General features: G+C 38.8%; 1 protein-coding gene and 1 pseudogene across 1 annotated transcript; one reads left to right on the forward strand and one right to left on the reverse strand.

Moving 5' to 3' along the window:
• The first annotated feature begins 3,893 nt into the window (after positions 1-3,893).
• On the forward strand, positions 3,894-55,390 carry LOC139730965 (uncharacterized; annotated as a pseudogene).
• Positions 55,391-64,972: 9,582 nt separating this feature from the next.
• On the reverse strand, positions 64,973-71,459 carry LOC139730945 (translin-like). The gene is made up of 6 exons (XM_071641827.1): positions 71,366-71,459; positions 68,342-68,435; positions 67,837-67,933; positions 67,203-67,318; positions 66,085-66,164; positions 64,973-65,497 (listed from the first exon to the last, which is right to left on the reverse strand). Exons 1-6 carry the CDS (start codon positions 71,435-71,437, stop codon positions 65,237-65,239), a joined length of 720 nt encoding a protein of 239 aa, XP_071497928.1. The 5' UTR covers positions 71,438-71,459; the 3' UTR covers positions 64,973-65,236.
• Positions 71,460-72,089: the final 630 nt, after the last annotated feature.

Genomic DNA, 72,089 nt, shown 5'->3' on the forward strand with positions numbered 1-72,089 from the left:
CCAGTGACACACGGGGCCCAGGGCCCGCTTTGCATTCACTGCCTGTATTTTGGAGAAAATTTTCAACTGAAAAAAGGAGAAAATAATCTGTGCCTGCCAATTGTTCGTGATGATTATACATTGTATAAGCTTGCCGGAGGCTTTCCCCGCACAGTTTAGATCTAGCAACAATAATGCTGAGCGAATTCCTGTCAAAACAACTGACGAAAAAATTCGCTCCTATGGTGAAAGCAGCGGTAGAAAAGGACACCTGATCCATTAATGGAATTCTAATACACTAGCTATATACAGAAACGGTCTATTACCAGACTTTTGTTGTGATTCATGTCTGAATCATCTCGTAATGTGGCTTAATGTATTTCATAATACTCTCGGATCAGATATCAGTCTATATTGAATGCTGTAGAGGAGAAAATAAAGAAAATAGGAATAATGTGCATAACTATGATATAGCAATATGATTATGCAAATATTATAGGTCGCAACCGCAGTGGTGGGCACAGTTTATGAATTTAAAGCGAAATATCATTAACCATGTCATAAATATGCATAAATTTCTTTTTTAAACATGGTGCATCGCATTATCTGCAAGTGCCCAACAAGTGTAGTCCTCCCAAAGAGATTTTCTCTTTGTGAACAGTCCTCCACAAACATGATATACAGGGCTCACACCTGTAAATATACTGGAATATACCTGACCGCATAAAATTAATGAAGAAAAAAATTAATCAAAAATCAGAAATGCAGTTTGGCAAAAAACAAAAACAAAACTGAATAGCTGGAGATATTGAGTATGAATTCCTCTACAAACTGCATTTTGGTTGGAAGATGAAATCTTTTCTCATGGAATTTGAAGGGACTATATAGGGCCTATTGCTATTGATAAGTATTGGGTGCATATAGGTGCCTACAGAAAAAAAAAAAGTTATATTGTCTGGCTTTGCGAACCCTTTTGGACAGAGTTTGAGCTGAAGAACCCCCCTTGGAAATTTGATGGATGAAATTGTATATCTCATTTTTCCGGTTACCGAAGATGAAACCTCATTTCTCCCAGCTATTTTTAAGAATTTTTTGAATTTTTAATTTTAACACACGTCTCTCGGGGGAAAATATTTACCTGTGTGAGCCCTACACACCGTGTAAAGTTGTGCGCTGCGTGCAATCTAATCAGCGAGCCTCTACACGATACCGTGCCACATACAGTGTGTGTACGGCAGGTTATAGTGATCATGTGTATGATCGGGTGCATCAATTTACACCGTGTATATATTTGCCATGTGTTCGTGTAATACGTATTGAATGCGTACACCAAATCCAGAACAGAGAAATTGGCAAACACTCTACACACGTCTTTACGGACAGTCGTCTGTACGTACCGGTCATTGGATTCGGCGTTGGTTCGTGAGTAAGTTTACTAAATTATGGTATACTCAGTTAACGTGATAATTACCTTGGCTTTGTTTTTCATTACTGAAGATCTCCTGCACTTCTCCAAAGTTAGATTTATGTTATACTGATGTCTGAAGACATGTAGACTTGCGTTCTGTTGACATGAAGCTGGAATGGCTGCGTTGTCGCGGCGCTTGTGCCTGCCGCTTGCATACATTCACGTATGCCATGTGCCTGGAGCTATGGAGCTCGGGCGGGAGGGGCGGGAGCTGGCGGTGGCAGTCAGTCGATGCACTGCCTGCTGAGTGCTGGCCTCGATTAGTAATGGCAATGCTGCAGGAGACCGGGCCATGCCCGGCCCAGTGTCAGTGAGCTGAGCCACTGCCATCATGCCACTGCTCTGAACTCCCAGAAATGGAAGCATGGCTGGCAGGCTACGCATTAGACAGAAAAATTCGTCCCACCGGAGGAGTTTTATTTCATTTTTTTAAAAACTCGTTTTATGGTCGGGAATTCTGTGATTCCAAAAGCCAGGCAGATTGCAGATGCAGTCTCCACGGCACGGAACAAATCTGTGACAGACATTATCATTATCATATTTAATATCATGATTAATTAGGTAGAAACGGTTTATAAAGGCTAGACAGACTGATCTTTTTTCTTTTCTTTTGTTTTTCTTTTTGCTGCGCATGTACCAACTAGGGTCTATGACTACACTGTACGTCTACCATCTGATGATATAATGGAATTTACGAAGCTACCAACATGAAAAGAACTGGTCGACGTCTGGCCATGGCTTGTTTAATATGATTGAATGAATGTTGTCTGGCTCCACGAGTCCATGACCATGACATTTTCTTTACAATGCAATACCAATGGATGCTTGAGTAAAGATTTAAGGTTAAGCTCCAATATAATTGTATAAAATGTGCACTGTATGATTAATATTACTAGTACGCTTGTATCGCTAGATAACCATTTAAATGTTAGTTCTATTTAATTACAAGGCCGAGTAAAAATAGAAAGTAGTAGACAGACTATTTCGTCTGAAATTTTTGAGAGGGGTGATGTGGGAAGGTCCTAGATAGTAGAACTCCTAATTCTCAGACCCTCTGATATCTTTAAATACTAGCTGACTAGTAGGAATCTACAACTGTACGTGTACTTCTCTGATCTGAGGCTGCTGTGCATACATGGGCAATTGCAAACTTGCACAAGGCGCTAGTGTGGTATTGCACCGACTTGTACAAAGCAAGCCACCTATAATTTGACCATATTAAAATGCCTGCTATATCAAGTATATGTACAAAACCTATGCTTTTGCGTGTGGTCGAATTTTGGTGCCTGAGGTCAAATAAAACCTTGGTGCAGGTTTTGTAATGATTTTAAGTCATGCAGAAACTGTTCTATCCCTAAAATTCACACCCAAAAATACATGTATCTGTCTACAAAAGTTAGGCCACTTAGGGAAGAGTTGAATAATTGCTGTTAATTTTGCCAAAATTAAAGGAAACCAAAACCCCAAAAGAAATGTGAATTGAATGAAAGCAGCAACATTAGTAGAACCCCACATCAGTGAAAGTTTGAGGAAAATTGGACAATCGATGCAAAAGTTATGAATTTTTAAAGTTTTGGTGTTGGAACCACTGGATGAGGAGACTACTAGGGGTCATGATGTCCTGTGTGAACAACATTATAAAGAAAATATAAAGGGAATTCCACAAAAATTCATTTTTCATTCATGAAAATTACACATTCCATCAACTTGATATTGACATGTGTTAAGGGCAGCAATTATTCCCCGTGCTTTCTGAAAGCGGTTAGTCAAGTGCTCTTTTATTATGCTAGAAAATTGAATTTTTGTGGCAAATGAAAATCCAAACTCGAGATTCTGAAAATAGCGTGTGTTTTTTTTAAACATGGGGCTGATGTGAAACGCCTATTGAGATGCAGCGTGCGGGCATTAGAAAGAGGGGTATGTGAGGCTTGCACAAAGGAGCAATTGTAACAGGAAGTATGTAGACAACAATTTACATTCCAGTCATTAAAGAGATACTTACACAAGTCACTTCAGACCTGACACACTACCATACCTATAAGATTATGGGGGGGGGGGGGGGGGCAAAATGGTGGCAGCAGTTGATGAAACTGTGCCATTTTCTGCTTGCAATGAGCTGTGTGTTGACATTTATAAGCTCTGTTGACAGGATTTTAGGATACGATATTGGTTGAAATTAGTGACTGCAGTAGTTGGTATTTCAATTTCAGAAGGTACATTGTATATGAAAAGTCTATCTTTCTTGAACCATGTTTTTACAGTAGTACTTTCCCTCAACTTCTTACCAAGATATGTTATTCTTTGTATCTTCTGGAGGATCAAAGTCACATGTTCCATTGATGTCTGAGAAAAGTGTATCAGGATCTACATGCACTATGTCACTAGGGAGTGATATGCAAGTTGGTGACTCACAATATTTATTTTTCCCACCCTTTGTTTTTGTTTTTAGGTTGTAAGTGGGAAGGGAAGCTGTCACAATGGCTTCCTCTGGAGGTCACCGTCCTCGCTGCTTCTTTGATGTCCTTGTTGGCAGCTCTGGAGGTTAGTTGGAATCCTGTTGTTTTTTTTTTCTTTGACCTGTTGAGACCAAGAGAGTTAAGGTCAAGTAATTTCCACACTTGGGAATTACATGCACTTGAATTTCCCTTAAGCATCATTGTATTTCTAATGTTGGTACTCCTATCAAATGAGAAATATAAAAAAGGGATAAATGCAGCAATGCCAAATATTTTGTTGTTGTTGTTGTTGTTGTTGTTGTTGTGTCTTTACCCATATGTCTGTTCCTACTTAATATGCTGTACCATTTGCCAAGAAGAATAGTGTGAGTGGACCAAATAAGACTTTCTAATAGCTTTTACATCACACAAAGATGAACTTTGACAGTAAACAACAGGTATTCCGTAAAAAGATCTTTGTCAAAGTCAAAATGTCACATTATGTAGGCCTAATACCTCAAGAAGCATTTATTAAATGAAGGTTTGATTAAATCTGTGACTAAAAGTAAACTGCAAGTTGATACGTTAAGCTTAATATCTGAAATCATACAAGTCTATAAAAGTAATGTTTTGTAATCATTACCCTCAGGCAGGGTAGACAGAGATTTATAGGTGGAGCAGGATTATCACAGTGAGTAGATTGACAAAAGACTGGCCAACGGAGACTTTATTTTGTATTATGAAAACATACATCATTAATTCAATGTCTGCAAACATATACATTGTATGACCATGAGACAGAACTGAATAGATGCCCTATGCGCTTCAACATTTTGCCATGTGATTGAATATCTCAGTTTCATTGAAAGTAATAGCGTGTGCATTTGACTGATTGATATTGTGTGATTTTAGTTTAGCATTACAATGCTGCAGTGGATTGAAAGCAGTCAAATATTACCAGCAGAGGTACATATGATTCTTTATTTTTGTTTTTGCCTCATCCATGTCATTGTGTGTGTATAATTGGATGTTTTTGTGATATCAGTGTAGTCAGCATGTATTTGTATTTATTGCATATATACATGTAACTTAGTCTTGATGATATGTTGCTCAACAAGCCTCTTGAAGAAGACTGCAAGGCTGAAGTAAGAAATGCTAATTTTACAGGAAATGGACAGTTGACCAGGTACAAATTTTAAAAGGACCTTGCAAAGTCTAGACATACTTGGAGATGGTCTGATCTCACAGAAGTGAGTGAATGTTTGTCTGGTTTGACTTGACCGCTTTAGTGGTCAGTGACTCTAACTGCTGTCTGTTGCTCATGAGGTCAGTAAGTAAATTCAATTATTACAGGAGTCGGGAGGAATCAGGGATGGATCAACTGACAGGAACAAGTTGTAGCATTCTGTTTCATGTGGCAGATAAAGTGAAGTTAAAAGGCTGGGCAACTGTTGATGTGATGACTATACAGTCAGTTACACATATGTTAGGCTAATAATGCCAGCATGTTAAAATACAAATAAGGAGGACACAAAACCATCAGCTGTAGGCATCCTAATATATTACAATGATATCATATTGTTCATAGCCTTCTTTACAGCAAGAAACCAATATTTTAATATTGTATTAAGGTGTTTCATTCATCAATTGCACAGCCAAAATTTCCTCAAATCTGTTTTTGAGTTAATCTGCGCTTGTATGTATCTATGTATGTTTTATGAAAACAAACAAATAGTCATATATGAATACTTTGTATATATGAAGACCTCCCTCCATGATCATTGTTAGTAGTTGCAGAGGAGCTTCCAGAGGTGAAACAATGCTCACAACAACATGAACAGAAGTGAGACAAGAAATACCCATGCACCAGTCTTTCCAAAGTGAAATATGAGAGGGATAATTTTTGTTGAAAGACTTATAATATGCCCCTCCAACTGAAAAGACATTCAGGGAGTCCGTCTCCTCCCAGACTTAGTACAGACAGTCTCTTCTATCAGTTTCTGTAAATAACAAGGTACATGTATCCTGCATGTATTACTTCATTAAAAGCAGGAAATTAGTATAATACAGTGGTGCAGTGTTTTATTGAACTATCATATCAGTAACATTCTCTCATAAGATCCATGTTTGAAATGATTTGCACCTGAATGAACCTTGATGTTTTATATAAACAAATAAAATAGATCTAGCTAAATTGATGCTTTCTGTTTGAAGACCAATCCTCAATATTCATTAGCAGCACAGAGGAACTTCCAGGGGGTGAAGCATAGCTCCCAACAGCATGAACAGAAATGAGACAAGAAATGCCCATGCACCTGTCTATTGAAAAATGAACCATGGGAGGGATAATTTTTTTGGAAAGGCTTGTCCACCCCTCCAACTGAAGTGACTTGGGAGAGTCCAGTTCTAACTTGAGACTCTCCGATTTAGCACGGACAGTCTCTTCTAGCCCAATTTCTGCAAATGATAAGTTGAGCCCTTGCCAGGGGGCTGATCTTGCATGTCTGTGGTGACAACATTCTGCTCTCTTGACGGGTGACAGTGGTAGACTTGCAGGTCTTGTGGTTACTTCAGGTTGGACTGCTGGTCTTTCCAAGCAAGGGTTGGCTGTGTGGATGCACTTGTTGTCACTTTGCTGTGAGAGAAGAATTTGTTTGTGGAGTAAAATTGTAAGTTACCTGATTGGATTACAACATATTTAGTTTGTGTGAAGTATCTTACTCATCATTTTCAAAATCAAGAGTAGAAGTGAAGAAAAGCAAAGCAGAAAGAAGTTGCTGTCTAGGACCTAGCATACTCAGTGTTTTTACTGGGAGACTACAAAATGAATTTTTAATCATTGTGTATGGCCCTTGAGGGTTTTTGACCAGCATCATTGGGCATTTTACTTCTCTATCATTTGACTTACATCAAATATCTGTTGGGTATTTTACCCAGCTGTGAGTATAATTTGAGATTATGCTATTCATTAGTGATGATGAAATATTTGAACAATTTTTTTCCCCATCTTACAGGAGGAAGAATCATCTTTGAACTCTTCTCTGATATCTGTCCAACAACTTGTGAGAATTTCCGTGCACTGTGTACAGGTAAGGAATGATGTTAACTGCTTTCACTTAGCGTGCTGAATTTCAGTATTGACATTTTGATGTGACAGCTAGGCAATTTAGATTTAGTCTGGAGCCGTAGTAAAGATATCAAATAAAAAAAAGCAAATAAATTATTCATGATAAGCTGTTGAAATCTCATTGCAAGATGATGGAGCATGTTTGTTTAGAAGTGTTGTATGCAACAAAACAAAGGCAGAAGCCTTTGTTTTGTTGTGTTTACATTTTTCCTAAACTAGTATTCCTGTGTGTTACCCAATGAGATTCAGCCAGAAGTGGAAGTATGTAGGACCCTATAGCTTCCTCAAACACAGTGTGAATTGTTCGGCCATCATCCTGAAAACCTCTCGGTGAAGTTTTCACCAGTTTAGTAGATTTTTGAATCGCAGGGGAAACACTTGTCCCTCGTAACTCAACTATTTGGCAATTGTCCAGATACTGAGGAACATCCAGAGGCCAGTGGTAAATTGAAATGTTCCTGTAGTGCTACAATTGCAATGTCATACAAGTTTGCAACATGCTAACAAGGTGATTGCTTCTGGTCTATAATTTATGTATAACTGTAGTCCCCAACAGCTACTCTAGTTATAGAAAAATAATTAATGATAGAATAAAAGAATTAGAAATACCAATGGATATTATTAGCAAGAGAATAAAATTCATTATTCACGCCTTGGGTTGTTTTTACTGCAACTCATGGACAAATTGCCCTTCATCAAAATAAATAAATACTGATGATTCATTGTTTTATGTACACATGATGAAAATCATAGGCATACACACTTGGGTTGGATATGAACTAACAACCTTCTGATTGTTAGACAGGCGTCTACTAGACTACCAAGCTTCCACCCAATAGCCAGTGATGTTTCTCATCCCTAAATATTACTTATTTATTCAAATTAAGGATTCATGCATCAAGTTGTTTTTATTGTAACAAATTAATGTTGCGAGATAAAATGAATTTAGTTGTTTTAAATGCATTTGTATGCTTCTATGTGTATGTCAGAGACTCCAACCCCAAGCACCTTCTGATCTGGAGATTTTCCCGCCCAAACCCCTAGCAAACGGGAGACTCCAAGTTGATGTGTGCGAAGCGCGAAGTTCCTAGGATTCTAGATGTTCTCTGGTGCTATCTAAGGCTTATTTTTTCAACATACGATAGAAATAAGTAAGAAATCCTTTCCACCGGGAGACACAGAGCCAGGGCGGGAGAAATCAATTCTCAAATGGGAGAGCGGGAGATTGTGCAAAAATGGGCTTTCGGCGGGAGATCTCCCGTCGAAAACGGGAGAGTTGGAGTCTCTGGTATGTAAGCCTATGTGTGAGTCTAATAATCACCCTGTAACAAGAAAGTACAAGTGTAAACCTCGAGATGCTAGATGAAAACAGAAAAAGTATGAAATGTATTTTGTAAAACTTACATCAAAGGGAGACACGCTCACACAATGTTTACATTTATGATAGTTAAATGATAGTTAAATAACAGCCCATGCTCTCATGGAGTTCAAATACAGTCAAGACGTCAACACATTTATAAACCATTCATGTGACCCATGCCCAGTCAGTACGGCTTGTAAACAGTGAGCAGTACAGAAATTCTGCACGGCACAACGAGTGAGGGTAAGGTTTGCAAACAATTGTGTGTGTACCTTGGAAGGGCATGAATTAATGCAAATGCAAAAATGCTGATAATGCATAATTGACGAGTGTCAACATGTGGACGTGTCTCTGAGACCCCGTTTACAGTGCGAGGCTCGGCCATGGCCGAGCCGCGGCCGAGCCCACCTTCATTTCAGTGTAAACGCGCAAAAGGCTAAATGCGAGGCCAAAATTGGCCTCGCATTTGGCCTCGCTCTGGAGGTGGTCTCGGCCGCGGCCAAGCCGGCCAAGCCCGGCCTTTTCTCAGTGTAAACGCAAACTGGGCCAAATGCGCGGCCAATTTTAGTCTGGCTTCCAAACCCTCTGCCTGTATCTTTCGCTATTCGGGATATTAACCCCCTCAACGTCGAAAACTAATATAGTTTAAGGTGGTTTTGTCCTGCAAAGGATTTTTTCCTTCGGCAAAGGCCTTTGCCCGAACGGCGACTTTGTCGCCACGGAATTCAGTTGGCAAAGGGTCTGAAAACCAGACAATACCAAATTGCGTTTGCTTACAAGCAGAGCGCCACTACGACAAAATATTGAAAGGTTTGAATCAAAAGCGCGGCCGCGCCCTGCAGTGTAAACGGACAAAATTGCATGATCCGGCCTCGCAATTGAGGCTGGGCCCAGCCCCGCACTGTAAACGGGGTCTGAGACTACAGATGGATGCGTATGTTATTACGTGTACCTCTGCCAAGGAGGTTATGTTTTGCCTGGCATCAGTTTGTTTGTCTGTTTGTCTGCCTGTTTGCAAAGTAAGTCAAAAAGTTATGAATAGAATTGGATTAAATTTTCAGTAATAAAAAAAATGATAATGACACAAGGAACAGATTATCAAATTTTGGGAATGCTCCAGATCATCATCTGGATCCAGGAATTTATTGGAATTGTTGGAGGATTCCTTGTCATTGGCAGGGTTCATCATGATCATTAGATGGTGCGCTTGGTCTTGAGACCGTCAGAGCCATTGCGCTGTTGACCAATAAATACAGCGGAGGCAGCGATGGCTTGTAGGCAGTGAGAATTCTGGTATATTTTGATGGTCAAGGAATCTACTAATGCAGATTATCTGAATTTAGGACTGTAATATAGGATGGAAATCACAATATGGGTGGAAATGAGCTGCTCAATGGAAGTGCTCTCCGAGTGCTTTTCCAGTTGCAGATGCTACATACACCTTTGCTGGAGAAATGTGCGTGTTGGGGCCACTTGGAATTTTCTTCCAGAAAAGACATTTCCGTGTCATTTGCACAGTAAATGTTTTTAGAAATTCTAGCTGTTGTGAGACTATTCCATTTCTGAATTAATTTTTTTTTTTTTTTTGCTGGAAGTTTTGGTGAATATTCTGGGTAAATTTGTGTCTCTACTCTTTATCTCCAAAAAAGAAAAAAGAAAAAAAGAAAGAATTGTCTGGAGGACAATTTTCTTGAAAATTTGCTCAGTGCGAAAGGAACTCCTTCCTAAAATACCAGTTTCCCCATTCTGGTTCAAACCCTTGACCTAATGCCTTAACCTTATCCTAATCCTAGACCTCCAAAATCTCCTGGCTGATCTATTGAGAGGAAGTGGGGAATAGGTCCGTTGGGATTAGCACTAATTGAAATTGACCTTATGATGGAGAACCATATGGTAAGCATCAAGCATTCTCTTCAGTGAATTCACAACTTGGCACAAAGCCAGCAGCACATTGCTAGTCGAAACCGTGCTACTCCATTTGAGATGAAGTTTTAAATGAAAACTCATAAAGTGTGTATTGGACATGACACATTGAGTGGCCATTTGTTTCACCGAGATTTCAGTCACAAATGTATCAAACCATACATTTCAAGCTTTGAGCATGACTGTAGTTATCTTTCATTTCCTAATTGGGTTACATTACTGTTGGTACAACTTAATGTTTTGCCGATGCCATCTTTTTGTGCAAACTAGGAACAAAGTGTGCAATCAAATATGAATTTGTTGGCTTATGTTCGAAAGGCAAGAATGATACCGTCAGCCTCTGTGCTCTATCTGTTCTTGACAATGAAGTAAGCTTAACTATATCAGATTTCTCTATCCAGCAATGTTAGAGAAGACATTTGGATAACACTTTGGCATTCTAGAATATTGATAAATGCAAGCAGTAGGCTTCTTAACTTACATTACAGTTGACCTATTGATATTATAATAGTATTGAGTAAAGACCTGTCAATCTGTAATATTCTTGCTTCTAACACTGTCCACCACTCTAGAATATATTCCACACAAATTATCTAAAGTATCCAGAGAGGTCAAAGCAAAAATTGATATTATGCTTCTATTTGCGTTTACTTAACTTTAAGAAAATAGATAAGGAAATAAATAACAGAGGAAAATTGGAATTAGAATATAAGATTATTTGGTTGTTTCATGAATTTTTTTTTTTTTTTTTTTTTTTACTGGTCATTATTCCTGTTACCTTTCTTCTGAAAAACTAGGTAACATTAACATGACAGGGAAATGTGTGTGTGGTTTTTTTTTTTTTCATAATGTGGTTGGTGCTTTCCTGTGAACTGTTAGTGATATCCAATGCAATATAGATGCTGCGTGTAGATGTGTTTGAAATTGAACAGTGTCGCAGATATGGCATTCTGCCTCACTCTGGAGAGCGAGGAACAGCTGATTGATGTGTTATCAAGCTGTGACAGCATGTGGCAGCATTGGAACAACTGATGTTTAGTACCATCGTAGTGGGATGCTGTGATAACACCAGAAGGGAACTAATTATTCCTGTCACTTGGTGTCTGTGATGTCTGAGAATATAGTACCTGACTGGAATTACTCTGTTTTCCAGGCTCCAGAAAGTCTCCCTTTCCAAGTCCTGGCGAGGTTTTTCGGTTTTGCTTTTATCTGAATTCCAGGCTTAGTTTTGACGATGAAAAATTGGCTGCTGGAGACTGAATGTTGCTGAAGAATCATTGTTGAAACTGTATGCTATGAACTGCTGACATGGATATCAGCGGTATGTGAGACCTAGTGTGAGAGCTGTCTTTTCAGTTTCAAAAATAGCACATCAGTAATTTGATTGTTACAGGAAAAGTTTCAGTATAAACTTGTCATCTTGAGTGTGCCGGTATGCTTTCACATGCCTGATTAAATCCTCACATTTCGACACAAGAGCAAAGGTTTGCAGTTTTATTTTCGTGGTTATTTTTCCACAGTACTGTGTACCTCAGTAACCAGTGTAATTCTTTCATCATATACCTAGAAGTGAAAAGGAAACTTGCAAGTGATGAGTATATGGCTTGTAGAATGGGGATTGGGTGGGGGGGGGGGGGGGGGGGGATTTGTTGATGGAATCATGGACCTACTTGGAATGAAGCCTTTGGTCCTTTCTGGTTTTCCTTGGCCGAGATCAGTCATGAACTGACAGTGTTCTCCTCGTGTACGTGCAAGGAGAAAAATACCACCCACCATTGAGCAGGCAAGGGGCTGAGATTTTATTTCGATCCCCTTTGCCTAGCTTTGTACTTTCGCATGCAGAAATCATTGTAGAACTTGCATGGAAACATGGTGTGTCTCATTTACACACTACAGAGAAGTCAAAATTAAAGGGGATGGCTAGTAACTGATCAGTGGGAATCAGTGGGAATGCTGGTGGATGATTGTTTCAATGCTTGTGGGATTCATTTAAAAGTACATTATGTATCTATTGTTGTGTGAAAATTATTTGCTTCAGAATGGTCTCATATTCAAGTAATGTGCAGTTTAATGTTTCCAGGTTAGCATGCCTGTGAGTGTCGGGGCAATCGTTAACGGCTTGCTGGACAAGTGGTTTGCTGCTGAAGGTGCTACCAAATTCATCTATTATATATAGTATATTGTTTTTATCTTTTTGTGTGTGTGGAAGGAAGGTGTATTGAATCCAACCTTGCAGAGCACATTACAACTTCGCATTTCTAATCATACACTTCATTGGCTTTTATTTCTGCGTTGTTGTCACAGTAATATGTTCCTTGGCACTTACGAGTGTGAAAAAAAAAAAGAAAATTCAAAAGTGATCTTTCAAAAGTATAATGTCCTTGCCCAACAAATGGTATGTCAGCCAAAATTTGTTGCATCTTTTTAGATGTCACATGTGTAACTTTGTGAAAGAAAGAAGAATTTGCAAAAGAATTCTAGTATGCTGGAATTGCTGTTTGGAGAGGAAGATTTAAAAAGTGGTAAAACCATGTGAGCAAATACATGCCAAAATGTCTAGCATATGAGAGCTCTCTTTCACCAGGCTCTTCATCTGCTCAGTTGTAATCTTAACCTTTTAGGTCATGGCAGATTGTAAGCTGAGATTGGAATTGCCAGTTGAGATGACTAGTCATTCCTTGAGTCAGGTTTGTAAGGATCAGCTTTATCATCTCATTTTTGTCTGGCAACAGAAAGTGGCCCATCCATTATCAACAGTTAGATGTTTTACTTACATTGCACCTTACCAATTTCAGAAAAGACAATGAATGAATTGAAATTAGTCACAAAGTATCATAAATGTCTTTTCTGTGTTACATCAGTACTTGAGACAATGGCTTACAATATTATGTAGTTTTTGAGTACTTCCTGTAGAGTCATCTTAACAAGAGTCGTCTTTTAGACTCATTTTATTATATTCATGTTTTATCCGTCTGATGATTATTTGTTGTTGTTGCTTTTATCTTCTAAACATCCCATCGAACTTCCACTCGTCTTTCTTCCAGTGGCATCACTCTGTGTTAATATTTTGCCTGCTCTGTAGGAAGCTAATTCTCTCTTCAGGATGATATTACTGCACAAGAACGTGCCTTGTGTGGTCAGTGGCAGTGAGATAGGTTTCATACACTGTATGCCACAGAGAATCCATTCAATAGAAACAATATGTGCAGAGAGGAATTCAGTGAGCAATCTTCCAGGGGAGTTGTCCAAGAGAATTAGGCGAGTGATTACCATGCCGATATATTGGCTAGGGGGCTGTCAACGAGCAGAACTGAACACCATGTGGGCCAAGAAGAAACGGTTCTGGTATGAACTTTGTGTAAGTGTAGAGAAATAGAGGAGAAATTTACCTCCTCCCGCGAAGTGTTGATGGAACGCGGATGACCCGAGTTACATTCGTGACAAAAGCTTCCTTGTGCGCAGGGTTCTTTCAGCTTTGCCTTAGAGGCAGGGGGTGTATTGGTGAGATATCAGGGGAAAATGGGGCTCAGCCTGGCTGTGATTATTGGCCACTTGCTGGGTCCCTAACTGGTTGAGACAGGCTCTCTGTTGTAAGTTTTACATGGCTTATCCCGAATTTCATGGTATCATCCATGTAATTTGAGCAAGGACGAATAGCCAGGGTGGTTGAGGTTCATCCTCTCTATTGTGTGTGTGTGCCAGACAGATGTTTGCTTCTGTTCAGAGACAGTCTGAGTTAGATATTGTCATATTTCATAGAAATAACTATTGAATACATTACCTATAAATGAAACAAAATAAAACACACACACACACACACACACACAATTCATAACATGGGATGAGATTTACACCAGATAGGTGTATTTCACATATGATACAGGTACTAGTAAAATCTGCAAGCACTGCAGTCTCATTTGTGGTCTGCCATTAGGAAACCTCTAATTACTACCACTGTGGAATCGATGCTGCAATATCTATTCCATCACACATAGAAAGTTGTGATGTTAAGTGCTGAACTCTGAATGATGGTTTACATTCCAATTTCTGAATGTTGATTGTTGAAATGAGTAATGGGTGTAATCAAAACAGTTTCTTTGTCCTTTCGTTCAACTAGACATTTTGAAGAAAAAATGCATCACCTTTTTCTCCACAGCTCAGCACATAAGTTTCAAATTGACACATGATCTATTGATCCACTTATCACTTGTCATGCAATATAGTATAGGCTTACTGAATAGCATGATTTTACATTTTTTTCTAAAATGCCAAGAAGACTTTAACACAGATCCTTGAAATTTCAGGGGACAATGTACAATGTAATCTTGATTTTTGCGTGTTTCCCGTAGAGTGAGCCATCACCATACATCTGAATGCTACAAATAATTGAGTTTTATTGTGTTTTTATCAAGACTGATTTATGCCTATGTTATAGTACATACATAACTTTCGGTAGGACATTCTCTACTTGCTGTCTTTTTGGTCTACGCGTATAGCTTTAAGGACAAGTTCATCTTCATGTACATGTGAATTGAGTAAATGCAGCAATATTAGCAGAACACATGAGTGGAATTTTGAGGAAAATCAAACAATCCGTTCAATAGAATATGAATTTTTTCATATTTCTGCGCAGTCACTGCTGGATGAGAAGACTACTGTACTTCAGTTTAAGATATCACATGTGCAGTATGTGTAGAATGATACAAGGAAAATCTACAGAGAATTTCATGAAATTTCATTTCAATTCTTTAATCTCATTTCTTCAATGGATTGTCGGATTTTCCTCAAACTTTTACTGATGTGTTCTTGCAATATTGCTGCATTCACTCAAATAACATTAAGGTGATAGTGTTCACCCAGCTCCCAGCCCTCCCCTGCCTTCCCAACAAGATGAAACAAGGTACAGAAATTATTGCCCTAGTTATGCTTTGTTCCCCCCCCCCCCCCCACACACACACACACTGGTAACTTCAGTTTCCACCCCACCCTTATGTTAATAGTGTAGTGATGAGAGGTGGCTCCATACGTGCAGGCCTGCCACAGGAAATGATTTTATAGACCAATCACCCAACGAGGCAGATGGAATCTAGGACCACAAGGGGCCAAGTTCTCCCTTCCTGTGAATCAAAGTCGACAGGTCAAATGAAGTATTGTTCGATTTGGAAGGATGCCACAAAATTATTGTATGCACGAGTATTGCACTGTGGGAAAACTCAAAAGGACCAAGTTTTATTCCTTTTCTCTGGCTCAGTGCTACGCACACTGAATGTATGCGCCTGTATCAGACAATGTTTTTCATGCATCTGAACCCAGGATCATTCAAGAGAGCGCACATTATACAAATGACGCACAGGACTGAGTGCGTCAGTCGGAATTGTGTGCATAAGGTAACTGTGGATCGAATGCACGAGGCGAAGCCGAGTGGGTTAAGCTAAATTCCATAGTTACCGCATGCGCACTATATTCCGACTGAAGCATGAAAAGACATATGTGCGTCATCTGTTTTAGGCCTATAGAATGGGTAATTTTCTTGCCAAAACTCAATTTTTCTATCATGTTACCCGATGATAAATTTACTGGATGCATTTCCTTTTGACTTGCCATAGATGAGAGCCCGAAAATCATGCATCCAGTATTTACTGGATGCATGATTTTTTAGCCAATAGGCGTCTCGTACTGAGTGCGCGAACCTTTGTTACAAGTGCGCGCGCAATAACATGTTTACCACTGTGACTTGGCGTGCGGCCAGTACAAAATCAACACATAATAGCTCTCGACCAATGAGATCGCAGGATTCTCGCTACCCATTCTATAATAAAATAGCACTATACTCTACATGGTCGCAAGGGTGGTCTGTCCTTCTAGTGCAAAGGAAATCAGGTGCTCTGGGGTGATAAGGGCCTTAGAAGGTGGACTCCAACTGCTCTTACTTAGCACCCTACGGGTAGAGGTTGAGTCACACTCATGCTTCCTCTGGAAAAGTCCTACCTCCACCAGCGAGGCTTAAAATCACCTAGCTTGAGCACTTGAGTAGTGTCTGTGAACGCTAATACCAATGATGTGCTTGTGGGAGGGGAAGAAATTGAGAAACATTTAGAACGATGTTATGATTGAGATGAAATCACTGTTTTCCAGCATAGCGTAAGTCTTGTTAAAGAATTGTCTATGCTACATGTGCATGGTAGTAGTCACAATTACCACAGCAAGAACAAGAACTTAAGGGCTTTTTACACTTGTAAATTTTTGCTTAGCCCCGGACCAACGGTGGGGCTAAGGGGGGGCCTTAGCCCCACCGTTGGTACGGGACTATCCTTAGCCCACTTTCTGTTTACACTCGTTTTTGCCAAAGTGGGCTAGCCCCACCGATAGTACGGTACTATCTGGCCCTGCAAAATAGCAGGGGTTAGCACCGCAATTGCGGTGCCAAGCAAGTGAGTGTAAACAGAACGAAAAAATAATCCTGGGCTAAGCGACGGAGACGAAGTCCGACCCTCACTGACCAATCAGAAACGAGGTAATCAAGTGCTGCCGATGCGTGCGTGTACGTGTACAGTACACAGCGTAATTATGAATATTCATGTGGTTTGGAAAGTCCGGGGCTAAGAAATACGAGTGTAAAAAGGTAAGTTTTCTCCTTAGCCCCGGACAAGAGATAGTACGGGACCAATTGGCGAGTGTAAAAAGCTGAAAAAATTGGTACGGGACTAACGATAGTCCTGGGTCAGAGAAAGTCCGGGGTTAAGAAACACAAGTGTAAAAAGCCCTTTAGAGTGCTGGATGAATTTGAATGAGTCATATTAGTTACCCGGGTGATCCTTGACCTCGAGGATAGCTAACCTTGAGGATAATTTCTATGGGGCATTAAATGTTGCACGGTCCATTTCGTTACAAAATCGGACATTTCATAGCAAAATCGACCTTGCGACACTTGGCGCCCCATGGAACTTATCCTCAAGGTTCCTGCGTAAGCTTTTATTTTCACGAGGGTTTAATTTTCACGAATTTTGTGAATCAATACGGGACCATGAATTTAACAACATGCAAAACTGTTGCCATATGCTATGCTAATAGTGCACTTAGATGTGCACGCGGCACCAAATCCTCGACACCTCAATTTGTCACCGAAGCCTTGGTGTCAAATCGCTAAAACGACATCTTGCAAAAATGTTTGTGACCTCCCCATTCACGAAAATATCTGTACGTGAAAATAACGGCTTATACAGTAGCTATCCTGGAGGTTAACACCATCTGAATTATAGTCACAGTAAAATAATTACTCCAAAGAAAAATACACAAAACACAGAAACAAAAATTAAACTAGAGATTGTAATTTGTCATTACTGACAAATTAAGGTGATCCGATTTTTTTTTTCAATGATTCGAGTCCTGATCGCAATAGGCATGACCATACAGGTTTCGTCTGTTGTTAAAAACGTTGGCCGTGTGATGTTTGAATTCTCGTTTAGAAAAGGGAGTCATATCTGCCATCTTTGGTACCAAATTTCGTATACACTAGATAACGAAGATACAACAACAAATACATATGACCTTTGACCCACCTTTACACTCCCAAGATGACATCTGAGGAAAAAGTGGCTATATTGTGAAATGATTCTTGCGACATCGTCTATACGTGTGCAAAATATGGGAAAGATAGGACAGGTATTCGCCAAGATACAAGATGAAACATTTATGACCTTTGACCCTAATTTACATACCCAAGATGTTGTCCGATCTAGTAGTTGTTATTTTATGAAATAATGTACGAGACATGAACTAAACATGTGCAACATATGGGGGTGATAGGGCGTGTTTTTCTTGAGTTATTGCAAAGAAAGTTGCAGAAAGAAAGAAATATCTCAATACATAGAAGATAAGCTTTAATTTCAAACAAGTTTTTTATCGTGATCCCGACATCGTATGAAAAAACGAAATCAAACTTAACGATAGCGCGAAGTCTCAGCTACATCATATTAAAATCTAGGAGAAATTCACCGAAGGATAAGTGAGCTAGTGCTCGATAAAGACAATCATGTCAATTTTCACATTAAAGAAAATTCCCTCCCATAGAGATAACACGTCATAACGAAGATACAAAAAGAAGTACATATGACCTTTGACCTCAATTTGCACAGACAAGATGGCATCTGAGTAAAAAGTGGTTATCTTGTGAAATGATTCTTGTAACATGGTCTTTGCGTTTGCAAAATATGGGAAAGATAGGACGTGTATTCACTAAGATACAGGATGAAACACTTATGACCTTTGACCCTAATTTACATACCCAAGATGGTGTCCGATCAAGTAGTTGTTATTTTATGAAATAATTCACGTGACATGAACTAAACATGTGCAAAATATGGAAGTGATAGGGCGTGTTTTTCTTGAGTTATTGCAAAGAAAGTTGCAGAAAGAAAGAAATATCTCAATACATCGAAGATAAGCCTGAATTTCAACCAAAATTTTTGACGTGATTCTGACATCGTATGAAAAAACGAAGGGCACACTTACGGTAGCGTAAAGTCTCATCTACAACATATCAAAATCTGGGAGAAATTTACCGAAGGGTAAGTGAGCTAGTGCTCGATAAAGATAGTCATGTCAATTTTCATTTCCAGAAAAACTGCACTCCCATAGAGATAACACGTAAACTGGTCAAATTTGACAAGGTTACTTTCAATCCATTTTTACGAGGTGATACCGTTATCCAATCAAAATTTAACAATTTTATGTTTGAAAGAACATTAAATAGGCTACAACATACTGAAATCTGGGTGAAAATTGACAAAGGACTAGTGAGATACGCTCGAATGAACTTGATATTTGATGACGTCATTTTGAAAATTTACTTTTTTTACTTTATTAAGAAATTTGATATCTTTTAATCATTTTGTCAGCATTGCCACCCCATGAAATGACATGTACAACTCATAAGCTTTCAAAATATGTACAGAAAATGGGGGGTCACCGTCCATCCTGACGAGTAAAATCGGATTTAAATTTGGCGGTTTTTTGGCATAGTTGCACTGTATATCGCCATTGACGCGCGCGCGGAATTTCAACTTTGACGGGCCCGTATGACGTCATATTGAGTCGGATTGACTTGAAACTTCGTAGAAATATTCCTTGACATTTCAGGCAGCCGATAAGTGTGAAAAAACGGGAAAGTTCTATTGCATATGAGCTGTGCGTGCGTATATGTGCGCGCGCGTACGCGTCCGTCCAATTTTTTCAATTTTTCAAAAAATGCTCCAAATGGTCTGAAACGTGTGCAAAAAAAATTTGAGCTCGATTAGAGCATGTCAACATTTTAACGTGCGCGTACGCGCACGGTTTGAGTGTAAACTGAAATGTGAGAGAATGTGTAGAATACGCTTGATTTGAACTATATGTGACGTAAATTTCATTGAAAAATTCCTTTCCATTAATGAGATATTAATGAAAATGTGTTTTCATATAATGACGTCATAGTGACGTCACGGTCCATTGATCACAATGATTTTACAAAATCTGTCGTCTTTGTGACATGATACATATATGGTATAATTTTGAAATTGATAGGCAGAGGACTTTCTGAGTTAATCTCTGCACAACTTTTGTCCAGAAATAAAGAATCAGTACAGATACAATAGGTGATCCGAAGGATACTCGGATCACCTAAAAAACCCTTACAATCGAACAACTGATGAAAATTCAAATGCTTCTTTTTTCCAGGAGATCTTCTCTGTAGGTGATTTTACACAAGTCTTTTACCTGCTGTGTAGCTGTAATAGTTTTCTTCAAACCCAAGCCTGTCCCAGTTTGTTATTGTATTCACTAGTCGTTGCTTGGTAACACAAGGTCAGACAAGCTTTCCGGTTGCTAGGGAAAGCCTTTTGTATTTTGGTTGCAAATAGAATGTGAATGCATTACAAAACTCTCCCATTAAATCTAAACAGATTATGATAGGTCCTGTAAAATAGACTTCAGACATCGGAAATGTTATATGGTTATATTGTTTCAAGTCTATAGCATAGAATATATGAAAAGGAATGGGCAATCTCTGAACTTAATACTATCCAGCTGGCTATTGATTTTGTATGCTTGAAGCGGACTGGTTTCTCTATGGCCATATCTGCACCTGGCGCAGTATTACCACACACATATCATACACAACAATATCACATTGCAAAGCATGAAAGAGCTGGTACGGTTGTAATTGTCAGCATGTAGTAGCCCCACTGTGTGTGCACTGTGGAGTGTGATTTGATTGCAGTGGGTGTAAGAGAACTTCCCCTGAGATGGCTATGTGAAAGAAAGCCATTAGGGCTGGCATTCTAACCCCACACTCCCAGGTCTGTTTTACACATGACTGCAATGACATTCAGTGCCACGGTGTGATGTACTGTGTATATTATGTACAGTGCATAGTGATCTATAAGCTCTGGAATCTTGTGTGATAATGAAGAGTACCTCTGTCATTACAAGGCAATCACACCACAAATGATGCAGCAATCTTGTCAGGGTTGGAACAAAAAATATATACAGTGTATATGTATATTTAAAGGATTCATGATGAGGAATACTGATCTGAGACACATCTTTTCTTCCCAGAAAAGGTTTTGAAGTAGAATCATAACATTTTCTAAAATGCTTGTATTCAGAGGGAAATATGATTTGAATGCAGGCATTTAGGTGAAATGACAAGACATCAGTGAAATCTGGTGCAGACTGAAAACACTGGAAGAGTGTGATCACTTTGATATCTCTGTGCCATCTAAAACCTCATGAGTTTTGTTGTCATGAAGTACATTCTGAGTACACTGAGATTTTAAGCTGCAGTGTCACATTTTATTTTTTGAGAGACCGTTTTGCTGTTTTTCTGTGCTGATGTGAAGGTTTTATTAACACTCTTGCACATTGTTAAAGACAGAATAAAGCATTTGTTTTTCATCAGAATCTAGGAAAGTTCTAATTAAAAAACAAACAAGCAAACAAATCATATTGTTTTATATTATTAAAAAAATGCAGGTTGTCATCACTTTTTACCCCTAATATCAATAATATTGTCCCCTTTCATTTAAGTTATTCTACTCATGACTTTATTTTTTCTTACATTGCAGGTGAAAAAGGCATGGGTAAGACTACAAACAAGCCCCTTCACTACAAGGGCAGTACCTTCCACCGAGTGGTCAAGGATTTCATGGTCCAGGGTGGGGACTTCAGTGCAGGTAAGTACCGTACCATATTTTCTCTATGCTCCTTCTGTTGATCTATCAGTTCTGTAGCATCAACTTGAGTCAATGTAATCATGCTGTTTGGGGTAGATGATATCACAGAGAGATGTTTTTCCTCGACTGTTATAGAATCTGCGATGTGACAACAGTAAGGCTGATATGAAAAGAGCTACAATGTAGTGTAGTCTGCTGCAGTGGGTCGCTGTATCATAGATCTATCCACACACTGCAGTGGATGTTCGGTAGGCTCAAACGTAATGCACTTATATTGAGCCTTTGGTAGGTCATGGTAACTCATCACACACACACACACACACACACATACGCTTACACACAAACACCCATGGTCTCTCCCTCTCTTTCTTTCTCCCTCCCATGCTGTTACTGTGTCCAACTGGATACTTTCTGCCCGTAATAGCACCTGTCACTTCCCAATCAATAAAGGAAATTGGGAGACGGTTAACAGATTAAGGAGTGACGGTCAACCAATTCATTTATTCTTGCCCCGTATCCTGTTAGTAGTGCAATTGTCTACTGTAATTTGTACCTCCTGACATCAATTAAGGTCTTGTTTCATATCCACAAACCCAAATACAGCATTCAAGTATTGAGCTGAAAAATGAAAAGCTGTAAAGTGCTTAGAAAGCCTTTTTGCTGTGCTCTTTGCAGGATGTATGTCTGTCAGTGCGTGACAGCTGCCAGTCTGAATAAGATGTAGTAGAATCCAATTGGCAATTAGGTTTTAATAGCGCTTAAAGAACAAATTTTTTTAATGAACAAGTGTATAAATAGATAATTGTAAGCTTCATATTGGATCACACATAAAGTGATTTTAGACAGTGTGAAGGCATGATCATTTCGCTCTTGTCAGAGGAGAAGCTATCCGTCTTCCCTGTTCAGTAACATGTGACCGTTTCCTTTAGCAGTGATAGGAGGGTTTTCTTTTTGCTGTTGTTGATAAAACCCCATGGCAAGTAGCCATGAAATGTGACCTCATTGTCTTCCGATTCATGCTGTAATCTTTTGGAAATGTGTTCATAGCAAACACATTTGAAGACTTTAAAGATGCACAACATTTGCTGCTAGCATGCCCATTGCCAAGCAGCTTGAAACAGTTTTGGATAGTGCTATGATCTTTTCAGAGTGATTGTGAGAGCTGTTGCTAAATGTCTATATATTTTTATAAAACGCAGCTGTAGTATTAGCAATTTTTTGCTAAAGACAACCCTTACTTTCATTGTGTTAAACTTAACTAAGAGTCAAGTCTTGGCACTCTTCCGTTGACGAAGAGGGAATTTAGCGTGCAATAGAATTAGTTCACACGTTTTTTACACCTGGAGATGGATGTGCCCCTCAATGCATCAGGCGCGAGAGGAAATCAAATGCATGCTGGTAACAAGTGCATGACAGGCCAAGTGCATTTCCTGTGAGCCAATGCTGTAAAGTACTATGTTCGGTCGCTGAACTGCTGCAATACCCCTTGTATTAGTATTCAAAATGCATCTTTTTTTTTTTCAAGGGGGGGGGGATGGAGGGGAAAACAAATCAGCAATAAAAAGTAATCAGAAACTGCACACATTTTAGCACTAATGTCAAGTTTTTGTAAGACTCTTGCATAGTGGTAAACCTTGATTTAAAAAAAGAAAAGAAAAACAAAATTGTTGTTGTTAGTTTATAGAAAGAAAGAAGAGAGAGAAAAATGAGGCCCTGTAAAAACAAAATCAAAATATTGATGTCAAGCAATGGAGTAACAGCCATGTAGCTCTACAGATTGGCAATTGTGGCTGTGATGTTCATAGATATACATTGTAGTTTATTATGATATAAATAATTTGGGTCTTGGTCAGTTTTGCTCAAATTAGAACAGTTGTAGTAAAAATTGCTGGTTTAGGATTAAACAAAGGAGGCCCCCTTTGCTAGTGCCATTTTATGAGAGTATCAGGGTGATAGCTACTTTGGATACCATGGTTGCCAGTTTCCACAAATAGACATGTATAGGCCAGAGGTTCAGATCAGTGTAAAATGTGAGGACAGTGTAATGGAGCTACAGTTGGTTGCTGCCATGGTGACGGATTAGTAACACACCCTCTAAACCTCTACTGCCTGTTGTATGTTGTATAGCATATTGCCATGCTATTTCCTGTTTTGCAAAGAAGAAAAAGAAATCAAAAGTTTAAAGCACTTTCAACAAAATTTGCCTGTATTCTTGTAAGGGTAGGCACCTAGATATTATGCTCCATACCTCTGTATGAAATAGAGTACGTGGGAACTTCCTGAAAGATGCAAGATTTCCCATACAACAGATAAAATACTGTTGAATTTATTTCAGCTGATTTGAAAGAATTAATTTTAGATATTCTGATAAGGGTGCTCGTGTGAATGATAACTTTAATATCAGAGCTAACTGGGTGGGGGTAAATACTGGATTGCTGTCAACAAAATAACCTGTTTTCCCACCGTAGCGCATATTGTATGAATTTCTTGTAAATGATAACAAATTGGCCCCCCTCCCCCTTTAGGTACACATGCATGTGATTGCACCATTTCAAATATCACTTTTAGATAGCATGTGTCAATTTTACAATGGAGCCATTGCTTGTGTGCCAAGAAAACCTAATGGTTTGCAAGTAGAGTATGTTGAGGTTGTTTGCCAAAGTTTTCTCTCCTCTTTCTTGTGTGCTTGTCTGTCTATCTACATTTTTCTCTCTACATCTTCCCCCTACCTCATGCAGATTGAAATCTATTTTCTTTGCCCACAAATTTGCCCCTTCAGCAGTTTTCAAAAGACCTGTTGGGGTTGCATGCCAAAAGGAGGAAGAGAGAGAAATATGAGTGTGTCTATGTTTTCATCTGTGAGTGTATGAGAGAAAGAGAAGAGAGGGAGAGAGATAAAGAGGCAATGAAAGAGAAAAAGAGAGAGTGAGTTCTTCTCTGGGGCTTTATATAATGTCAGCTGTTATCCATGTCAATCTGACATCTGAAGAAGATCCATCATGTTGAAAATCGCATAGAGAATTCTTTGTCATGGAGTTCTAGTTTCATGGGATTGGTCATTCTTTTACTCTCCCAGGGTGCCAGTGGCCTTTTTTTTTTTCTTCGTTTATTCTTTATTGCTATTTTTTGTGCTGGTGAGACTGTGGCAAATCCTAAAATGGATTTGTTCTCCAAGTTTAGAAATGTGGAGCAATGCTCAGTGACTTGAGTGTGTGTTTAAAAGCAAGTCTTGGCGTTTCAGGAGCCACCAAGTTTACATTAAAAGCCAGCAAAAAGTCTCATGAGGCTTAATGGGTCAATTACAACATAGATGACATGAGATTTACAGAATATGAGTTCAGATGTAAAGTTTACCTTTTTGACAAATATTTTGAGGGTGTGTTTATACTAAGGAAACAATTGCCTGTCAATGGAAGCCTCCCTAGTCCATGAAAAATCAGTTTTCAGTTTATTTTGGAGAGAATATTTTGTTCTTTTTTTTTCCCAAAAGAGAAGTTATTATGAGTTTTTGAAGCTTGCTTGATTTCATATTGCTTCCCCTCAGGCTTTCATGTACTATGTCAAGATGTATTTTCTTTAGCTATCCTGCAGCATGGCTAGTTAGACATTGTAGCTGATGTATTCGAAACTTTATTTTACATAAACTTCCAAAAATACTAGAATTATAGGAGGATATAAATTTGAAATATCTAAAGTGGTATGTATGTTTCCTTTAGAAATATGTTGTTGCATGGTGTTCCTGCTGCAAGATCTGATTATACTATCAGTTTGTAGAGACTCCAACTCTCCCGTTTTCGACGGGAGATCTCCTGCCGAAAGCCCATTTTTGCAAAATCTCCCGTTCTCCCGTTTGAGATTTGATTTCTCCCGCCCTGGCTCTGTGTCTCCTGGTGGAAAGGATTTCTTACTTATTGCTATCGTATGTTGAAAAAATAAGCCTTAGATAGCACCAGAGAACATCTAGAACCATAGGAACTTCGCGCTTCACACACATCAACTTGGAGTCTCCCGTTTGCTAGGGGTTTCAGGCGGGAGAATCTCCAGATCAGAAGGTGCTTTGGGTTGGAGTCTCTGAGTTTGTCACCCTGGAAAATTGCAATTTAAATCTATATTTTATGTAAGCAATGCCAGGTGTGCAAACTCAGTGTGATGGCTTGAAAATGTAGGCGATGTAGGATTATTTATTGCTTTCTAAACCTGGAAAATTGCTGCCTTGATCCTACATTTTGTAGTTGTTGCTGGGTATCCAACATGTATACTTGGTCTGCTTCGCTGAAATGAAATTTAATACATTTTCTTGTGTGCACAGTATGGCTTGAACTATATATGGCTCAACAAGGAAGTGATTTGATTTCACTACAGGGCAAGTCCAAGATAAGGTCCCCTCAGAAGGCTAAATTTCATCTTTGCTCAATATTGACATGTTTGGTATCATTTTAAAGCTTATGAGTTGAAGTTTTGATTTCCGTGGAGGAAAAAATGATATTATGTAAATTTATGCAAATTTCAAGGGCTTCATTTGCATAAATGTGAAACACAGCGTTACATATGGGACATTTATAAAAATTCATATTAATTCAAAGGAAAGCAAATAATATTTGATTAATATGTGGACATAAGAAGTTCATCACATAGTTTAACTTGGCATGAAAATTTAGGGATTATGCAAATGATTATGCAAATTAGCTCGTGTCCTATCATGAGATGTCCCATACGTAACAAAATGAGGTCATTTTTTTAGGTTTTTTCTGAAATTGCTAAGGTTATTTTAATGCCCTTTTGGAAACTTCTAATTTATTGTTTAGAGAAATTAAATACCAGAGAAAAAAGAAAAAAAAGTAAAAGAATTTTTTTTTTTATTAGGCATTGAAATAATGTTACGTATGGGACAAATGCGTTACGTATGGGACATCCTCATACATATTGCATGTGAATGCATGTAGCTAGCTGGGAAGGTCTCTCAGTATACAAATGGTCAATCATCCTGAAGAAAGCATCCCAACATTGTAGCTACTTTTTGAGTTATAGACACTTGAAACAATACATGAACTTGACTGAACAATTTTCAGAAAGGGGGAGGGAAAAATTGCAAAATACACAATGAAAAATCATCATTAAAGGGATGGTATAGTTTTTTGTAGAAATGGGGATTCAGTCTCCAACATTTAAAGAGATGATTGGAAACCAATAATATGAATTACTTATTAGAGCATAAAATCCTAAGACTAGAGGAATTCAAAGTTTATGTGATGGAGATCCAATTTGAAATGGTTGTGATATATATAATAGAAAAAAAAAGTAAAATGATTTTTTTTTTTATTGCAAGTGATACACAAATTGTCCTTATTCAGTTTTCAGTAGTAGCCACAACAAAATTCATGGGTATATACATACTGAGGTGTGACTCGAATCAATGACCTGACTGATAGACAGACATCATATGTCTACTCGATCACTGGGGTTTCACGCAGCAGGTATTGCTTATTTATTAAACTTAATATTTCTTGTGTCAAGTTGTTTTTTATTGAAACTAAATGGCAAACTGCCCTTCATCAATGGAAGTAAACACTTAAAACTATTCAATTTTTCAATAGCAACTATCCTGATAAAAATAGGGCATACATACTCAGGTTGGTCATAAAAAATATAGAATATGATTGAATGTGATTATGATGGCAAATATCTGGGGAATATTGTTCCCTTGTCAATCTGGATCAGTATTTGAGTAATTTCAACTGATTCCACCTCAATAATTATGCAAAAATTTGTTTAAGGGTATTTTGCAAAATTATTTTGCAAAATACCCATAAACATGGATCTCCACACACTAAACGAATGGGGGACAAAGAGCATGCATACCGAGGTTGGTCATAAAAATATAAAAATATGATTGAATATGATTATGATGATGAATATTTGGGGAATATTGTTTCCTTGACAATCTGGATCAGTATTTGAGTAGTTTCAACTGGTTTTACTTCAATAAATATGCAAAATACCCATAAACATGGTTCTTCACACACTAAATGAATGGGGGACAAACTGTCCCATACGTAACTGTCCCATACGTAACACGTCATGTCTGTCTTTAATTAGAACCTGTAATTAGAGCTTTTTGCCTCATGACATGAAACTTACCTGTGATAATCTTGAGTGTTGTGACTTTCATCACAGTGAGTTACAAGTTGTAGAATGATATACTTTCAGAGAGTTTTGAGGTTGAAAAAAATGTTAAAAAAAACAAAAATTTTCTGGTCCCATACGTAACGGCACTTATTTTCTCTTCTAGAATATAATTGTGAAGGTCATTTTTCTCCATTTTTTACATGATTATACTTCTTCTAGATATCAATCACCATGATGAAGTTCAATATGATCAAAGGCCATTAACACTATTTTTCAGGTCATAAAAGTCTCTGAATGTCCCATACATAACGTGCGTGTTATCTTGGACTTGCCCTACAGTCCTCTTACCCCTTGCCATGCTGCTTATTTTCTGGAAGGCACACGTGTCGCCTATACAAACATATACAGCAGGAGGGGAACAATGGCTTGCCAATCAAAGCATAGAAATGACCTCTAGGATGTAGTGATGTGGCAATATTTAATTTTACTGGAAAAAAGGAGAGAGAAAGAAAGAATAAATGCAATTTAGGAGATGGCGTTGACACACTACTGGCCAATGAATGAATGAAGAGCTTACTAATAAAGAGATGAGAGGAAATTGGCAGGGATTGTAATGGTATCTTATTACCTCTACCAAGGAGGTTATGATTTGCTTTGGTTGGTCTGTTGTCTGCTTGTTTGTTTATTTGCAAAATAACTCAGAATGTTATTAACAGATTTGGATGAAATTTTCAGTAAAATTGATAATGACACAAGGAACATACGATTACATTTTGGCAGTAATCAGGCCACTGTCTGGATCCAGATATTGATTTAAATTTGGGAAGGATTCTTTCTCATAGGAAAAAGGGCCATTTTCAGCCTAGATGTTTATATAAACCCACAATAAATAGCCAGATTGCTTGGGAACACACTTTTGTACACTGTATTATGATGATGAATGTTGATTAATTTCTATCATGCAGTGGGAATGTAGAACTGTAATATTAGGTGGAAATCACAATATGGGTGGAAATGAGCTGCTTAGTGGAAGTTTGCGCTTTACAAGTGCATTTTTTGTTTCTATGTTTCATGGAGATCACTTGTTTTTGCACTGATGAGGCTACTATGTTTAGGGCAATGTACATGTAAATCTATCATCTCCCACTATTATCATAAAATAACCATATGTTTGCACTTTGCAGTATTCCGAAGATGTGAACCACAACAGTTGGACGTGATATCTGAGAGCTCCAAGCACTCTGTACATTGGGGAAATCAAAATAGATCGATCATGTGAATTATTCATCTAGTATGGTGTTCAGTTGGATGTCCAGAAATCAATCATCGTGCCTGTGATTTCTACTTCAGTTGTGTAGATTAGTACCACTTCATGCAATGCAGGGAAAGTATGCAACCATGATATGACTAATGAATGAATGTGATACAGTGTATGGAAGCCATCACATCATAAATCATTTTAGGGAGTTCATCTTCTCTTTACAATTCTAAGTAAGATTTATGCATTGCAGACTTTGTTCCACTGTGTTCAGAGGTGGTGAAAAAGCAGTGTGGAATGGATCAATCATCATACAATACACAGACAACCTTATTGAAAGCAGCAGCAGTCCATGTACACAGTTGTACAGTTGCCCCATCCCCCCCCCCCCCCCATGAAAAACTGAAAGGAAAAAGTCTTGTTGTTGCACCTGAACCCCAGTATTAATAAATTAACAGGCACAGATCCGTATTTATTTTGGCAAAGACTATTAAATGTATATTTGACTTCTAATGACTATTGATTTAGTGTCTACAGCTGGCCACACTCTTACAGTACGCTGTTGGAATTTGATGAAATGGCGTATCGTCCGACATTTCTGGTATTTCTACACTGAAGTGATCCACACTTACACATCTTTGTTTATTCATTTGTCTGTAATACTATTTGTTGTCTTCTTCTTTCTGTGTTGCTTTAGGCACTGGAACTGGTGGGGAATCCATCTATGGTGGCACTTTTGCAGGTAAGAGACTTTCAGAAATAATATTACTGTTATACTTTGAAGAAATCAAAGGATTTGGTGGTTTTGTGATTTTTTTCTTTTTTGGGGGGGTGTGGGGGAGAAGAGTAGCAGCACAGTGTAACTGTTTTGTTTGAAATTGTTAGATTGTTAAATTCTTAACATGAACACATGCATAAGTCAGCTTTAGAAAGTTTGAATATGTTGCTTGTTTCCTGGTATTTGTGCATTCCCGTTGTAATGCAAGGCATGGCAGTGTTAGCTGCAGAATGATTAAAATACATGGCGCCCTGTAATGAATGTAAGACTGAACAGCTGGTTGTGTGTGATATCAACCATCCTTAGTTGCGCACTCAGGTTTCACGTGTCGGGGGCTAAAAATGGTTTCCTTGGTGACCAGTAGATCACACGAAGTTTTGTATTACATGCCTCAGAATTTTGATTTGCCTATTATATTTCCTTTTATGACACATTAACTTTGGGTGAAAATCACTTGATCATTATTGTTTCTTTTATGTTTGAAGCTCTAGGTTCACTTTATAGAAGTGATGACATGTTGGTGAGTTGCAGTAATTTTTGATAGGGATGTCTGAAATTGTGGATCTTTTACACCAAAAATTGTATTTCATGTGGTTGTATGTTTGGCCAAAGCTTCTTTACTACTGATGTAGCAGTTGAAGATGGAATGTGTAGAGACCATACTATTACAACAAGCTCTCTGATTGGTTAGATTGCATTGTTACAGTTTTATTTCAACTTTTTATGTTTTGAAGTATGAGTTGAAGCTGGAAATGTAGAGAAAGATTGGATTTCTTGACCAGGTAAGTCACTGTTAGATCATGATATCGACAGTGCCAATAATATTGACAATATTGATGGTATATTGCAATTAACACCAATAATGTATTGATAATGTGATTTAGTAGTGTATTCATAACATCAGTGCTTTTTTCAGTCGAGAGTGCATCATCATTCTTTGTTTGATGATGTCATAACATTTTTGTAGTATGTTGCATCCAGATTTCTTTATTGCTATTAAAATAGCTATAGTTTCTATTCATGATCAAAGCTTGAATTTACTACTTGCAGTATATTCTTCCTGCTTTTAGCAAGGAAGTATAGTATGAAAGGCAGATATGCCTGGGTAGGTAAGTGTTCATTCAAATAAAATTGCCATTCTGTGTGGTTAAATTCTTGCATAAAGAGAACAAATATTCTTTTTAGGCATAGTGTACTACCAGCTATGTAAAAAGAAAAACTGATGTCATTATTCACGTTAAAATCTTGATGTATGATAGCATGGGTGTAAAAAGGAAGAGGTAAGTCTTCCATTCATTTATCAGAGCACTGTGTGAAGTTGTGTACTTGGCATCATTTTTAAGTGAACGTAAAATGCATGTATACAAAGATGAGTTGAAATTGATGCTCTGTATGTATTAGTCATACGAACTGGTCTCTATGCAGCATAGCATCATATCTGCATTTGTGTTACAATAGAGGAAATTTCTCTCCTTTTTTCCACCATTCCTATTTATAGACGAAAATTTCGATATGAAGCATGAGCAGCCATTCCTGTTGTCCATGGCTAACCGGGGCAAGGACACAAATGGATCGCAGTTCTTCATGTAAGTCTTCCTCTGCGGAATATCACATCATTTTAGGAGGCAGGGACATACCAGACACTTGACGAAGTTGACTGGTCCTTGCATAGCACATAAATAGTTTTAGATTGCAAGATGTCCTCTATGATCGGAATTGATGATGTGTGAAGGCCTGTCAAGTATCATGACGTCATTCCTTGAAAGAAAACAAGAAATTTCTCTTTGAAAATGCAATTTTTTCTTTTCATTGGACTAGTTTGATGGAACAGAACTTAACTTGGTGAGGGTTTCTTTTTTTTCTTGCAAATACATGAGTCAAGTAATAGTTGCATGGGATTTTTATTTTCTTTAGTCTAAATGTCAAAGATTATTAAAGGGGAACGTCTTCTTCAAATTTGCCTATCACATAAGGTTGCTGACATAAAGATTGTGCAATTTAAAGTATTGCCCAACAACAAGGTTTAGATTTTGCATATTATATGCAGTATGTGAGTGGGTGTGTGTATATATATGTCTGTCTGTCTGTATGCATGGATGTATCTCTGCCTCTATTTGTTTGTGTGTAAATGTGTTGATGCTGTTATCCTCAAACAGTGCCATTCAAGGGTTTACAGTCTCAAGTTCTTCCATTTTGTGACTGTTTACCAAGATATACAAAACTTTGAAATTAAAAAAACAAAACAAAAAAAACTTTTTTTTTTCTCTCAAGTGTCAGCCTGTAAATTAGAACATTGGAAAGATTAACCCAGTCTGTATCTAGAGTTATGGCATATACACAAAGAAAAAGGAGAATCACCCACTATACTGAGTCACAAGGTTTTATGCTGCAATCATGTGTACAATGTAAGTAGTTTGTATCCATAAATAACAAGAACGGAAATATACTGAAATTTCCTTTTAATAAGTTTTGGGCAGATAAATCCTAACTCCCCAAGCTGGTAATGAAGAAGTAGATTTTTCAGATAGAAAAAAAACTGACAGTACTATCAATTACTGCCAGAAAGATACAGAATGTTATGGGTATGGTGTACCACAGACCATGCCAAGAACGGTTATTTCTTCCCCCGTCCCCCTTTCATCCCGCATCCTACCCTAATCAGTATTCCATAACCCATACAAGCTACTCAATTTTTTCCCTCATTTGGTTTTTATATTCGATCACCCTTCTTTCAGACCAACTTCAAGCATCGTAAAGGTAAACCTTGGGTGTAGTGAATTGTAGATCTTCATCTGAGTAAACAGAATTTGTTCCTTTATTCACATTGATATTGCTTTGTGAAGTGGTTGTGTTGCTTTTAGATACATTTTTTAAGTCCATCAAGATTTACGTTTATATACTCTATCATAATTCTGTGCGATGACTCTCACATTGATGGAAATTTACAATCTTACGTACTTGGCATGCTGTAAATCAGACTTTGTGATGATGGCCACTGAGATATTAATGGCCAGCATACATTTTTCATTGTTGTGCAAATAGTTAATGCACTCTTCTTACAACCCTCTGTAAAAAGCAACTTTCATCGAGTTAAATGAAATTGGATTACACATGTAAGACTGAATGGGATTGAATTTTACCACAAACATATGACACTGTTATATTATTTGTACTATGACATCATTTGTTGACATTGTGTTCAGAAACGAGATACTTTGCCAGTGAAATTTAGTTGAATAAGTTTAAAACACTGCAGTAGATATTTGTCTTATAGGAAGTATGACTGATTTCATGAAATTCATTCCTGTTTTATTTGGAAGGTAGAGTGCCTACATTGATATATGTGATGCTGAATGCCTTACAAGCATGGATAGAGATAACCTCACAAAATGAGATAATTTATTTAATTATGTCCGATCTTCAGTTCGTTTCAGTTGCTATTCATCAAACCCATGGTCTCATAGATTCTCCTTTACCCTAAAACTAGGGGCAAACAATATCCAGCCCATCACTTTGTAGTAGATTTGATTGATTGTCTGAGTTGCTCTCCCACCCAGATTCTTTTTGACTGTTACTTAGTAACCCTGAATACCAGTATCGCCAGAAAGTCTCATTGAACAGATTTGATTCAGAGAATATTGATGTGATATGGTTTTGGTATCATTTGTTCTTGAGAGCAGAGATGTGCCCCTGGCCATTGTTTTGCTTGTTTCTATACACAATGCCAGTATCCATCATCCATTAGATAATGCCTGTTGTTATCAGTACAATTTAATCTCTGAATGGGCATCCCCCTCTCTCTCTCTCTCTCAGTTAAAGGTAAGTGAAGAAACCAGGAAGAGTTTCACCTTTGTTCCACTGTGAGAATTTATGCGATGTTTTGAATTATAAGGTGGCATTATTTGAAGTGTCATTGTGTTAAAAGTGACTTCAGTTAATCTTGTAATTTCTTGTTTCTACTTCCTTTCTGGTTTTTGCAGAACCACAAAGCCAGCACCTCATTTGGATGGGTAAGTTGGTTGGATTTCACATTGCATCACTAACAGTCCATATTGTATGTGTGTATTCAAACGTAAGACTATAGCCAGCACACCAATCCACTGCATGTCTCAGATAGTGTTGGGTCAGTGAGAGTCATTGACTATGCATCAAAAGATTTGATATTGATGGTAACAGTAAATATGGAAATTGACAAATTATCCTGTCAGAGCAGCACATCCTTTTTTTTTTTACTGAAAAGCTGAACAGAAATGACAAATCAAATTAATCACAGCAAAGCAAGAAATCGTTTGCCCCATTATATGACACTAATACTCGTAAAGGTGGCAAGTAAATTTGAGCTAAAATCATGATACAAAGATGTTTCAGCAGTGCGGACTGTCAATGATGAAGCTGCTTACCTTGTCAAATTGGGAAAACAGATAAACCTCTTTTGAAACCCATTTAGCCTTCGTGCGCAAGTTTTTAATCTTATAGAATTATTGGGATTTTACCTGTGTCACCTGCACTTAGGAAATGGTTGCTTTCAGGTCTTGTGCAGTATATGCTTAACTCTTAACGTGCCATGGTCGCCGAACGGCGACCTTAGTCCTGACGTGCCATGGTCGCCGATCGGCGACTAAGAACAGCGAGAAAAGCATTGATCATTTAAGTTCTTGTGGTACCATAATGTGTTACACCAAGCAACTGCCAATGATATGTACTGGTAGCTGATTAGCATAGCTATCGTTTCCACTAAAAATATGAGCATGCTTACATCGGAAAATTTTGAATAAATACACGATTTTTCAGCTAGATGTATTTTTTTCACATCGGGAAAATCCGCAGCAGACGCACCCTCTGCGAGATGTGTATGGATCAAAAGTCTCATAGGTAAACCACACATGTGTATGCTATTGACTCTGCGTGTATTGTCTATGCGGTTCCACTCGCATTGTTCTGCTTGGACGCTGTCCTGCGGGAAGCTGCTTTGACTTTGTCCCTCAAAGAGGGTCAGCTTTCGTTCGTCGGTCAAGTCTTTTATCCTTCTGTTTTGGTGAACGTCACTAATCGTCCCCACGATAGCATAGGAATTGCGCGTGGACAAAGGCCTGCCAATTTCAATAGGATACGGTAACGCCTGCCCGTGGTCTGCGTAGACAAAAGGAGGATTAGCAGGTTCTTCCTTCTCAGGTGGACAAAAGACACTACTCCAGGGCCCGGGACAATTACTTTAGTTTCAAATACAGGATCTGGGACTAAAGGACTCAGATTTGGGAATGAATTACTGAGGCAGAGAGAGAAATTGCTAAGACAAAATAAACTGCTAGTATCTTTGGAATCATACAATTCTAGAAGGCAATTTTGATATCATTTGAAAGAGGAAATGTTGCTCTAAAACTTTCTCACAGAGTCAAGGGAGCGTTCCATTGAAGAAAAAACAAGACCGACTCTTTTTTTCCATACTACACAAAAATCTCTAATAATTTTTTTGATGTATCAAATATTTCTGCAATATATCAGATTCAGAGAGATATTGTGGCAAACTGACTGCATGACACGAAAGAGCAAACATTTCTTGATATATGTTGTGTAGAACTCAATTTAAAACAGTCAATAGTTTCAGAGATATGGCGGTTTTAAATTTCATTGTCAGTCCAGTTTCGAAACGTTCTGGCGTTAGGTAAAAACCTCTGGCACGTTAGGGGTTTTGGGCCTGGCACATTAAGAGTTAATACTCTGTCTAGAGGAAATGCTCAGTTCAGGTTTTGAAAAGTTGCTTTATATTTGATAATGGAAAAGTATCTGGGCATTAATATTTTATACTGTAAAAGTAGATATTTTTGGGCGACTAATTTTTCGCACTCAACCAGGTAAGAAGAGTTCTGTGCATTTTTAATTCCGCAGAATCAAGACATCAACTACTGGAACATATGACAAGCAAAAATATTTGCATGCTTTTATTTTTGCGCTAGTTTCTGGTTACGCGAAATGCGCAAAAATTTCAACACCTCGAAAATTTCCACTTTTACAGTATATTGCTGCTCACGTTTGTTTGACAATATTTGGTCATGCATGAGTATGTGGTTAGATGAGATGGTGATAATGATAATGATAGTGATAGTGGTAATGATGGTGATGGTGGTAATGATTATAAAGATGATGATAAGCTTGCTTTTACGTGATAGTCTTTGTCTTGTGTGGATTTTGTATTGTCACTGGTAATGATGATGGTGATAATGGTGGTGATGATGACTGTGGTAATGATTGGAATGATGATCGTGGTAATGATGGTAATGAGCTCACTTCTATCTGACAATTTCAGTCACACATAGGTATGTGGTTTGATGGGAGTGTCAGAAGTGGTGATGATGATTACTTGGTGATGAGGAGGAGGAGGAGCAGTAGCTGGAGCCCTGTAGTGACATCCTTTTTTCTCGACACATACCTTTTTCAAAACATGCTTTAGCACTTGTCACTTTCTTTGATAAACAAATGCATGAGCACAAATTGGAAGATATGTTGTGGCGCCTGCCAAATATTGTTGCTTTCATATTTGTAGAAACCATTTCCATTCATTTTGATTTTGCAAGAAAGTTTCGAGCACATTATAAAGCAGTGAAAGGATATGATTGCATCTTTTTACTTCATTAGAGATATTAGAATGTTGAGGCTAATTTGTGGACTCTTCAAAAAGGTTGTTGATAGTCTTTTGTACACTCTGTCTTACACCAATCCTGTCGACTTGACTGTATACTTGTATAAGTAAAATATGTTTAGAAAAAATGACAGGTCATCATCTGATATCTTGCCAAGAATGTATCCAACTTCATGATTTCATCAAAGTTTTTTGACCTAAAATGAATTAAACCCCTAAACTTTAGAATGGGGTTCACAACTTTTTGTTTAGGTTTGAACAACAACAAAAAAATGTTTTGATTTAAAGGATTTTTATGTATTATATAGGTAAGTATATATCTATCGATATGTAAATGTATATATTTATATGTATTTGTTTATTGTATACTATGTAAACTTTGGCATTGTTCGCATTAGAGATATCATCATTTGTTGTTAGTGTTAACATTTGAATATTTGTTACTGTCTTTTCCAAAATTGTGATTGTATTCATTTACATGTTTTCTCTTGATCCTGTTATGTTAATTCTCTTGCTCATTGCTCTTTCTCTACTCACAAAGTGCTTTAATAGGGACAGCATCTGTGATGATATGTGCTATGGAAATGTAACGTATCATTACATGTATTATTATTGTTGTCACATAGGGTCCATGTAGTGTTTGGCAAAGTGCTTCAAGGCAGTGATGTGGTGAGCCAAGTTGAAAACCAGAGAACGGACGGCAAGAACAGACCGCTGGCTGATGTTCGGATCACAAATTGCGGAGAACTCATTCTGAAACTGAAATCAAAAGGTACAGATAGCTTTAGTGCCACCATGCCATCCCATTGCTACATAAGTTTTATTGTAAGAAAATCATTCAAATATAAGTCCTGCCCATGGGCTCTATTAATTCTTTGTGTGCGTGTGTGTGTGTGTATTAAAGTTGTATGTATTTTTGGTCACGCACCGGTTGTGGTTTTTTTTTTTTCTTCTTCTTCTTCTTAAAAATATTGCTGTTTGTACTTTGTGTTTATACATTCAAGATGAATGTTGTTTGAAATTACAGAAATCAAATAAAGATTACTGAAAAATAATTAAAAAAAGTGTGTGTGTGTCTGTGTGTGTGTATGTATGTGTGTGCGTGCTTCGTAGAGCAGGAAACATTTGCCTGTCCTTTTCCTTAAATTGGTGCTACTGATTGAACTCTACCAGATTGTTGTATGACAAGAGATATGATGGAGAGGCAACTTTTGATGTTTGAAAGATTTGTTGTTTTTCTCATTCGTATCCAATGTACATGTGTAGGTTACAGGCATCTGTGGTGCTGCTATATGTAGTAAGTTTGAAACCCCCCATTCTCTGTGCTTAAATTAGGCCTTCATCTTTGTAGTATGTGTGTACAATAGGCTCTGCATTTTTATCATGGTGATGTCACAAATGAACTTAGTATCCAGGACAAGTAAAAGGTTATATCTGTAACTGTTACTTGCCCAAGTATCAGTGTGGGTCACCCTGAGGAAAGCAGGCATCAGGGTTTTACTTTTTGTGCAACCAAACTGTCAGTTTCTTCATGTGAATCAAGTGTAATGTCAGTTGGTTCATTTATGTCTTTAGTGAGAAAGCATCATTCACTTGGAGAATGATGCACAAGTGATAGTCTCAAGTAGCACAGTTTGTTTCTGTCAAACTACGCAGAGCCCAAAAAGAAGAAGGTGGTGGCGCCCTCCTCGGGCTCCGACTCGAAATCGTCGGATGAGCCGACCGAGTCGGACAGTTCGTCCTCCACCACCACGGACTCGTCTGAGACGGACAGTGAGGAGGAGCGGAGGAAGCGGAAGAAGTACCGGCGCAAGCTGCGGGAGGCCAAGCGCAGAAAGAAGGAGAAACAGAAGAAAAAGAAGGCCAAGAAGAAGAAGTATGATTCCATCTCTTCCTTCTCCTAGTGGCATTTGTTTCTTTTGCTGTATTCAAGACTTGATTGTTTGAATGATTAATTCTTTTGGTAGTTTTCTTTGTGATGTGCTGCTGTCAACGTAGGGACTTCTGCAACTGTTAGATGTTGTAATTGTTCTATGGCAGAAGTTTTAAGTGCACAAAGGGGATAATTACAGCATTTAGTAACTTGACTGCATTTCTTGCGGCTGTCATAACATAACATTCTGTTTCCAGTTTCACCCATAATGTTACAATTTGATTTCCGGCTAACAAGCATTCTAAGCAAACTCTGTGAACTTTCAGTTGATGTGTTGTAAGTTCACATTTCACGGAAAATTGAACAGTATGACTTCCTTTTATCCGAACAAGTTTTTTCTTTTAAATTCCAGCCTTGTCTGTGAGTGTTTGCAGTTCTTCTAAGTTTGAGCAATGTCAGTATCATCCCTTGTTTTTCTCTCCCTCTCTCTTCTGTTCTGCCTCTTTTGCATTTCTGTCACATGACATCCAGAGAAGAGGAGGTTGTGTGGGAAACCAAGGAGATCAAGAGTGAAATATCCCATGTGAAGATCAATCCTGACGAGATTCCTGAAATTCCAGCAAACCGCTTCCTCATGAGAGCTCTGCCCAAAAAGGAGTAAGTGGAGTGGATGCAGTGGTGACTCATAAGCCACAACCTGAGACACAAGTCTTGTGCATCAGATATTCCAGGCCTAATCATACAGTGTTGTTTATGTGTCCTATGCCAGATGAACTGCATGTATACTAGCACATACTAGACCATGTATGCCATGCCCAATAAAACTGACAGAGTGTCCACTGTGAATATAACTCAAATGAAGCAGGGTCTTTTCACTGAACTCAATCATGTATGAAAAAAAAAAATACTCAGAGATAAGTTTGAAAAGGTGTGTTTTAATAGTGCTATGTGGCATGGTAAACATGGGTCATCGTAATGCCATCTTTGTAACATCAGAGTGACTTATTTTTGTTTTTTAACAAAAAAAAAATGTTTACTTTTCTTTTACCTTTACTTAATGGGTGAGGTAAGCTACTTTATATGTATATGAAGATATATGTAAAGCACCTTTTTCAGGGTTTTATTGTTATGGGCGCTACTGAGTGCTGTCAAGTACATTGTATGTATTATGTGTATACATATGTATGTGTGTGGCACATACTTGGTTGTAGTCAGCTTTAACTTGTCTGTAGTGACCTTTGACCTTTCAGATTTTAACCACATACTCCTGAGAAAGGTGCTCTGATTTGATCTGCTTCATTTTCATTTTCACGGTGTAGATAAAATAGTATGTGCCTGTGCTGATATCTTTTATTTCTTTACCCTTATCTCGTTTCATTTTTTTGTGATACTCCAGGGATAATCCTCCTCAGTATCAGAGTCAGAGACCACTTTCCATTTCTGGCCGCAAGATTAAAGGGAGAGGTCAAGTGGTGAGTCTACATTTAAAATTTGCAGTTACAAACTCAGCAACATTTGGAATGTTGTATATTTCACATTTGGAATGTTGTATATTTAATGAAATCTGCATAGTTAATATTTTGCTCTGTGGAAAACCTTTTTCTTAGTTTATCATTTTATCATTGTCTTTGTTGTTGTTCTTGATACACAAGTTGGTGCTTGGATATGTCATCATATCGCTACTTGCACAATTTGATTAGCTGGCTGGGTATTTTGAGCTGTTCCGTGGTTCATACACATTCCATGTATGTCAGTATACCAGATGATACAACTGCACCCAGAATATGCAGTAGTGATCATCTATGATTTCCCTTTTGGCTATAGATAATTTCTGTTAAATGTAAACTCTGGATTGTTTCAGAGCCATTCTTAAGATGATTCTCACACTGGTTTCCTTGTTGGCAGTTCAGACTTTGCTAAAACATGCTCTGTGCAATGTTCATCGTTTTTTTTTTTTTGTGCAGCGTTATCGCATGGGCAATAGCTCCCACTTCTCCCGCAGCCCCACCCCGCCCCATTGGCGTGCGGAGATCCGCAACCGGAACCGCAACAAGGCCCTGGATGACCAGCAGCGCTCCAAGTGGGAGCAGGGTCAGGGAGATTCCCCTGCTCGCTGGGAAAGGGGTGTGGCACTGAAGGAGGATAAGTCTAGGTGAGGTACCAGATTCACCAACATTTCCATGAAAGCTTCCATACAGTGCGGAATGTTAGGAGATACTGCAGTCTGCACAATTAGAGTCGGGATGGGTTATATGGCAAGTCAGTTTGTAAAATGCTGCTATCAATGTTACTTTTCAATACCCTCCAGGAAATGTGAGATGAGACTGCTAAAGTTGAAGGAAGTAATACAAAAATGTAACCAATACACATACCTTGATGTAGATGAGCAAGAAGTGTGCATAAATTTCAGCATAAGTTAAGTTATTGTCGTATAAGCTTGCATTATGAATACAAGTATTCAGTGCTCATAGTACAGGATATGGTATGGATTTCTAGTAACATGCTGTGAAAAGTGATTCTTACAATTCTTTCAGGAAGTAGGTTCAATATATTTGTATAGTGGGGCAATGGAACATGGTGGTTTACAAGCCGAGGAATTTTTGTTGAAAACCTTTCTCAGCAGAAAAGGACGACGGGACAGAGAGGGGGACAAGAACCGGAAGCACGGTAGAGACAGGAGAGGGAGACGGGAGAGTGAGGAGGAGGAGGAGGAATCGGAGATGGAGGAGGGGGAGGTGGTGTCACAGGACTCCAGGGAGTCCAGGAGGAAGAAACCCAGAGACAAGAAACAGAGGTGAGATGGTCTACCTGTAGTGGATGGGCAGAGTCAATGCTGTCCATTAACCCCTTCCGTGCCAGGGAATTTGGACAGTGTGTACTATGCTATGTGGTTTTCTGTGTCAATTGGTACTCAAAGCACACAAATGGTTAAGTATGACCATAAGTAAGTTATGTTATTGTTACCCTGTGTGAAGTACATTTTGATTTTTATGATGCCAAGTCTCTAAATCATGCATATTCAAACTTTGGGTGGCAACAAGTGACTTGTTGAATAATGAAGACTATTGCTACTGCTTGATGGCTCAATGAGATTCTTGACAATAACTTTGATCATTGAGTGTGGTATCATGGGGTAACATCAGTTGGAATCATCTACAATGGGACTTGCATATGGCACAGTGATGTTGCAAATGTATCGGTGACACCCAGGGAAGAAATAATACCCAGTGAAATGTGATACAGTACTTACCAGCATTGGCAAATAGATTAGGGATTGTAATCAGTGATTCAGCTCTTTTCATCTGTTATGGTCACAGACAGATAGAAAGGTAGACTTGTGTGATGTGAAATATCTAGAATGAGGCATGATAAAGTTGTTTTGTGTTTTGAATGAATGTATAAGATGTCATTGCATTCTTGTGATAATGTTATGATTGAATGTTTTTTAGAGATCAAGGGTACTCTTCCCTCAGGAGGGTAATGTTGTAGGTCTTACGAAACAGTTTCTGTCTTCTTCGTCTTCATGCAGGTCACATAGCAAACACAGAAGTAGGAGAGATGAACATCATAAGAAGAAGCCTTCCAGAAGACGCAGCTCACGATACAGCGATGAAAGTGATGATGATTCCCACTCCCGTTCCCGCTCCCATTCCCGCTCCCGCTCCCATTCCCGTTCACGTTCTCACTCGCCCTCCCACGCTCATTCACGCTCAAAATTCCAGCGGCGATCTCGCTCTCATTCTCACTCGTATTCCCGATCCCGTTCCCGTTCCAAGTCCCGATCCCGTTCCCGATCTCGATCCAGATCGAGTTCCCGGTCCTACTCAAGGTCACGTTCCCGCTCACGGTCTCTGGACCTGCGTGACAAGCTCAGGAGGAAGAGGAGTGGGTGGAGGAGTCGTGAGAGATCTCCACCATCAAGATTTGACAGGAACTCTCGTTCTGAGAGGCAAAGTTCATCAAGTAGGGTCATCACCAGTGCAACCATCCGGGATGACTTTCAGAAAGCAAGGTTTGTTCTGATGCCACAGTGAGGTTCTCGTGAACCCTGTATGTCACCATTGAGCTTTTCAGCCAGTACTATGGCATAACTCCTCCAATTGCAGATATACTTTGAGACTTATGATAGACGACATTACTTGACTGCAGTGTGAGATATTTCTCAACAGGCAAGGAGTCAAACTTGGCTGCGGTAGGAATACCTGAGAGATTTAGTCATGCGTACAATACATCTGCAAAGATCTAAAGGCACGCCACTGACTGTATGTGTGCCAATTGTGATGAAACAAACATATGGCATGTTAATGCCAAATAGATGGGGGTGGTGTAGGTCTCAAACAGTTGGCTCTGTGTGTACGGCAATTGACCTTTGTGTGTACGGATAGAAGAAATGATGTCACACTGTGTGTGTTTTTGTAATATGAAATTTATTTTTGTGAATTAGATTACAATATATTTAAATGTATTTTATAAGATACACATTTTCCATGTGTTTTGCTCTTCTCTGAATGGGCTTGTAATGAGAGTAGTAGTTGTAATCAAAATAGTAATAGAGGTGGATAACATTTTGATAGTGGCAGAAGTAGTGGTAGTAATAGTATTTGTTGAGGTTGTGGATATTAGTATACTGTTAGCTACTTTGCAAATTGGAGTGTTTATTACAAAGTGTGGATGGCAGACTATGAAAGCATTCCACATCTCCTCTCCCCCTCGTCTGGTAGCAAATCAAAGGATGAGGACTCCTCGGATGACAGCCCTCCTCCAACCCACTGGAAGCCGGGTCAGAAGCCACTCAAGGTCAGGCCCTCTTTCACCAGCCTTGATATCATGAGGTGAGTTGTAGAATCGCTTGTTGTTGATGTCCTTCTTCTTGTTGCTATTGCCTATGAATGGTCCCTGGCATCTGTTCTGGCCTGTGATATCCCATTCCCTGACAATTTCCTCTGGTGTGAATAGGTCTTCACATCACAAATTCTGAATTTGTTTGCTCTAAATGTGTATCAAATGTTTAATTATTTTTTTTTTTAAGGTTTTTTTTGGCACTCATTAATCCCACCCCCCCCCCCCCCCGAAAATAAATGTAACTCCTTTATGTGTATCGTCAACTGAAATAGGCATAACAGTATGTAATGATTTCATGCACCCTTCCCATAAACCAGGTGCACCAGCACACAAAAGCAAGATGGGTTCATATGATACAGTTCCACACCTTTTCTTGACATACTCACGCACATGGTTTGTGATCTCTAATTAGTCGAGAAAGTGTTTTGTATGTGTGCATATATTTTTATGTGCATTTGAATGTAACTTTATCAGAGGGTACAATGTGACCCTGCATTTTTGCAGGCATATGTCTGCAGACCTATTGCATCTCACTGCAGTCTCCGTTTGTTCAGAGCAGGGAGGTGTTACAGAGATGGAGTGGCAACTCTTCGTAATTCATGCAAACACATGTTTGGGTTCAAGGCGTTACAATGGGATGTCTAGCATTCCACTATGCTTTGAAGTCATGCTCGGCACCGCTCTAGTTGCAAGACGAAGTTCAGAAACGAAAAATGCATTTCACCTTTTCGTTGAATTACAAGCTTTATTTCACCGTAAGATTTTGAATGAAATACTCGGATTGGTCTAGAATAGTTTAGGAAAGAATTCAATATGTGACCCTGCACCTCAAAACAAACAAAAAGTCGCCAGACATGAATTTTTAGTTAAGACCATATTCTGAAAGAGCAGACTTTAAGCTTTAAAATGATGTATAACTCAAATCAAATGGGCTCTCCTGACCTATCTAAATATTGGAAAGAAAGCACAAACTCAGGAAAAGTGTGAACTGAGAAAAGAGGCTCTGAAGTACAGTGTCTATTCAAGCGCTTAATCTTTACCAAACCGTGCTGGCTGTGCGATGAATGGGACAAAAAACAGGAAGTAAACCACCAGAGTAACAACAATGAAGGGATTATCAGGTTAAACTGAAATTAAGCATGCCTCATTAACACATTCTGTCCATAATTAATGCCATCTTTCAAAGCGGTAGCACTATCCTTTCAAAAGTTATTAGAGTTGAAAAAGAAGAGTGTAGACAAGGTTTTTCAGAAATGAAAAAGGGATTCCAAAGACACACCTAGTCACACTATTCTACCAAAAATGTTCGAAATAAACTGCTAAAAAAACACACTTTCCTGCCCATTTTATGATACCAAATTTTAGCATAATGTAAAAGAAGACCCGCTCTTTCAGAAAATATGAAAAAGTCAAGTTCGGCTAGGTTGACCCATTTCACTTATTTTCAGTCCTCACGCAAAATCAGTGTGTGCGACTTTATGTTCGTTTTGAGGTGCACGGTCACATATTATAAACATGTATTTCTAGTCTCTTCGTAATGCGCAAATGGAAATGAAATGAAAATTAGGCCCTCTTAGAAACCTAATATTTTTCTATAATGCGCACATTTCCGCATGTTAGTTTTCTATCTTTTAATCTGGGATATTTCGATCTTTCAAATAAAGTACTCCGCTAAAGTGTGTTCCAGCGTGCTTTTAAACTATTTGCTGTTAAAATTGTCAGTTTTACACTGCATTTTGATTCGCTGCTCCAATTCAAGGTACACAAATTCATTGTTGGCATCACATTGAAAGAGAGAGCAGTTGCAGTAGGGGCAAGTATTTCTAGATGTGAGAGCGCTAGTCCTGATTATTGATGCTCTCTTTTGTCGAAGCACATGGGTAACACCTGTAGTTGAACGCAAAACTTCTCGGCGGTGCCGCGCATGACTTCAAAGGAGAGCAGTAGTTGTCTCTCCTTCTCTAGCACCTCCCTGTTCAGAGGTAGATACAAGGTGGCTGATTTTTTTTGTTTGTTTGCTGTACCTTTATTCTCTGCAGCCAAGCAAGGAAGGCAATCGAGCTGTCGGGGCGTGCCAAGCTTGTCAAGAAGCCATCTCCTCCGGCTCAATTTCACAAGAAGTCACCGTCGCCTCCACCACAAACTTCTGTCTCATCAAAGAATTCAAGGTATCATATCATAAGTTCTGTCTCATTATACTGTATGAAAGCAGTGGTTTCTGTCTCATGCAATGAAGTTGTTTGAATTCAGGACTGCAATTGTGACCCCTGTTTCATTGCCCTGTATAAGCAGGACAACAAGTTTTTATGCCTCCGCCAACGAAGTGGCCGGAGGCATTATGTTTTCGGGTCGTCCGTCCGTCCGTCCGTCCGTCCGTCCGTCCATCCGTCCGAATGTCCGTCCGTCCGTCTGTCCGTCCCGTTTTGTTTTTGTCGATATCTCAAGAACCGTGGGGTGGTTTTACATCAAACTTGGTATGAGGGTATATCCTGGGGGGATGATACTTTGTTTGGATTTTAGGGTCACGGGGTCAAAGGTCAAAGGTCACAGGTTATTTTGTGAAAAAAAAACTTATGGCACAGTATTTTACATACTATGAGACATGAACGTTTAACTTGGTGTAAGGGTAGAGTATGACAAGACAAATATTCACTGGTATTTGGGGTCAAAGGTCAAAGGTCACAAAGGTCCTTATGATATAACAGAAATAAAATATTTTTATAATATTTCAGATGTTAGACCCATGAAAGCCACTGATTAACATTGTGTTTGATCGATTTAAAAAACTCTAAAACTGAGCTGCTGGACCAGTCTAATTATGTTCAGATGGATGACACAAGAATGCAAAAATAATGAAAGTAACACATTAACTATGAAGATATCTATGATAATTGCATTTATTCTCGGTCCGAGAATAATTCTAGCACAGTAGTCTATGGAGGTGATTTCAAATTTTTACTTTTTTGAAGTACTAAATGATAATTTTGAAGTAAAATATTCTCACAGCTCATTTTTTACACCTTATCAGATATTCTGATAGCATTTAGGACCATGCAGCTCAGATTTTTTTAATCTGAACATATTAGGAGAATCATGCATTATGGCGAAGGCATATCAGTCGCCATAGCAACATTTCTAGATTTGTGAAGTTGTCAGTTTAGATAAAAAGATAACTCTATTAACAAGTGTAGTGTTTTATAGATTTAGATTGAACATCATACGTTTATGTAAGTTACAACCCCTTTGCCAGAGATAAGATTGTCCACCTCCTTCCAGTATTGTTGGTAATCAATTTTGTGCTGTTTGCTTGGATAGGTATGAAAGAGATAGTAGACAAGGGGAGAAGGTCCCACAAACCAGCATGTCAGAGTACTCTTCCTCCAGACCCCGGCAGTCAAGCACCTCGTCCACCAACCCCATCTTGACAAGGAAGCACTCGTTGAGTCCCCTGCACAAGAGCAAGGAAGCTGACTACCAGAAGCAGGGCCGCAGGGACGAGATGGAGACGCGGTCACATCGCCGCCACTCATCGAGAGATTCTTCATCATCCTCTTCGTCTGGGAGCAGGAGAAAGGGAAGAGCTTCCAGTTCACAATCCTCATCTGAGTCAGAATCAGAGGATGACAGGAGAGCTCAGGCAGAGCGGCAGAGGCCAGAAACTAAGAAGGCATCCAAGCCTGTCGTCAAGGAGACCTTCAAGTGGAACCCTCCATCTGAGGATGAGGATGGCAGTCCGTTGGTGGAAGCAGACCAAAATGAGAGGGAAGCTCAAGGACGAAAGATGCTCCCTGAAGAGGAGCAGAGCACCAAGCACTCTGATGATGATGATGATGAGGCAGGTGATGAGGGCTCACTGAACAAGAGACTGCACATCTTGACCAGCCACAATGAAAAAATCCTGGAGTTTGTCACAAATGGCAGCGCGGCAGAGAGTGACAGGAAGAAGGAAGAAACTGCAGATGATGACTCCTCCAAGTGTGCTCAGGATACGGATACAAAGCAAGATGCCAAGATGGTCAAGTCTCCATCCTCCTCCTCTTCATCATCCTCATCCAGCTCGGAGGACGACAACAGCAGCAGCTCCGGAAGCAGCAGTTCAGAAGAGGAGGAAGAAAATGACGACACTGCCAAAGCACCTAATGGTGCAGCCAAAGAAAATGGTCAGTCCAGGGAATCAGCAGCAGCAGGAGGAGGGAGAGCTGATCAAAGCAAGCTGAATGATTCCGACAGGTCTAAAGAGGAGCAGCTACCAAGTAAGGAGCCAACTGGCAGTCAAGATACCATGGTAGCTGCTTCCCAGCACAGTGTACAGCCTCCAATGAATACCACCAAATATCCAAGGAATGCTGTGAACTCTCCTAGAAAAGACGCCAGCTCTCCTGCAAATGCCAGAACACCGCCCGGAAAGCACAGGCTATCCCACGAATCGGCCAACAAGTATACCGGCTCTTCTCCAGGTGGCAAGAGCAGGTCTTCTGCAAACGCTCCAAGCAAGTCTCCTATTCCTGGCAATGTGAAGAGCTCCGGCAGGGCCAGCGCCAGAAATGGGAGCCTGAAGAGGGCTGAGAGCCGCAGCCGGAGTAGGAGTAGTGATGAAGATTCTCGGTCTGAACGATCCAGATCAAGAAGTGTTTCGAGCAGCAGCAGCAGAAGTAGAAGTCGAAGTCGGAGCAGGAGCAGTAGTAGTGGCTCTCGTCGCCGTGACTACCATCGTAGACAACGCACTCCATCACGAGGCAGATCCCCGAGGCACAGGTTAGTGGAAGTTCACTTCACTCAGTTTACATGCAATATTTCATATTTCATGCAATTTCCCCTGGAAAGAAAAAAAGTGTTTCAAGAAATACAAAATTCTATGTAGAAATGTACCAATCAGAGTTTACGTGGCAATGAAGTGTCCTATTATTGGCATCTGAGTAGAGACACTCAAATGTAGTAGATTATTCTGAGATAAGCAAAGAGCACTGTCTCAGATAACAGGTAGCACTGCTTAATGTTTGAAGTGTGTCTTCTGATTGAGAGACGGAATATTATGTTGTTGTTTTTGAACACTTGATATTGTTTCTTTAAATTTGCTTTATTGGTTTGGAAGAGGGGATGGGGGAGATAGAGTATACACATGATTCAGAGATTGTTATCTTGCAGTATTGATTACTTTGGACCAACCGTACATATCCCATGTTCAGTTTGTGGTTTTCATACAGCATTTCTAGTGTGTTTACCATTCAGAAATCTATGCACTGTCAGTGAGGGTGCAGTTGCTAGTTTATTTTTTAATTGTGTCATGAGAACTTTTATTTTGTGATGACCATGAAAACATCCAAGCCCGAGAAGATGACTTTGAATGTGGACAGGAGACAAGAGAGGGCAGTACAGGGCTTACACACTTAAGCACAATATTGTAGCAAGGTTCAAAGTTAAGACTAAAATATGGAATCCAACAACACTTCAAGAAAATTTGATATGAGGTTTATCTGACTTTGCACACAATAGAAATGTGAAAGGGCGATGAAATGACTATGATTATAGCCATGATATATTGGTATCATGTCTTAAACCTGCAGAATAAATGTACTCTGGATAAATGTATCTATCAAAGTTGAGTTTGCATATATGTGTTGCAGGGCAATTACAGGCTCATGATGCTGATTGTTAGGAAAGGGAAAATCAACGGAGTATGCATATACACGTGTCAGATACATCGATCAAATGTTATTTTGTGTTTCAAAGCCTTCTAGTTGGCATGTGTTCACACTGTCTATGGAATGCTTTTCTGCCAGTCGGTGCATTGTTGTAACTTTGCTTAACCATGCTTCTTCACGACTGTTCATTTTTGTGAAATGCGTCATTTTTTTCTTTTTAATCTCCTCATTGTATCCCCCTTTCCACATGTTCCCCATTGGCTGCTCTTACATCATCTCTGAGGTAATATGAGTATTCAAATATTTTAAGGCATGTATGCTTGTTAACAAATCAAGAGTTTGACATGTGAGTATATTGAACAGAAATGTTGGTCTTCATCTTTGATTCATTATCTCCTCTTATGTTACTCCAGATTTATAGGTGCAAAAACATGTATAAATTTTGCTATTTTGTCAGCAAACTGTGACATATTCAAACGCGAGGATTTCTTTCAAGTTGTCAAAGGCGCTGACCTAGTGGCATAGGTTTATGGGATAGGACATTTCCGATTGTGCCATGTGTAAGTGAGTGTCACACATGAACACACTGCTATACCTTCTGACCATTCGAGCATTGAGAATTTAGGGTTTCTGGGACGAACACTGAACTAGGGCTTTCTATAGCTCAGTCGGTAGAACACCAGGCTAGCAATCCGGAGGTCTCGGGTTCAAATCCCGATGGAATCCCAGTTTCTTTGCTCAATTTCCCACTAATAAATCTTATATCCTCTAAGGTATTTTGTGAGGAATGATTTGATTCTTGTGCAAATTTACATGCAAATATGGTAATACCCCCCCCCCTCCTTTTGTTTCACAAACTTTGACGTCAGTGGAATATAGAATATGTGAAAATTTGCTTTATAATTGCATTCATAAGACAAGACACATCCATATTAAACAGATATTAGAAGGGTCATGTCAACTTGTATGACACCTAGAAAATGTAATGAAAATGAACTATAGTTATATGCCACTTAATTCTTTGTGTGCGACGTTCACACGCCCGACTCAGTCGATGGCTGACCAAGTTTGCAAATTTTGTTCAAACGCACAACTGCGCACAAGCCGATCGAGAAATTGCAATATGCCAAGGTACATTGAAAGTGTCATGGCCATAGCATGTCATAAAATTTACATCACAGTAAACTTGCAATCTGTCTGCAACTTTGTTGCCAGTATTTCTAGCATAAACACTGTTATAAAAAGTTACGTGCTTTCCAAAAGCGCTTGTGCGTTACAATTTCGGAATAATGTGGCACACAGGGTTTACACCCTGGCACATAAAGAGATAATGTGATGATTTAATACATCACCCTTGTTATATGACATTGCTATGATTACAAAGACATTTTGGTTTGAGTGTCATTTATCATTTCCACAAGTTGTATGAAGCTAAGCTGGCAAATGTTGGTTGAGGAAGCAATTGTCATCTTGTATACAGCTCATATGTATTTAGTGAAATGTATGTAATTGCTCTTTACTATTTCATGTCTCGAAATAGCTTGACACCCTTCAGTCAATATGAGTGTCAAAGTAATTATTAACAACTTGTCAGCTACAGTCAAGGAACCAGTAGGTAGATTTGGGGGTCATTCATTCTGTAAACTTTTTCTTATTTTTTGTGTTTGCATGTCTCTCATTTTCTCATCTGAGTGATATCGTATGATGTCTGTCAGAATCAAAAGGGTGTGAAATTTGTGTTGACTGGGTTCTCATGACATGTGACACTAATGCTCATTAAAGGTAAATGTCATTCTGAAGGTTATGGATCGTAAGGAGTGAAATTATATGTGACTCGCTACAACAAAAGGATACGAAAGTCGGGGGGAGGACAATTTTCTGAAAATGACATGATGTTATTCCCTTGCTCTTCCACTTTAATTTCATATATGTGATCCGCTACAACAAAATGATCCTAAAGTCGGGTAAGGTCAATTATTTGAAAATTGCATGGCATGATTTCCTAATCTTTCTGCTTTAAATTGATATATAACACATCTTATAAAAATAATCGGCTGCGGAGATATCGATGTTTAAAAGAGAGCATGTCGAGACGTCTGGGAAATCATGGTTTCGAGAAAAGCACCTTAAAAGTTTTCCTTGCGACGCAATCGTGATCAAGGGACATGCAAGTCAGTTTTCACCTCCGGACAATCGAAGGCAAGCCCTACCAACTCCCGAAATGCTTATTCAAGCACAGCGTCGGCGGTCTCCTCACCGACCAATCAGTGACCAGGATGCCAGGAGAAGCGGCTGGGCATAGCGCACCAGAGTCTAGCTGCGGTGCTAAATCCAAATCTTCTGACACGTTTCTGTTCCGTTGAAAGTCAGAGATCATGGCCCAGAAAAACACTATTTTCTTGCCTTTCCTTTGACCATTTAGCTTCAAAATTTGGGCAGATGATAGACGATACAGTAGACTCCAAAATTATGCAAAAAACAGAAAACCTATTGTTTTGACCGATTTTGATGATCTGACTTCAAACTTGATTTTCTCGGCTCAGCCATCAGCGACTTTAGGATCCTTTTGTTGTAGCGGGTCACATATACCAGCATATTACCTGCGTGTAGAAACTTAAGAGGGCAAGATATTGCCATGAGTTCCTTCATATGAAAAAGAAGAAGAAACAGGGTTAGACAATCAGCACTTTATACCTGGGAATTGAAATGAACCTAACTCTGTATACTTGGTTGAAGTTAATGCTATTTCCAAGAGGGAATTCTTAGTCAACAGGTGGGATTTGTCTATGTTTAAGTGTAATTGAGTGCGAGGAAACAGATGATAATGGTCATTACAAATGAATTACTGTATGAGCTGTTATTTTCGCATACAGATATTTTCGCAAATGAGAATGTCACAGACATTTTCGCAAGGTGTTGTTTTCGCGAACTGACACTGAGGCTATCATAAGTGCACTATTGCCCTAGTGCATGGCAACATTTTTGTGTGTTGTTAAATTTGCGGTCCAAAAGTAATTCATGAAATTTGCAAAATTGAAGCCCTCGCGAAAATAACAGCTTATACAGTAGCTGGTCATAGCCCAGCAAAAATAGGGTGTACCACCTTATTCTCCCAAGAGGGGGTGAATTCATTTGTGATTAACAGTGATGTTTATCTCCACTCCATTATCATTCATCTCTATGAGTGTGGTGCATTTCCAGGGCAAATTCATCTAGTGTACGTGTGTGTAGTGTAAAAACATAAACAAACACAAGACATTTTATATTGTGAATTGTGTCATCAGAAAACACAGCCTTTGCTGTTTTGAAATCTAAGAATTGTTTTTTCCTGGCTCAAATTCAGGAGTTACTTTGGAACATTAGTCTTAGATGCTCCATAATAGTGCTCTTGTCCCATTGCCAAGATGAGCCATTAGTTCTTGCATTGTAAATACCGTTTTATGCTGTTATGTCATAATGCTTATTTCTTGTGATTTTAATACAAGACCTGCTAGGCTTTGTCAGTACCGGTATATTCGTGGGAGCATGTTCATGTGATATAATATGCTGCATAGTTATTCGTATAGTAATTTGTTTATAGTAGACCTGTCAAAGGTGATCCACGAGACTAATCTGGTCAAATTGGATTTCATCTAATATAAACAAAACTAATTTTATCTTGTTTATCTAATCTAATTGTATTAATTTACAGATTCACTGTGATGTTTAATCATGTCAATTGTTCTGGTCTATAACCAATGGTAATAACCATGCAGCAAACACCATTTGAAATTACATGACTGTACAGTATTGGAATGATGGAAGGGGGCATGTATGGTTACACTTTATGTACTTAACTCTGGTCCCATAGTTTATAGGTCTTTTAACTACATGTGTAAGTTCACATTGTTTGAGAGCACAAATGTGTTCAAACACAAAACTTGGAGAATGAACAGATTTACTGGTATTAATTTGTATGTCCATTTAGCACGAAGTTTAGGATTTATCCCCCCCCCCTTCTTATTCCTCTGGAGGTAACAAACAGGTTCTTGCCAAGTTTGATCCACGGATGACATGCACATTTTTACTGCCTGAATATGAGAAACTCTTCAAGGTCAAAGTCACATCCTGACTGTTGATTTGTTGCAGCTCTGAAGGCTCCCCGTCTGCTTGTTATTGTAAAAGTGGAGGATTTCTTGAGATGCATATTTTTAGCTAACCTTGTCAAACTGTGCGTGATTTGAATGTCACCTACTGGTAACACTTTACTGGTAAAAGTACACAGATATATGTCAAAACAAAGAACCAAATATTCATGTGTTTTAATTTTTAAGCTGGTACATGTGCCGCAAAGCAGCAAATGCAAGAAAATTTCCTCCATGCAAATTATGTCATGATAGCAGACCTCCATGCAAATTATGTCAAGATAACAGAAGCTCAACAGTCTTGTCTACACAGTAACATGTGTGCAGTGTTTGTGTCCATTACATTGAGTGTACAGTCTCGGGGGTATTGGTATTTATCACTGAGCATTTGTAAAACACTATTATCACTCAGCAATACTGAAATATTTGATAACATCACAGGGTTTTGTCATATTGGTACCAGCTGGAGTTCTGAACCTAGCAGTGAGCATTCAGATGCGATGCTTCCTATGATGGATCAGTGTATACGTATTTCTGGGTCATTAGAAAGGTCAACTAGTCTGGCTGAAACTAACCGAGTTGTCTCATTCAATCCTTTATCCTATTTTTCCCCACCAAGTCTGTATGCCATATGCAAGAGAACCATATGAAAGCTAATAATCTTTGTTTTCTTCCGCTCTGTTTTTTCTTTCCCACAGGTTTCGTTCACGTTCGTGGACTCCGTCCTACTCTTCATACTCTTCCTCCAGCCGTTCCAGGTCACGCAGCAAATCATTAGACAGGCGTCGTCAGTCCTCGCGTAGTCCACGCTCGCGAAGGCGTTCTCGGAGTGTGAGCTTGGATCAGCGTCGCAGGCGATCGTAAGACAAATATTCATGCTGGCTCATTCTTGTTTATATCAATGAATTCATTTTCTGTTTAGCATCAAGTGCATGTTGGGAAAAAAAAAAAGTTGTTCATTTTTCTAATATTATGTACATTTGCAATGATGCCTATAGTACTTTATTTCCTTAATATTGCCAGTAGATTATTTCTAGAATTTTTCAAATTGTTGTTGTTGTTTTTTTTTTTTGATAAGCATATTGGCCCTTTGCAATGTCAGGGGATATTCCTTCCTGTATTCCTTTCTTTGTTTCTGCTTCTCAGAAGAAGTCGGTCATCTTCAAGGTCCTACCGTGGGAAGGTATTCTCTAGAGGGCGCTACTCGCGATCAAGAAGCAGAGAAAGGCAGTAAGCAGGAATTGCAATTTCAGGCATTTTTTTTTTATTTGTGTTTTTCTGTTCTTTTCTTTCTTTCTTTTTTTTCAAAATGTCCTCAAGCTCTCTTCCACACAATCAAGTAAAATGTGTTCACTCCATATAAAACGTGAATTACACGCGAGGACCAACTATGCCCATGACTTCACTCTCCCAACAAACTGGCAGAAGAGTTTGATAGAGGAACAGTGGGTCAGTTTCGTAATTGCACCGACCTTGGCTGTGCATGGGAAAGTGTTGCTGGTCCATTTGCCCTGACCGAGTGACAGTACTAGCCAAATGGTGTTCACACTGATCAAAGGTTGGAGGAGGGAACAACTTTCTGTTTCTGAAGTGACAGTATGGATAATGCAAATTTGGCACAATGTAGTGGATGAAACAAGTGTCAAAAACAGATCTCATGCCTGTAATGTTTAGGGCATCTTTCAAGTAGAGTATACAGGCAAAATAATACACAGAGTGCCCAACTTTTTTTTCCTTTTCTTTTTTTACAACCAGCAACAGGAATAAGGTTCTAAGAGTTACATCCAGAATGTTTCCATCATAACATCATACATGTTTTACTCAGTCAGGAACTAGTGTTACAAAAATATTTGATGTGCAGCTTACTCTTCTGTGCAACTGGAAGCGGAAAAAAAAGGAGGGGGAAAATGGTGATATAATTCTTTCTGCCTTCCTATTTTCAGATCAAGAGACAGAAGCAGGTCCTACCGTGGCCGACGGCAATCACGGAGCCCGCGGCGTCGCTACGGCAGTCGCAGTCGTAGTCGCAGTCCTAGTCCCAGGCGTAGCCGTAGCAGGCATAGGTACAGGTCTCGGTCTCGCTCGCACTCCTTTGATGAGCGAGTGTACGGTAAGAGACGTCGATCCCGGAGCCGCTCAGTCCGCAGTCGATGACACTTCATTGTTCCCCTGCAAAAGACTCTGTACTCATAGTCCATGTGAATTTCAGGAGAAATTCCTGTTTGATGTGTTTGTTCTGTCCATGTTGAAATAGGCGTTTGATGGACCAAAGGAGTGTCGTACCTTCTTGTGTTGTCCAAGCTATGTCACGTTTTGGATGTCTGTCCATCCATCCATCTATCCATCCATCCAAGTAAACTAAACTTACGTTTAACATGATAGCTTGAAGTCAACTCATCACAGCTAACTAAAACATTGTGTATGTTGGATCACACAAAAAAAGTGAACTTGATGGGTTTTGAAGGTCTAGATAAAAGTCAGGAGCCATTGTTGAAATCTGATATTGCTGTGGGATGTAGATTGAACATTTGATTGTTGCTCCACTAGTGTGAGAGTAACTTTCGATTGACATATCAAATAGGTGTGTTATTGAAGGAGGGTAAAAAATGTGTACATTGCATGTAATATCTTCAGAATATTTCTAACATTTCACTCCAAGTAAAACAGTCATGAATCAGATGAGAATAGATATCACTATTGGACTGAATAAACAACATGCAAGTTATATTTATGACTTTTATGTCAGAAACACACAAAGTGAAATTCAATCAAATTTTGGTAGAATATTGATAGGTATATTTGTTTCCAGTGATCAATTATGTGGGAATGTATTTCTCAAAGGTGAACTTAAAGCATATGACAGCTTCTTTTATAAGTATGAATTGTCTTTGAGTCTAAGAGGTCAAGGTTGAAGGTCAAAGTTGAAAGTCAAGGAATCAGACACATCAAAGGGGTCAGAGGAAGCTAGATGGGAGGGTGGAGCAATACCAGTCAGAGTTGCGATGTTGTAGATGTTTAGTATTAAATTTCTTTTTTTGTGTGTGGTTTTGTTTAGAATTTTGCCATTTTCATGGAAGTTGTGTAGTTTAGAAAGAACAAATGTACAGTCAGCCTCGCATAAGTCAACATACACAGGATCAGGAAAAAAATCTGTTTACTTTATTATGTTGACCTAGACGTCTTACAGGCACTTACACATTGTTAATTGTATCTTCAATGGTGGCTGATGAATGCATGGATCATTGTAAGATGATATGATCTTGGGAATGAACAGAAATGCAACTTCAGCCACAAGCCCCATTTATGAATTAATGCATTCACAGGCCGAAAGTTTGATCAGCTGTGAAACCCATATGTGTGAGAAGACATTGATCTAGGAAGGTTAGACTGAAATCAAATTTGATGTGACATTGATATACATTCATTTAAATGTGCTGCATTTCCCATGTTTGTTGGGGACATGGCTCGATAACGCAAAGACCTTTGGAACATTTACGGACACGTTCCGAACTGTAAATTTCCAACTGCATTTCCAAGTCATTTCTTTGCATTGAACTGGCATCAAAAAATGGTATCAAAGGGACATGGAACAAACACAGGATTACCAGACAGCAGCTCCATTAGGCAACAGTTTTATCGAGATTGCATCGAAATTATATTGGATCAGTAATCTGTTTGAGAGACAGAGAAATTGAAATTCATACTGCCTACCAAAACTACATTGTAGGGTAGAACGTATGGGAGGGAAATGAAACATTGTGTGTCATGGCTGTAGGTTAACACAGCAGAGAATTGAATCACACTGCTGATGATCGAGTGTAATATTTGTCATGTCTTTCGTTATTTGATATACAATTTGTAGAAGCAAAAATACTTGTTGATGTAGGCTTATGCGAGGCAGGTTATGCAGAATTTCCTCAGTTTGGACCAAGAAATCATGTCGACATAGTCAAGTTGTTGACTCATCAGTGTAGCCTTACAAGAAGAATTTCATGAGTAAGAAGTCAGCACTTTGTGATTGCGTCAACTTGTGCAATTTGCCAAATTTTGAGATGTCGACGTGTGCAAGGTTTACTGTGAATATAAGGTACGTGATATAACACCTGAAATATTCTAATGCTGGAATTGATACAAATCATTTAAAGGTTTTTTCCAGTTATCATACAATTTTAAAGAGTTCAGATTGTTGTTGCAGTTTTTTTCTTCATTATGGGGACCTACTTGTTTCAGCCATAATTGAAGTACAATGTACCAGCTAGTTCTCATCTTATACAATTCCCAGGAAAATTTGATGGACATTTACGTGCATTTCCTCAAACTCCCTTTGCCACTGTATGCTATGTTACATGCATGCAAGTAAGCATGAAGAAAAGTCTGTAAAAGAAACACACACAAGAAAAGAGAATTCTGTATATATTGCTATGTTCAACACTTATGCTTTTAGAACTCTTTGTTTGGAAGCATCCAGTTTGTGATTATGAAAAGTTCAAATTAGCATTGAGTTACGAATAAAATTCAGCGTGAAATCCAACTGCTCTTTGCTTGCAAAAGTTGTAACTTCATTTGATTGTGGAGGTAGAGATGAGTGTTTTGTACATTAGCACATTGTTTTTGCGCTTTCACTCTTGCTCGTTGGGTGTCAAGTTATTTCACTAAATGGGAACTGTTGTTTACTATCGGTGGGAGGTGTTATATGTGTTTGCTGATTTTAAGCATCATGATAAATTTTATAGAATTGCAAGAAAACAGGAATGTATTCTCTTATTTGCTTTAAGAAAGACTTTTTGTTTCTTTAGATTTCTGAGCATATCACAGTTGTACAAGATGTATATACAGTATCGTGACCATGTGACAAATTCTGAGTACTGTAATGATGGAGATTGTAATGGGATGTCCCAGTTATTACAGTCATCTTGAGGAATGCATTAACACACCAAATACGAGAAAAGTGAGTTTATGATGGTTCATTTCCACCGCACAATAAGATCTTAGCACCACAAGACTTCAAACAATCTATGCCCCAGTGAAGTTCATAATGATACGTTTGTAGTGCAGAACCAGAAACATTCGTGGCATGAAACTTTTGCAAATTGGAGCCAACAGCCATTTTCGTAGCATGACACTTTCGCAAATTGCCACTGGCATTCTTTATGTTGTGAAGATAAACATTTTGCATGCATTGTAATTTTGAGAATATTGGTTCCTCACAAAATTAGTCAAAGTTTCATGGACGTGAAACTTTTTGGTTCTACAGTACTTGTAGTCCCACTGTTCACTGAATTGCTTCTAGAGAAATGGTGTGTTAAACAATGTTGTATGATTAAACCTTCCTTTTTTATTCAATATGGGAGTATGTCTGTATAAATTCTGAATTTGTGGTTTTTCTTTCAGTATTGTACTTTAATTTAGTATGGTAACTTTACAGGTGTACAAATATTAAAAAAAAATAAAGTGGAATCAAATTGGTTTAAATGTGTTGGAAAGTTATAGTTTGTATTTGAAGTGGATATTATTTGAAGTAGAATGATTTGTAAGATGAGAATAATTAAACATAAATCCCCTTTGCCTTCCAAGTGTTATTAGACAAATGTGTTGAATGCCATTGGTGCAGGCACACAACATCAGCCTATGTGTCCAGGCAATTGTATCAGACAATGTCAGTACTGTACTCAGTGGCTCACTTTTTTTTTTCCCCTCTCTGTTCTATCTTGGTCATTTTGTAATGCTCAAAGTTGTAACTGCATTTCTAGCACATGTTCAACAGTTGGCCAACTGTGATTGATTTTAATTCTCTGGTGAAGTGTGAAGTCCTTGGTGCCAATTTTCAAGATTGGTCTCATTATCCCACTGAATAAATGTTCTCTTTCATAGTGTAAATCAAAATGTGTACAATTCTTGTCTCTCTGTGTCCTTGGAGTCAACCTCATTTTAGTGAACGTGGTGGAAACTGGTAGATACTTGAACAAATGTGACCCGCTACAACAAAAAGGTCCTAAAGTCGCGCACGGTCGAAGCCGTGAAAATCGAGTTTGAAGTCGGAGCATTAAAATTGGTCAAAAGTTACGATTTTCTGATTTTGATATATTATTGGAGTCTAACATGTCTTCTATCATCTGTCGAAATTTTGAAGCAAAATGATCAAAGGAAAGACCAAAAAATAGCATTTTTTCTGAGCCATGATTTTTTGGCGTTTCAACGAGCAGAAACTGGTTCGAAAATTTGGATTGAGCGCCACAGATAGGTTCCGCCCCTAACAACGACCAGAGTGATTTCATTGGTCAGTTTGCTGCTTGCTGTTAACCGAAGCGTGAAGCTCACACACTGCCCAGTCGACTGGTGCGTGCGGGCGAGGTGCGCTATGCTCAACCACTTCTCACATCCCGGTCACTGATTGGTTGGTGAGGAGACCGCCGACGCTGATGTGCTTGAATGAACTCTTCAGGGGTTGTTAGGGCTTACCTTCTATTGTCCAGAGGTGAAAACTGACTTGCGTGTTCCTTGATCGCGATTGCGTCGAAAGGAAGACTTTTAGGGCGCTTTTCTCGAAACAGTGATTTTCCAGACGTCTCGACATGCTCTCTTTTAAACATCGATATCTCCGCAGCCGATTATTTTTATAAAATGTGTTATATATCAATTTAAAGCAGAAAGATTAGGGGATTATATCATGCAATTTTCAAATAATCGACCTCGCCCGACTTTAGGAACATTTTGTTGTAGCGGGTCACAAATGTCAAGATTATATCCATTTTGTCATAAACAAATCAAATCAACAAATACATATCCTGGTGGATACTGTAACAAATGTCAAGATTCTATCCATTTTGTCATAAACAAATCAAATCAACCAGTACACATGTGTAAATGACTATGTCAAATTTCCTTCTAAATTTCAATGCACTTTCCTCAGATTTTACATGTACAATAACATGTACATGTATGAATGTTGAATGTATGAAAAATGAAAGAATATATTCAAAAACAATGAGCAGTTTCATGTAACAATCAGACATGAAATACATTGTAACAGAGTTCTGGGATTACAAAGTTTCATATGTTGGTGTGTTTTTTTTGTGTTTTTTTGTGTTTTTTTGGTTTGTTTTTTTTTTTTCTGAAAAGAGAAAGTGATTATATGCAAGATGGTGATGATGTTGCCAACTAACAATTCTATTGATTTGTTCCAAACACAGACCTGCCAACCTTTCTGACCGAAAAATAGGGATGATTTGGCTCAAAAATAGGAAAGAAAGTGCAGTCCCCATACAAGTGTGTAGTAAAGTTATCAAAACAGGAAACTCCTACTGAAACAAGAGCTAGGAATGGTCAAAACTCAGATTCTTTCCTCCAAATTCAGAATGGTTGGGAGAGTTGTAAACAATATCAAAAAAAAAAAAATTGGTTGATAATTTAGCAGCTACATGTATACAACCCATTCCCCTAAAAGTCGTAGGTAGGATATAGCACAACAAAAATGCTATCTATGGTACAATTTTTGCTTTTTCGTGTCAAAATGGAAATGTGGAAGAACATATCTGGTATATATACATGTATATGCTAGTTTGAGACTCAAGAGGCCATGCAGGACATCGCCTCACTTAATTTGTGTTATACATTGTACTTTGCCACTAACATCGCTGTTTTTTTGTTTTTTTTTTTAGTAAAATGAAATAATACATAATTTGCAACTCTGAAATTAGCAATCCTCATTTTAAGTTCAAATTGATAAAAACTGCTACCATTCTGTTTGAGCTTATTCTATTGAATACAACTTTAACAAGGCGCAGGATTGCCGTTTAGGAACTTCCATACTACACTTGTATTTTAGGTCTTTTTTTCTCTTTCTTCATCTGTGGCATTTACTTTCTTCTTTATTCATTATACATACACATATTTTGGCCCACAAGGACCATTAACCCGTAAAGTCCTGCCTTAACGTGAGACTCGGGACTATGTTTTTGTTAGGACAAAATATCATAAACTAAATGCCAATACATGTAGCTGTACCACTACGGACTGTTGCTACACATTCAGCCTCAACTGGAGGTGACAAAATGTTCCTGTTTTGTCCTTCTAATACGCTGTTTATGAATTCCTGCCATCCATATGGAAGAGGAAACAGCCATTAGCCAAAGAATCGGTTACACCCTCTCCTACAACCACATGCATAAATTGGCAGAAAGAGCTTTGTATTGCATGCTAAAGAGGGAAAACATGAGCAGTCGTAGAGTGCAGACATTGCACAGCGAGCGTTGCCTATCTGCTTCTTGTGCATCTGATGAGTATGTGATGTATGCAACATGTTTAGGTAAAAGATGTGGGCCTAGTTGTGATTCCTTGTGGCGTGTATTGGAAAGTCAATGGTAACCCCCCCCCTTTCCTTGTCAATCTCATTGCGATAAAGCAAGGGAAACAATGACTGTTTTACTGATAAAATCCTATCAAACAAATCAAATCATATTGAATGTTTCCAATTAGCTTGATTTACTGAACATGTTGTCCCCTAAACATGCAGGTCAAAATATCTGTACTGTGGGAAATCTTCTCACGTTCATCAAGTCTTGTAGTTTGTTGGGTTACAACAGGATTTACCTGTACAGTGTTAACACTACACACCATTGCCACATCACACATGCATAAGATGTAGGTGACTCCAGCATGGGTCATATCATTCCATTCATCAAGCCTCCTTGTGCTTTCAGCAGTGATTGAGACAAACTTTATTCATTAATACAATAAAGAGTGTCTAAATTACATAACATCACAGGAATTTTTTTTTTTTTTCAAACAGCAACATGTAAACTGTATTCACAATAATAGGTTGATCTCACTGTCACATACATGTACCCCTGGTACACAATATTTATCAGGTTTACGGATGCCGACTCCAGTATAGAATAGAATATCATTGACCCTAAACAGCCTAGCAGCCTGCACAGCCCCCACCCTACAAAACTTTCTATGGCCCCCGAGCTGTAACATGCACTCCATGATCACATACAAGTGGCATATGAGCACAAAACGATAACAAAAAGTACATTGGGAACCTCGTAACGAGCTTCTTGGGGCCACTCAAAGTTCCTTGTTACAGTCAACCTTGCTTAACCCTATTCCCACAGGGGGGGCCCTCGATGTTTCGTGTGATTAATCCGCAACGCGCGACGCTCTCGCCGCGACATTTTGTGACTTTTTTCTTTCAAGTATCGCGCAACTTTTGAGACCAAATTTGTTGCTCCCAGGCATACCGTTTTGAAGCCACGCCCCTTTGAAAAAAATTTGTCAACCCAAAAATTGCTCAAAAACATGATTTTGTGTACAAATCCAATGTAAATTGTGTTTTTGCAATTAATTCATATAAAAATAAATATTTTTACTTTCAATGGCTGATAATGATCTATTTTAGCCTGACTATGCTTTAAAAAGTTTCTGCGACAAATTTTGACGAAAAAAACAAAAACAAAAGGTAAAAAACAAAGAAATACATAAGAAATTCAATAAACAATAAAATACATAAGAAATAATTACGAAGCCAAATTTTTGCTTCAATATTATTGCTGAGGATGTTGAAAAGAATATGTCCACCAAAAATTAGAAGTCTTGGAGCTTTATTTTTTTATTCATAGGCAAAACATTTTTTGTGCATAAATTAGCATAAATTGATTGATATAAAATACATAAATTAAAATTTGAAAAATCTAACTATACAGTCTTGTAGATTACTTTGGCCTCTACCTTAGTGCAAATTTTCGCGAGGATCGCGTGATCCACAACCGAGATCTGAAGGGGGGGCCAAAAAGGCATGCCCCCCCCCCCCCCCCCCCCCCCCCCCCCTGTGGTTTCAAGTCCCTCAAAAAACCTGGTGGGATTAGGGTTAAGTCAACCTCCAGCTTGCACAAGTTGAATAATTGCCTAAGTCAAAAGTCTTTTCAAGTCCTCTTCTCTTTATATTCTATTAATTCTCATCCCTCATAAGTCGAATTTTCTCTAATTTGAAGCTAGTTCTTCAGTCCAAATAGATTCAATTTAGGCAAGGTTGACTGTATATCAGAATAAAGACAAAAGAATAAAAGGAACAGGATGTGCAAAATCACCTCATTATACACTGTATCAGCTATCTCGCTATATCAGACCTCATTATAAGAAGATACCACTGTACAGTCCGACCTCAATTATACGTCCATTGATTAAACGATCTTTCTCTTATCCGGACATCTACTGGCTGACATTGTTTTGTTTTCATGTATTTTTGGTGCCAAATCTCATTTAAAACAAACACACATTCAACCACTATCATACGAATACACTGCGGGACATATTCCAATTATTGCAGTGGACTAAAGATTAGCATGATGATAGTTTGTTTATACACTTACCAGGGAGTGAAATACAGTCAAACCCATCTATAGCGGCCACCAAAGGGAAACAACAAAAGCAGAGCTACCAAGTCTCACGCATTCTGCCTGAGACTCAAGTATTTAGGGTCTGTCTCACAGTCTCACGCATGGCACCCATTTTTCTCATGCATCGAGCAAAGTCTGCAACTTAGGCCTATAATAATGAGCATGGCTCAAAAGATTAAGGTGATAGTTGCAATTGAAGGTATATTTTCCTTCTGTCTTTCAAAATAAGTAAAAAATAGTCACTTAAGTATGCACCTGATCGCACCATTATTCCATTAAGAGCTAAAAATTGAAAAAGCTCCCTACCGTGGGAGGCCGTAGGGGGGAAAAAACCCTCCCACACCATCGCTCGCGCACACATTCGCTCACCGAGATGTCAAGTCATGAAAATCTCACTCATAAAAATTTTTTGAACTTGGCATCCCTGTGCAAAAGTGGCCGCTACAGACAGGTCAGTGGCCATTTTGAATTTCAACACTTGCATTGTATAATAGCATAAAATACCGCATGTTATCCTTTTAAAAAAAGTAGCATATAAGTTTGCATGTGTTGCTATAATATGGGGATTTTTTGGTAGAATTTACTTCATTTATTTATTATTATTTTTTTTTTGCCTACTTCTATTCTTTTGATTTTTAAAATAACACTTCGGACCCGAGGAACTGCACTGGTTCCTACCGGTCTACATTCCTGGGGTTCAAGAGTGAGTTCGAGGGGATTGAAAATGTGCAAAGCTGATGTAAGCAATAAACAATATCCAGGCATGTACCCTATTGTCCTTATTCAAAGGGATTTTAATCATTATTAGTTGACATTTTGGTAAAATTCTACGATGTTATTATAAGCTGTCTTTGCCTATGTAGCATCTATTCAGGGCGGCATTACTGAAGCCTAGATCTAGTCAAGTTAGTGGTAAGATGGCTTTTAATGGCAAAGAGTTGAAAGATCGGTCTGTATTCTGTAGTCAGGGAAATATTCCGAGGACACCTGGCTTCATGGAATCCCCTGCGGAAGAGAGCCACATAAGTCAAAATATGATTTTTTTTTTTTTTTAAATTAAAAACTCCTCCGGACAGATGGATTTTTCTGTCTAGGTGAAGAGCTGCATTAATTTTGTCAATTGTGTCTGTGTGATTGTGACTGAACTAGGACTCGTAGAATTCATGCAATGAACGTAAAAGCAAACGTATTCATGGTGATTGAACGGTTCAGCTACATTTCTGTGGCCGCTATACGCAGGGAAACCATTCACCACGGGATATAAAATGAGTGGTCCCAATGTGGTCGGTTAATCAAGGTCAAACTGTATCACACAAAATTATTGTTTCTCACAAGTCCTACTTCCTCATGATACAAACCTATAAATGCTCTAAATCCAGAAGCACAAACACCTCCAGCAATTTCAGGAAGTATAGAGGGTAGGTTGTTCCATGTTGTATTCAAATATGGAGGATGGGGGGGGGGGGGGCTGGCTATCTCCATGAAATTTGCGTACAGATTGCTGTCACCAGTATGTACCCGTTCTCGTTTATAAAACAACAGCTTATGATGCTGAAACACATGATGAAAAAATACACTCGCCAGTTTGGCCTTTACATTTGTCATCAATATGAAAAGAGATCTGTATTGATCAACATTTTGAATATCAGAGCATGCTATACACATCATAAGTCTCACTAAGGAATAGAACTATGATCTCATATGCACATTTAGTCTATCGAGATGAAACCATGCTTTTTCTTTGTCAGTTTTATCTGTTTTAGAACTCAAGTTACGTACTCTCTTGTGTGAATTGTATGCTGAGTTCCAAAAAGAAGCTCCAGATCTCTTTCTGGCAGCTTAAGATACACACTGTCTGATCCTGTGTATCTAATACCTGCGCAGTTACCCACAATCCTCTGTCCACAAAAACAAAGAGAATGTCTCTGCTCTCCACATGGAAAAGAATGTACTTCCTTTTCAATCCTGTGCCATCTTCTCTAAGGCCTCACTCAATATACAGCTGTCCTTGCTGACAGGAGCTTACACAGACTCTGCACCTATCACCTCAGTCACTGTCAGTCCTTTGCCTGCACTGTTGAATCCGCAGTCGACTTCGTGGACTCCGCCTCTCTCGGCCGCAGTCCCCTGATGGAGATGTCGTAGACCACCTCCTCCACTTTCTTGATGTCGTACTTGAGTCCATCGAAGCGCTTTCGCAACGAGTCGTTCTTGAGGTTGAGCAGCCTGAAGCCAGTGTTCAGGTCACCCATGAAAGTAGCAATGTGAATCGGTCGGCTGTAGTCCCCCGCTGTCACACTATTCACTGCCAATCTGGACTGGTGTCATAAAAGTGAGTGGTAGCTCTCAATTAGAATAAATGCAGGCAACACATGTAAGTAACACAGGGCAGTGAATACCTACACTGTATTAGATAAGAGTGTATACCTGATCAGCTAATGCAACCATACTCATGAAAATTGCTAATACCCTGAAACATATATTAATCAGTTGTGTGGAAAATGATAATGAAATAACTTACACATATTATGTTTATGCAAGTAGTCAGTCATACAGATACCAAAATTGGCTTCTATTTTCCATGCTTGATATCATGATTAAGTGATATGGAAATTGTGGAATCCATTTTTTGTCACACAAGTGTGTGACATATGTGAATAGGACAGGAAAACTTTCTCACAAATCTGTGTACCTGCTTTCCCTCTTTGCCACATGTTAATGCAGTACACATACACTATTTCCATATCTTCAAAAGATCTTGAAATTTCCCAGTTCTATGTGATACTTGCCACTTCTTCACTGATATACTATCAAGGATATATGAAGGTGAAATAAGCCTTGTTAACAACTCAAAGCCAACAACAAACAGAAACAAATGTGTGAACAAAGAAACAATGTGCATTACCAGTTCATTCCCTAATGACAGGAGACCATGCAGAAAATCTTCTAAGTCCAAATGAAACCCAGCATCCCTTGAGACAGCAACTGAAAACACAAAATGCAACGTATTATGAAAGGACACATCACGAATTCCCATAACACTTAACTTTGATAATGTACTTACATATACTTTATCATCACACAGCCAAATTGATCAGTTTCTGTTGTTGTTGTTTTTCAGATTAAACAGAAATGCTAACTGACTCTCTGAAAGGCAGAGAAAATTTTGTTCCTGGATATTTATGGGAATCTCTAGCGCAATTTTTCCACCTCTGTTGAGCAGAAACTGAACATCAGAGCTCATTCTGAACTCACAGACACATCAAGACAGATTTGATCCTCGTTTCTGTCAGGTCAGTAGCTGAGAGAGCATGTTTCTAATGGCACAGGGTGAAACCCAGCACTGGTATTGCTGGTGTTGGTAGCCAGGAATTTGTGATTGGACTGAGAGCAGTGCAAATCTTGTAACCTGGTCAAGGAAAGAGGGTCACTGACAACCTTGGTCAGCAGTCTTACAGACATCATTACTTGGTCTGACTTCTGTTCATCTCGACAAGTGTCAGTGCAGAATTAGAACTGTAAACACAATTCCATATACCTACGTGGATACCCTCTATAACAAATGGGAATGTGACACTTCAGCACATCAGCAATTTCCTACTCAACAGGGTACTGCATAGTTGCTTTCAGTCACTCATTGCTTTTTTGAATTTCTTTTCCAAAGAGGACTGTTCATCTGGGACAACCAGCCAGCGACACTTACACAATTACTCAGTTGCACATCTATTAGTCTAGAACCATAAAAAAGGTGGTAACACTCTATATGCTGCGCAACCACTACAGAGCGATATAACCTATTCATAAAATCACTTGTGAGGTATCACAAAAAGAGAGAAGAAATACAGTGTTTTATCTGTACTGATTTTCCTGAGTTCAAAACCATGCATACATGTGAGAGAAGAGGGTTATAAGCAACACATTCTAGAAGTGTAAAAGTGTATCCAAGGCCTCAGTGAATCAACTACCGGTACTGCCTGTCAAGGTAGAACCCAAATCCTAAAGAGTAGGCAGTCATTATCTTACCACCCATGAGTTCTGCTACTTCTTCTCTGGATGCCAGTCTCTCTGTCTCGAGGTATATGACCAGGGAGGCAAGGAATGTCAGCCTTTGAGTCACAAATCTCCAGTGATCATGGAATCTGGTAGGAGAATAGCAAAACAACATTCACAGATTATACTGCAATAATGGTAAGCACTTGTGGACCAAAGGATATCAACTGTGTTCACAGTAATTGAACTACAATCCTTTCTCCTTTCAACTATCAGCATGGAATAAGTCAACAGAGTTTGTTGAAGAAACTAGTACGATAATGCCAAGCATATGTGTTTATTTATCAGTGACAAATATCATATAAATTTTTACTATTGAAAGGGTAAGATGACGTAAGTTTCACTGACTAAAGATTTCTACGTAGAGTTTGCCACTGAGGTTGCTACTGAGGTTGACAGGGTGTAGCTTTTACATTTATAACAAGGCATAGCAACACTCCAGCATCATCTTGAAGGAAATTGGTTGGTGCTAGAGAGGTTCTAGGCTCCTTATCTTTGCATTCAGGCTCTCAGATTAGGTGATATTTCACGTAGTATGCAAACATCATTTCAAACATCAAACACTTCTGGCATCTAGCAGACGAGTATCTTTGGTGATGTGGCTTACCTATAATATTCCTCTACCCTGAACTTGGAAGCAAGTTGTGCATACTGTAGTTTGACAGTGCCAAACAACTCCCTGCTCCTCCTGCACAGCTGAGAAACTGTAATTAAGAATGATAAATACTTCTTCCAATCATTTATCATATTCAGACTTGGAAATCATAACACCTGGGTGCCAAACCATGTTTGTAACAACTGGACAATTATTTATCTTACAGCCTGTCAAAATACTAAAAAAAAAAAAATCTAGTTGATCTTCACATTGAAATTATTCTTCAGTTGCTATGTTAGTTTGAATAATTTACTACAATTGTACTAAAATCTCAAAAAAAGAAAAGAAATGTATTGTCATATACATTGACTGCTATGAAAATGCTTGTTGGTTGTTTTTCTATTTAGTACATCAATCATGTAAACAAGACTGAGTTGCATATGGAACAAAAAAAAAAAAGCAAATGTAAGTCATAGACGGGTCCCCTTTCTCTTTCACACATGTGACCCAACCATACCTTCTTTGATTCCATTTTCTTGGTGCACAGCTTGGAGTACTGTCATAACTTCTCTTGCTGTCTGTTCCAGGTCTCTAACCTTTGTGCGAATCTCCTGAGAAAACCATTGAACATGAATAGAAGTCAAAGTATATGTCCTTAGACTGAAAGTCTTGTAATAAAACAAAAACAAAAACAAAAACAAAACAAAACTACGACATGAACCTCAATGTAAGTGCATGGAAGCCGGCAGTCTCATCTGCAACGGTCTGTTTAACCACTTGGCCATATTAGCTCCCCCATCATGATTGATCCTACAGTGCTCTAGCCAACAAACATTTCCTCAACCAAGCCCTTACCTATCCATCAAGTACTGTATCAAACACTTATTTACCCTAATCCACACTTTTCCACATAGTCTACTTAACTCTTAACGTGCCATGGTCGCCAAACGGCGACCTTAGTCCTGACGTGCCATGATCGCCGATCGGCGACTAAGAACAGCGAAAAAAGCATTGATCATTTAAGTTCTTGTGGTACCGTAATGTGTTACACCAAGCAACTGCCAATGATATGTACTGGTAGCTGATTAGCATAGCAATCGTTTCCACTAAAAATATGAGCATGCTTACATTGGAAAATTTTGAGTAAATACACAATTTTTCAGCTAGATATATTTTTTTCACATCGGGAAAATCCGCAGCGGGCGCACCCTCTGCGAGATGTGTATGGATCAAAAGTCTCATAGGTAAACCACGCGTGTGTATGCTATTGACTCTGCGTGTATTGTCTATGCGGTTCCACTCGCATTGTTCCGCCTGGACGCTGTCCTGCGGGAAGCTGCTTTGATTTTGTCCCTCAAAGAGGGTCAGCTTTCGTTCGTCGGTCAAGTTTCATCCTTTTGTTTCGGTGAACGTCACTAATCGTCCCCACGCTAGCATAGGAATTGCGCGTGGACAAAGGCCTGCCGATTTCAATAGAGTACGCCCGCCCGCGGTCCGCGTAGACAAAAGGAGGATTAGCAGGTTCTTCCTTCTCAGGTGGACAAAAGACACTATTCCAGGGCCGGGACAATTACTTTAGTTTCAAATACAGGATCTGGGACTAAAGGACTCAGATTTGGGAATGAATTACTGAGGCAGAAAGAGAAATTGCTAAGACAAAATAAACTGCTAGTATCTTTGAAATCATACAATTCTAGAAGGCAATTTTGTTATCATTTGAAAGAGGAGATGTTGCTCTAAAACTTTCTCACAGAGTCGAGGGAGCGTTCCATTGACGAAAAAACAAGACTGACTCTTTTTTTTTCCATACTACACAAAAATTTATAATAATTTTTGTGATGTATCAAATATTTCTGCAATATTTCAGATTCAGATAGATATTGTGGCAAACGGACTGCATGACACGAAAGAGCAAACATTTCTTGATATATGTTGTGTAGAACTCAATTCAAAACAGTCAATAGTTTCAGAGATATGACGGTTTTAAATTTCATTGTCAGTCCAGTTTCGAAACGTTCTGGCGTTAGGTAAAAACCTCTGGCACGTTAGGGGTTTTGGGCCTGGCACATTAAGAGTTAATCAGAGAGATAAGGATTGGAATGGATGGGACTGCTACAGTTGTAATTACAGTCTAAACAAAAAATTGAGGAAACACTTCCTTGAATGTCCTTACCCCCCCCCCCCATATTAATTTTGCCATACCACTCTACACTACCCTACCATTTCTACACCAGCTTTTAGTAATATATGCACAGATGGGTATGCACATAGTACATCCGGCCAGTGTTGAGAATAGCATGCCTCCGTATCCATGTGTATTCAAGCCAACAAGACAAGGGTTATGGCGAAATACATTGTTCCTAAACTAGGAAGGGGGGGGGGGGGGCGGGGGGAGATGTATTGTATGAGGAAGTCTTCCGTCTTTCCAAGTAAAATTGTATGCAAGGACAAGTTACTTTCAGGTAGAGTAGCAGATTCTATTATGGAACGCTTGGTAGTAATTTGGGCTTCCGTAGACTACAAATGTTTACTTTTACCCATTTCATTTGAGAAATTCTTTCTAGTGGCATTATTAGCCCATTAAACACTAAATTGATGGTCTGCTACTTTTCCATGCTGAAATCTGAAATCCCCTTGCCATAGTCTATAGACTCAATACACAGGCAAGCCACCAGGTTTCTGTAGGGAACAGATTAAATTTCGTTGAACAGTAAATTGCTCTCATCTAAATTTCATTTGTCCATTTAGAATATCTATTTGTCCTCATTTAAACAGTACAATAATTTTCATATTTTGTACACATTGAAGGGAAAATGAAGATGAAACCTGAGAAAAGCAGAGCATGGGTGGAAAGGTCTACTGTATAAACTAACTGGTCTTGCATATTTACAACACAAGCAGCTAAATCAACATCGCTATAGTCTGTCATGTGATCGAAAGATTTATATCAACAATATCGTATTGTTCTGGTCTCAAAGAATCCCCTCCCAACAACCTCCTACCCTAGCACATCAATGACAAATCGAGGAAATATGCACAGAGATGTGCTGCAGAGATACCATACATGTACTACCGGGTCCTGGTAATTTTTTTGTTATTATTATTATTATCTTCTTCTTCTTTTTTCTAAATCATAACTTTTGTACGGACTGTCCAATTTTCCCCAAACTTTCACTGATGACGCTCTAAATTCTCTACTGGGTGTACATGTAGAACAGGTCTAAATTACTGCATTCACTCAATCCATAATCAGCTGATAATGTATAAAATATCATGAAGGTTGATTGATGGTCCTAATTATCAATAGAGTCTAGATCAAGACTATATTTCGGCATTATCCTGAAATAGTCCACCACTCTATTCACTGCCATTTTGCAATCCACCTCCCTAGGCCCTCCCATCACTCAGATCAGATCAAATTCTTAGACTTTGCACAGACAGTGCAGTGTGAGACGCACTCGCAGACGACAAGGGTAACAAGTTAGAGGGGACCGATGGCGATATCACGATTTAGCTATATATATTCCCATTCCTTACTTACCTCTCGAGTGTCTTGCTCCTGGGCAAGGTGCTGATTAAATTCTTCAAAATTCTTGGTAATTGCAGGATCCATGCTTGCAAATGATTCACCGCGTCCAAACCGTATGTATGTCACGTGTAGCAATGTTCTTGCGAAGCGCCTAGCGAGATGCGCACGTGTGTAAGTACCATTGGTACCATCGATATTGATGGTACCGTCGCAATCTCACCCATTCAGCAGACTGGGCCTACTGGCGCATTGCTTATCGAACCTCACACATAACAAGCCGACAGCATGCATTAGCAAAAATTGACAAACAAACAAACAAACAAACAAACAAACAAACAAACAAACAAACAAACAAACAGACAAACAAAAACAGAACAAAAACCGGAGAACTACCAAGCATAGTATGCGCTTTCATATATTTCATATCCTATATCTTCAGGAAATTGGAGCGACAAGCCCCATAGGCCTACTACCGTACTCCGCCACTATCAAAAAAAAAAAAAAAAAAAAAAAACAGTTCCAGAGATGGTGTAAGTTTTTCTGCCTGCTTGTCATATAGAAACATTTAATGCAATGACACCATCCATCTTCTTATCCATACTTGTGATTGAGAACAATCTCTGACTTCTTTTGTAACTGAATTCAACTGTCAACTTTTTGTTTTATTTTGTGTGACGTCTGAAGACCTCGGATCTTTTGTTTCTCTGGTGTGAGGCCTACTCTGATTATAAAAACC

This window comes from Diadema antillarum, unplaced genomic scaffold, assembly GCF_040938485.1.
Source record: "Diadema antillarum isolate AM-2024a unplaced genomic scaffold, OU_Dant_1.0 seq00000345_RagTag, whole genome shotgun sequence".
In the NCBI taxonomy this organism is placed as follows: Eukaryota; Metazoa; Echinodermata; class Echinoidea; order Diadematoida; family Diadematidae; genus Diadema; species Diadema antillarum.

What these genes read in the sequence shown, in the direction of transcription:
- LOC139730945 (XM_071641827.1), bottom strand. Translation starts at nt 71,437, where the DNA reads ATGGATCCTGCAATTACCAAGAATTTTGAAGAATTTAATCAGCACCTT. An exon ending in AGGGTAGAGGAATATTATAG is followed by an intron (nt 67,319 to 67,836) that starts GTAAGCCACATC and finishes TTCTCCTACCAG; the next exon opens with ATTCCATGATCACTGGAGAT. An exon ending in AGTAGCAGAACTCATGGGTG is followed by an intron (nt 66,165 to 67,202) that starts GTAAGATAATGA and finishes TTGTGTTTTCAG; the next exon opens with TTGCTGTCTCAAGGGATGCT.